General features: G+C 42.5%; 5 protein-coding genes across 11 annotated transcripts in view; 2 read left to right on the top strand and 3 right to left on the bottom strand.

Annotated features, from left to right (window-relative positions):
• Positions 1–1,402: 1,402 nt before the first annotated feature.
• On the bottom strand, positions 1,403–13,298 carry ipo4 (importin 4). Its single transcript, XM_024392716.2, has 29 exons — positions 12,956–13,298; positions 12,568–12,654; positions 11,122–11,201; positions 10,939–10,980; positions 10,611–10,740; positions 10,223–10,402; positions 10,051–10,116; positions 9,813–9,914; positions 9,629–9,712; positions 9,337–9,492; positions 9,189–9,242; positions 8,858–8,967; positions 8,407–8,645; positions 7,568–7,681; positions 7,149–7,262; positions 6,861–6,984; positions 6,584–6,695; positions 6,351–6,472; positions 6,074–6,151; positions 5,758–5,815; positions 5,542–5,647; positions 5,147–5,340; positions 3,782–3,832; positions 3,556–3,681; positions 3,079–3,305; positions 2,654–2,786; positions 2,266–2,370; positions 2,035–2,104; positions 1,403–1,936 (listed from the first exon to the last, which is right to left on the bottom strand). The coding sequence occupies exons 1-29, from the start codon at positions 13,019–13,021 to the stop codon at positions 1,806–1,808; spliced, it is 3,261 nt and encodes a 1,086-aa protein (XP_024248484.2). The 5' UTR covers positions 13,022–13,298; the 3' UTR covers positions 1,403–1,805.
• Positions 13,299–15,765: 2,467 nt separating this feature from the next.
• Positions 15,766–18,743, top strand: LOC112227810 (homeobox protein DLX-3-like). Its single transcript, XM_024392721.2, has 4 exons — positions 15,766–16,417; positions 16,785–17,143; positions 17,246–17,362; positions 17,773–18,743. Exons 1-4 carry the CDS (start codon positions 16,033–16,035, stop codon positions 18,064–18,066), a joined length of 1,155 nt encoding a protein of 384 aa, XP_024248489.1. The 5' UTR covers positions 15,766–16,032; the 3' UTR covers positions 18,067–18,743.
• A 567-nt stretch (positions 18,744–19,310) lies between these two features.
• On the bottom strand, positions 19,311–24,733 carry LOC112227809 (transmembrane 9 superfamily member 1). Of its 2 annotated transcripts, none has more exons than XM_024392718.2 (9): positions 24,324–24,733; positions 23,736–23,956; positions 23,284–23,415; positions 23,052–23,174; positions 22,589–22,941; positions 22,017–22,171; positions 21,192–21,377; positions 20,543–20,816; positions 19,311–20,132 (listed from the first exon to the last, which is right to left on the bottom strand). In XM_024392718.2, the coding sequence occupies exons 2-9, from the start codon at positions 23,949–23,951 to the stop codon at positions 19,739–19,741; spliced, it is 1,833 nt and encodes a 610-aa protein (XP_024248486.1). In that variant the 5' UTR covers positions 23,952–23,956; positions 24,324–24,733; the 3' UTR covers positions 19,311–19,738. The 2 variants fall into 2 exon arrangements, with proteins under 2 accessions (XP_024248486.1, XP_024248488.1); XM_024392720.2 differs by having other exon boundaries at positions 24,329–24,733.
• Positions 24,734–26,829: 2,096 nt separating this feature from the next.
• si:dkeyp-28d2.4 (sialic acid-binding Ig-like lectin 6) lies at positions 26,830–37,848 on the top strand. 5 transcript variants are annotated; one of them, XM_042308807.1, is made up of 11 exons: positions 26,830–26,848; positions 26,983–27,310; positions 27,483–27,633; positions 27,988–30,060; positions 33,011–33,077; positions 33,421–33,804; positions 34,345–34,650; positions 34,781–35,047; positions 36,909–37,008; positions 37,119–37,176; positions 37,492–37,848. In XM_042308807.1, exons 4-11 carry the CDS (start codon positions 29,743–29,745, stop codon positions 37,753–37,755), a joined length of 1,764 nt encoding a protein of 587 aa, XP_042164741.1. In that variant the 5' UTR covers positions 26,830–26,848; positions 26,983–27,310; positions 27,483–27,633; positions 27,988–29,742; the 3' UTR covers positions 37,756–37,848. The 5 variants fall into 5 exon arrangements, with proteins under 5 accessions (XP_042164741.1, XP_024248490.2, XP_024248491.2 ...); XM_042308808.1 differs by lacking the exon at positions 26,830–26,848 and having other exon boundaries at positions 26,987–27,113; positions 27,260–27,310; XM_024392722.2 differs by having other exon boundaries at positions 26,983–27,633.
• Positions 37,849–57,960: 20,112 nt separating this feature from the next.
• The window catches only part of pck2 (phosphoenolpyruvate carboxykinase 2 (mitochondrial)), a 21,716-nt gene continuing 18,728 nt past the window's right edge, over positions 57,961–60,948 (bottom strand). For both annotated transcript variants that reach the window (XM_024392725.2, XM_024392724.2), the window contains exons 7-10: positions 60,701–60,916; positions 59,797–59,934; positions 59,403–59,498; positions 57,961–59,160 (exon numbers count right to left, since the gene is read on the bottom strand). In XM_024392725.2, the coding sequence (XP_024248493.1) occupies positions 58,682–59,160; positions 59,403–59,498; positions 59,797–59,934; positions 60,701–60,916 (929 nt within the window). In that variant the 3' untranslated portion in view covers positions 57,961–58,681. The remainder of the gene's footprint in view (positions 59,161–59,402; positions 59,499–59,796; positions 59,935–60,700; positions 60,917–60,948) is intronic.

Below are 60,948 nucleotides of genomic sequence, written 5' to 3'. Positions count from 1 at the left end.
TTGAAACACTGACCGATACAGGTGATTCATAAAGTACTTTCAAGTATTACTTAAGTCGTTTTTGGAAGGTTATCTGTACTTAACTATTCATATTTTTGACAACATACTTCACTACATTCCTATAGAAAATGTACTTTTACTCCATACATTTTGAATGTTTAGCAGGATGAGAAAATGGCCCAATTCACACTTAAAGAGAACATCCATGGGCATCCCTACTGTCTCTGACCTGGTGGACTAATTAAACACAAATGCTTAATTTTAAAATTGTGTTGTAGTGGGCAATCCGTGAATTTAAATATAATTTTGCGGTCTGGTTCGCTTAATATAAGCAATTTGAAATTATTTATACTTTTACTGTTGATACTTAAGTATATTTAAAACCAAATACTTTTATACTTAGTAGTATTTTACTGGGTGACATTCACTTTTGAGTAATTTCCTATTAAGGTATCTACTTTTACTCAAGTATGAAGGTGAGGGAACACTTGTGATAAATCGCCGGCAAAAGCAACAGTGCAATTAAACATGGATCAGTCACTTGGATGTTGAAATCAGACATCCTCCAGTGATTTAACGTTTACTGTTAAAGTGATATCCCAAGTATAAATACAGTAAAGTACACACACTAATGGGTAAAAAAAATGTTTTGAGCAAAATAGTTGTTTTTAGACAACTGCAAACTTCAAGGAAGTTTGATGGGAAGTAGTTTCTTCTCCGGCCTCCCCCTTGCTTGAGCAACAATAGAGAACAAGAGGAAAGGGCCAGCCCCCCACCCCCACACACTTGTGTTATGTCATGACTTATCTGGACCACCTATTGAGATGTGCCTTTTGTTAAGTAAATGAGGTGTTAAGAGGTGAAAAGTAGACTGGAGTGCCTCTATGTAGACTCTATAGACTTAAGTTTGTCCAGCTATTGCCGGTAATATGCACATGCCAGATGGATTTGAGTAGGTGATGTAACTAGTAGTTACTGATTGTGGGCTGAAAGAACTGTTGATAGAATGAAATAATATTATAAATGGGAAGATCTGTTAGAAGATTTGATTGCTGAATCCAGCAGAAGCTGTTAAGCAAGTGTGTTGAGTGTATCTGCCAGAAAGCATACGATGCCAATTGTGTCAGATGTGAAAAAAAAGCCTTTTCATAATGAGTAAATATAAAATCCTGTAGTTTGGGAATAAAGAAAGAACTGGAGATACTATGCAACACACACCACACTGGAGTTCAGATGAGTGCATTGTGGCCGATTTGCCCCGATTCACAAAACCACCTTACTAAGCACGATGGGGAGCTCTCTGAATAAGGGACAGCTGAGAGAGAAACAATGGAACCGGAAAGGGGGGGGATCGTACGATGAGTGAGGGGAAAGGCAAAGAACACTGCATGACACTGACAAGTCTGCAAAAAAGGCATTTATCATGAGTTCAGTTCATTGCTTCATACTCAATACTAGCCCAAGCCAGAAGTTAATCAAATTTGTGGCAAAAGGGGGACAGCAGCAAATAGATAAGAGGCTCTCAGGTACAACAAGGGTAACAAGTGACAACAAAAAAAACACACAGGTGACGCACACAAAATGAAATCATTAAAATAATAAAAACAGGCAATATAAATAAAAAAGTTAATACTGGGTACAACCTCTGAAAAATTATAATACTACCAATAGTAGAATGGTTCAAGTGCCGGAGTTTAGCAAATTTGAATGACCCAACTACTGTCCCATTTTTCATCTAGTAAAAAATAAAAAATACATTTCACTGGCTTTCACTGGAGAATGAAATAGTTGCTTGGTGTGGTGTGTTATGATTGGCTGACGGCCGCAGTCAGCTTCATCTTTTGCTCGGCAGGAAGTGACCTCACGGCACCCTCAAATTTCTGGGAGTGGCGCTGAGCGACGTCTCGGAGCAGCATGACCAGGGTGTTCTGGGTTTCTGGATGACCAACATTGTCATAACGTTTTATATCTACATACGACAACTTAGGTATACGAAGAAGAAAGGAAACCTGTCACGATTTAAAGTTCTCTTACCTGGATCAAGGTCCTTCGTTCCCAGGACGTGGCTGGAAGCAGATACTATTGGCTTAATTTGACTCACCACCTAAGGAGACAACACTTATTACTAGCCAACATTGTGGAATTACACCTTCAGAGTTCAATTCTAGATCTGTGCGTTTTTCCATGGAAACGGACAATAAAGTATCATATGATGTGATCAGTTTAAGAAAGCCAAACAGGCTAAATAAATGAGTGGGAACATACCATTGCAGGGTTCTGTGAGTAGAGCATGGCCAGGCAGCTGTACACAGTCTTATTCTCCTCCATGTCCTCCTTCAGAGGGAGGCAGGCCAGGAGGGCAGGGAACACCTAGGACAGAGAGATAAGAGTTATCCATGTCGGCATCACTGAGGACACTCAACTCTTCAACTCGTGTGGCGGTGTACGTCAATAAGCCTGTGGCAAACTCACATTGTAAATCTAATATACAGCATTTGGGACATTGAAGAATTGGAGACAAGGCCGTAGACACAGGTCACAGATATTCTCAAAGCAACTCAAAAGTTCCACCCAAATCTTCCAGTCATTACAAACACCTTGTGTTAGGCATTGGCCCGGCATAAAATCCCATGCATGAAAATGCAGACAGTACCTGTTCCAGAGGGACACCCTCCATGTGGCTCATGATCATCCTGCAGAGTGCAGCGCACAGATTGTCAATCACCCTCCTGTCCTGTTCTTTGGACAGCAGGTTGGAGAAGAGGGACAGCATCATGGGGTAGTCTCTGGGAGGGACAGGAGTTGAAGAAAACACCCATGGCTGCTGGACAGGCCAGTACTACAGTAATAGAATCTAAATCATATGGTCAGTGCTGGTCAATGTACCTAGCTACTCATGTGAACTATATCATTGAGTTAAAAGAGATTCTCCGTTACGTTTGTATATGTTTTAGCCAGTAGTTCTTAGTTGCCAAAGTACCGCAGCATGTCTTTAACAATGCTCAAACACAATCACATACACCCACATAGAAAAACACACACAAACAGAGAGAAGAGACACATTATTGAAAGGGATACTGAGCGACGAGTGGTCCAGCAGCCTGGGCCAGAGCTCCCAGTCCAAACACGCTGTTGTTGCGAACCTCGCTATCACTGTCTCTCACCCCGGCAACCAGCACAGGCAGCAGCCGATTGGACAGTTTACCAGCACAGGCTCTTCCCCCGGACACACTGACCAGGGATTGCAGGATCTCTCCAAGCGTGCCCACGGAGAAGGAACGGTCAGCCACCGTGCACGATGATTTCTGAGGAACAAATCCATCCTCATTCAATACACATCAAACTAAAGGTTTATCCTTCAGTATGCCTCTGTACTTAACGCTGACATATTTTACAAAATAAAAACAAATTTAGTTTAAATTTTTTTTTGAATTTGAACAGAAAATGAATTAGGAATTAGGTCTATTAATTTCTATATTGATAAATTGTCAACTGGAGTAAATTACTTGGGTTATTTGAACCCAATGCTAACGGTCTAGTGGTAGGTTGACTCACAGCCTTGTTCATGATGAGGGGCAGCAGCTCGTTGAGATGGGGCTGGAAGGTGTCCGCTGGTACGGCGGAGGCCAGCAGAGGAATCCCCTCACCTGCAAACTCCTGGAGCATGGCATCATACTCCGCCTAGAACACACAACATGGTCATATCATTTGCACCATACACTTGGAAGTACATCCGATCCTGCCAGTGCTGGAGTGTGACGAAAAAGAGAGGAAACCCCACCTGCTGTTCGTCATCATCTGCCTCATCTCCTCCTCCGTCCTGACAGACAGTCTGTAGACACAGGGTAAGGGGAGGGTCAAAGGATTATCACATTCTTCTCCTATTATGCTACGATGCCCTTTAACCCCTTACATTTGTGGGAACTGGCCTATATGGATAGAGCCAAATTGAAATGTTTTAACAGAAGAACTGTAAAAAGCCTATGCATGACCGTGGTAGCAATTGAAAGAGAACACTTGGTCTAATAAATTATGGGGAAATGATCATAACAAAAAGTGAGGACACAACAGTTCACCTGACAAGTCAATGTAAACATGACACGTTTGATTTTATGTGCATTTTACATTTACTGTACGCTGAGCATTTGTCAATAACAAAGTCTAAAAATACTCCTGATACATTCAGTAACATAAGAATATTCATTGACATTTTGGAGTAGGTGCAAGATAGAAAAAAAACTATTCCCAGGGTTTGAATGAGAGGTCTAACTGGTGTCTCCAACTGTGCACAGTTCATTAGTCAGTTCAAAGCACTTATGACTTGAATTATTGAATTATTTTGGCTAGTAAAAAATCTTAGTGGCTTGTAGATTTTTAAATAGTACATTTTAGGCCCTGTATGCAATCCAAAAACATTTAATTATAAATCGCTATCTGGATCAGGTTGGCATAATTTTAAAGCTTATTCTATTGCCAACATGACTAGCTAAGTTATACAACGTGATCTTACAGTGTTAGGCTTACAAAAGGCACTTCAGACAAACAGATCGGACTCATGAGTGCATTCAAGTACATGTTCCACTGCAAATGTTCTTCACAATACGACAAACATAGGCTCATCGTGTTCAGGACAACCCAGTGTATAACGCATGTCATCCTTGTAACTGTGGATCAAACATAGCCATCGTAAATGTTGATCATGTAAATTCAATTTTCAAATATGGAAATATGACCTGCACATTTGGACTCATAGGTGTATGGTTTGCTTGTATGACATTGAAGCGATATTTATTATAATCCTCAACATTTCATTTGTCAGAACACCGACTCCTCTCAATTTACAGCATTTCCCTCACTCAGACAACAAATGTGCAAAAGTATCCCAATTAGCAGAAGGGATGGGGTATCTTGTCGCATGCAGTGCTGACGTCATGTATAGCATGTTACTGTATAGCCACTGGATTCCAATTTAGGCGCTGATCAATGACAAAATAGGGCATTTTCAACCCGTATATGGGATGACTGGGGCTGTGAGTGGAAAGAGCTACGTCCACACAAACACATATCCTAATATCAGATATCCTAAATTAATAAATGGGGAAAATCCTGTCTGTGAAGAGCACTCAGGCTTGGTTTGTCAGCTCACCCTCTTCTTGAGCACATCTCGGATGGCCTGACTGATCTCCTGCAGGCGCCCGGGGCTCTGCAGTGCTTCCCCCTGGCAGGCCTTCAGCACGGCATTCATGGCCTCCAGCACACCCATCACCACCTGGCGCTCACGCTCACCGCGCACCGCCTCCAAGAAGCTGGGAAGCACCACCCCCAGCAGCTTCTGCATGGCTGAGGGACGGATGGAAGGAAGCTTAATTGTATTATTTTTTTTAGACAAGCCTGACTAATTCCCAGAATGAATGTCTTAACTATTATCTCATTTGATACATTTAATAATTCTCTTTGAAAAACTCTATAATAGCAGCACATAAGATGCCTCAGAAATTCAAAGAGCCAAAGCTCTGATGAGGTAGCGGTTGAGTGAGTTACCCTGGTGGTTGGCCTCAGTGGGATTCTCCTGCCACACTTTATGTTGAGCTCGGCAGAACTGGCCCATGGCCCCGAAGGCAGCCCTGCGTACATCCTCGTGGGGGAACTGAGGGGAGGACGGAACGCATGGTCAGAGAGAGTCAACGCTGACCAACATACAAACTACCCATGACACAAAGGGAGAAGAGGATGGATGAGCTGTGCTACAGTACTTACATCACGCAGCTCATAGACCTGCTGAAAGCTGGACTCCAGGAAGGGCTGGAAGGTGGCACTGAAGGGGTGAAAAGGATAAGGAGACATCAGGGACAACACATTTCACTTTTGCTTACTGGAAGACAGTGGAAGTTTAATGAGGAAAAGTTGCTGCAAAGTGAGATGATTGTATCGACAGATTTACAAGGACTCTAGGCACAGAGGGGTCAACCGGAGTAGTGGCTAGCTGCTGATACCATGCAACGCAGAATGAACATAGAACCCAGATGGTCTGTGACATGCAACACTCAAAATAACTCTTTGCTCGAGTCTTTACCCGGTGTTGAAGGCAATCTCTCCCAGAGCATCACAGGCGTCCTCCTTCTCGTCAATGTAGGCGTTTTCCACACTGAACCTGGGGAATGGAGAGAGCACAAAGGGAATCCCCTCCATCTAGTTCTTTAGGCACAAGCCTGACAAACAAAATGGCTTCCATTTGTTTCAATTGACTAGTTTTGTCAGCTGCTTTGAAGGTTTCATTGTGTCTTTACTCCTGCCCCACAAAAAAAACACATCAAAGGTCATAAAATGAAAGAAACAGATGAGAAACGTACCCGGCTGTGTCTGGGTCCACGGTGTCGGCCCCCTCGTCATCCAAAATGGCATCTCCCTCGGCGTCATCATCATCATCGTCGTCGTCCAGCAGGACAAAAGTCTTGTCCTCCTCAAGGTGAGCCTAAGGATTTGATTTTTTAAAACTATGTAAACTATATTTTTAGCAATTTCTCAATGGTGTAAGAGAATAGAGTGTGAATAGGAGTTACAGCACAGTGTCTGTCAGACTGACCGTAACTCCCTCTGTGGACTTGAGGGACAACAGCATGATGGTGGTGATAGCTGTGAGGTGGGGGCTCAGACAGTCTGGACTCACTGTGGACACAGCCGAGAACAGGCTGTACCTGTACACAGAAAGAGACAGAGAAGGATCGAGGGGGGAGGAGAAGCACATGGGTTCAATACAAAGTCATCAGAAAGTCAGAAAACAGTCATGCACTCTGAACGCCAAACCCAACAGGCTGGCAGGACTTCTATTAGAGTGGGAGCATCTCAGACACACTACATACGTGCAGCGCCGCAGGTCGGGGTCGTCGATGGCGTTGGTGAGGTTGAGTCCCAGCTGAACACACTCTGCAGCCAGGGGGCTGAACACATCCTTGCCTATGGTGCGGGCCAGCACTGACAGAGTATCTGACAGAACAAAGGAAACCCCATTCGTCATCTAGACGTGACTCGGGTTAAAATAATATCTATGACGCAAGACAGATCAGCTCTAATCTGTCAATAGCATGGACTATAAGTGTCTGCTGGATGACCACATCAAACTGACTAAGGCTTAGAGATAGTTAGCCTACCTAGAGCCTGTGTTTGCAGAGCCCTCATCTCATCCCTTGTGTCAGTGAGGAAGCCCTTCAGGCTCTCAATAACAGGTGGGAAGTAAGGAACTAGCTTCTCTTTGGCTGCATTGGCTGAAAGGAAGAGAAGGGGTGAAAGGTTAATACAGTTACAGTGATACACATTCCAGTCTTTTAAAATGTCTAAAATAGACACTTGATGCATCTCAATAGTCTCAAGTGTCCTCCTCTCCTTGTGTCCTTTCCATCTGCCCTGACCTGAAAGATGTTTTCAAAGCAACTGGGACTACTTTTGACTTTAGCAGTCCTTTCAGATAAATGTGGATGAAGGAAGACTCAAGCGGAAGCCATTCTAAATTATTGAGCTGTAACATGCGCTATTGAAAGGCTCAATCCTAAATGGACTTTTGCAGTGTTACCTATAGCTCCTATGGCACTAACAGCCAGCTCTTTTAGCTTCAGGTTCTCTGCATTGCTGAGGGCAGACAACATGGTCTCCATCAGGGTGGGCAGGTAGGGCTCAATCTCCGAACCTGATAGAGGATGGAACAGTTCATGAAAACATCAGAACAGAGGGGGTTAAAAATATTATTTCCCCCAAATGACATGTTCAAATGTCGCATTATCAGTACCTTAAAAGTAGTCTAGGGACGAGACTAGAGAGCCAGAGGCTCAACATTTGTTTACAACAGCTTAGCATTTTGGCATCCTCCAATTAGTATAGAATAGAACCAAACATACTTGGGTTGAATATTGGAATGCATTTGGAAATACACTTCCAAGTATTTGAAAAAACCCAAATATACTCATTTGAAATACAAAAATAGTGTTTGAAATACGTATTGGAAAATACTTTAACACAATTGCAAAAAAAATAAAAATAGTAATTCAAAAACTAAAATAAAAGCTGTGTATTTCAAAACACTCAAATTCACAGAAAAAGTTTTTTAAATAACAAATACACATGTTTCTGAACCCAGATCTGGGACCAATTTTTATTTATTTTTTTACCTTTATTTAACTAGGCAAGTCAGTTAAGAACAAATACTTATTTTCAATGACGGCCTAGGAACAGTGGGTTAACTGCTTTGTTAACGGGGCAGAACGACAGATTTGTAACTTGTCAGCTCGGGGATTCAATCTTGCTACCTTTCGGTTACTAGTCCAACGCTCTAACCACTAGGCTACGCTGCCGCCCCAAATAATAGCAAGACAGTTGAGTATGGATCAGGATAAAGGTGTATGGGAGGATCCTCACCCAGGTTTTCCATGAAGTTCTCCAGGGCGTAGAAGGCCTTGGTGATGTGTCCGATCTTGGCCTGGTTCAAAGCCGACATGTAGCCCAGCAAAAGTGGCATCAGCTCGGCACAGTACTTACTGACCTCGGGCTGCAGGTGCTCTGAGAACTGTCCCAGGGCAAAGAGGCCGGCGCTGCGGACTACCTGGTTATTGTCTGACAGACTCTGGCACACCGTCTGCAGCATGGAGGACAGCAACCTGACACACAGAGGAACAGACGGACAGTGGGATTAGCAGGAAAAAGACAATAGTTCCATTTGAATGAGAGAAAATAAGACAGAAAAACATTGCTCTGGATTATTTCAGATCCAAAACACACTAAAGGACTGGATATTGACAAATGTAACAAATTAAATCAACTGTTTTTTGGACAGGGAGCCACTGAATAAGAGAAAGCAGCATCGACTCACTTGGTCCGTATGTGGTCGGCACAGCCCTCAGCCAGCACTGCCATACACATCAAGCCTGCCTTCCTCTCATAGGGGTTCTCACTGGCCAGGCACACCTGGGTCAGGGGCATCTGATGGACATGCCATGGGTCAGACATGCATACATAATAAAACTATTTGTACTTCTATGCATGGAAATTTGTGTACAACTGAGTATGACTGCAAGTTATAAACAATGCAGCTACTAATACAATGATGGCTACATACTGCTGCAGCACAGAGATATCATGAAGTGTCTGACTGAAAGGCAAATTATAGCATTCATATAAAGCAAGTGAGTGTGTTTACTAACCAGCTGCTGGAATAGTTTCTCTGGGGGCATGTGAAGAGCCATGGTGTCAATAACCTGCAGTCGAAAAGAGATTATATTTTAGGCACAAAAATATATATATACACCCCTTCTGTTCTTTGTATGTGGTTATTTCTTAAGGGAAGTTGACCTGAGCAGCAAAGTGTTTAGGACTCTCGTTGTCGGTGTCGCCCTCGTCGCCATTCTCCTCATCCTCTGGGTCCTCCTCCCCAGGTGGGGGCGCTGCACTCAGCACAGGGAACACTGTCTGCAGGATGGGATTCAGCAGCTTCTGCTTTAGCACCGTCTGTAGGAGGCAGAGAGCACAGAATACATCACTGACAAGCTACACATATTTTAACTGACAAAAAGGATAAAAAGGCACAGTGCTCGGGGTGCATCTCCATAGTCTAAAGCATCCATTTATAACTGGGTGACTTTACCTTGCTCTTGAGTCGGATGAGAAAAGCGATGCAGGAAAGAGCCTTTACACGCAGGGAGTCAGTCAGGGTGGTGTCTGCACTGACCTGAGACGAACATACACACATTTCACTGTCAACAAGATAACCCATCACAATGTAAGCAAAAAGTCATTACAAATATAATTAGAAGAAGCTCTGTTCTTACCTCCAAGCAGAAATGGACAATTTCAGCAATGTGTGGCACAATGATGGACACCTCACTCTCCATCAGCTCATCAAACACCTCCATGGCATCACTGGCCTGACCCTGGTCAGAAACATTCCAATCAAGGGACAATAGTGTTTGAAGCTCCATTTAATAGTAATCCCAGAAGATTTATACAATCATCAGTGCAATACAGCAGTGGTGCTAGTGGGGGCTGACATATTGAACTACACCCTACTTGGTCTGCCTTGATTAGGTGTTTGAGCGCAATGATCAGTCTTGGGATGAGGGCGCGCATGAGGTTCTGAAAGACACAGGACATTTCATTTCAGCACAGCAATGAAGGATGATGGTAGACTACATTTCTGTTCACACCAAAAAGGCAGAAAATAGATTGATTCTGGCCTCACCATCTCCTCTGTGCCAGTGTAGGCAGTCATAGCAGTGAGGGTGAGGATGCAGTAGTACATAGCTGTGGGGTTGTCCAGGTCTTGCAGCACGGTGCCAAACAGCTGCAGCAGTTGGCGGTAATGGGGCTTGAAGGGCTCTGGGTTGGACTCCACCACTTTGCTGAGCAAGAGTAGACCCACCTGAAAGAGACAGGGGTATTTTAGTGATTGGCTGAGGGTACCTAAGATAAATAGAATGTATTCAAAATATTTTGATCTATGCATATTCTGACCAATCAGTGAGCAACCATCAACAGCTCAAATCAAAGCCACATACTGCAAAACCTCTCTTTGTTCATGTACAACAAATACATCACTGCGTTTTAGTTCTGTCTATAGAAGCTGATACCTGTCTGTCCGTTGGGTTGTTGCTCTTGGTGGACTGGTTGAGGAGTGTGAATAGAGCAGGCCAGCGGTCTGGAGTCTCGTGTTTGACCATCACTGCACTGAGCTGTGAGAGGGAGTGGCGCACTGTGTGTCTGGAAACAGAGGAGGGTTATTGTCAAGTTCAGATTGAACAAGTTCAATTGGTGTGTTGGACGGGTTAGTGGTTATGGTCAGATAGTTTGTAGCTATAAATCTGTATTATAAACCATTGATATTCTAGTAGGATATGCCTAGTTTTCCACCTCAAAAGCTATGTGACTGTTTTTATGTAAAGGATAAAAGATACTTACTCTGTCTCCTGCTGAAAAGCTTGTAGTACCACTGCTTTCAGACTAAGAAGCAAGAAAAAAAATAAGAAAAAAATACAATGGCAACATATACCAAATAAAGCTCAGTGGGAATTCATTCAACAGTCCAATACAAAAGACTTGGCTATGGCTGATTGTGGGGGAATTAGACAAAGGGCAGCCAACCTCTCTCTGTGATCAAGGCTAATCTTCTTCCAATGCTTCTTTACTCTCATCCGCAACATCACTGCAGCTGACTGGCGGATCTGAAGGGAGGGTAGAAAAACAATGAATGCACTGATGAGAGCCGGCGATAAGCCGTACAAATCGAACACATACAACCGAGTAGGGCATGCAAACCCCTGGGTTACACATACCTTCAGAAAGTATTCACAACCCTAGACTTTTTCCACATTTTGTTGTGTTAGAGCATTCATTTAAAATGTATCAAATTTAAATTTAAAAAACATCACTGGCCTACACACAATACCCCATAATGTCAAAGTAGAATACGTTTTTACAAATTATTTCAAAAATAAAATAATTATTCAACCCCTTTGTTATGGCAAACCTAAATAGGTTCAGTAGTAAAAATGTGCTTAACAAGTCACATAATAAGTTGCATGGACTCACTTTGTGCAATGACTACCTTATCTCTGTACCCTACACATACAATTTCACATAGATTCAACCACACAGATTGGGGAGATTTTCCAATGCTTCGCAAAGAAGAAGGGCACCTATTGAGCATGGTGAAGTTGTGAATCACACTTTAGAGTTATTAATTACACTTACAACCAGTCACTACAAAGACACAGGCGTCATTCCTAGCTCAGTTGCCGGAGAGGAAGGAACCCGCTCAGATTTTTCACCATGAAGCAAATGGTGACTTTAAAACAGTTCGAGTTTAATGACTGTGATAGTAGATAACTCAGGATGGGTCAACAACATTGCAGTTACTCCACAATACTAACCTAATTGACAGAGTGAAAAGGAAGCCTCTACATAATAAAATAACCCAAAATATGCATCCCATTTTCAACAAGGCACTAAAGTAATATATACAAATAAAATAACTTTTACAAAGTGTTATGTTTGGGGCAAATCGAAAGAGTACCTCATCCCACACTAAAATTTAACACATTGATACCACTCTCCATATTTTCAAGCATAGTGGTGGATCTGAAAATGGTTGTCTAGCAATGATCAACAACCAATTTGACAGAGCTTCAATAATTTTTTAAAGAATAATGGGCAAATGTTACACACTCCAGGTGTGGAAAGCTCTTAGAGACTTGTGCAGAAAGAGATTCACAGCTGTAATCGCTGACAAAGGTACTTCTACAAAGTATTGACTCAGGGGTGTGAATACCTATATAAATGAGATATTTCTGTATTTGATTTTCAATGCATTGGCTAACATTTATTTGTTTAAATTAACTTTGTCATTATTGGTTATTGTGTGTAGATTGGTGAAAAAAAATGTATTCACAAAATCTATTCTGTTTTGAATTCAGGCTTTAACAACAAAATGTTAAATAAGTCAAGGGGTATGAATACTTTCTCAAGGCACTGTATCTAGCACACTGATGATAGGCGTTTGTCTAACTAATATGTAACCTAGTTACATACCTGTGGGTTCTGGGACCCAGTCATGACAGCACACAACGCTGGGATTATGGCTGGGTCTTTAAAAGCCAGCTTCAACTGGGCGGTGGCCTGTAGGGGGGAGAAAAATATGTTGGATATGGTAAAAACTGACTGGAATAAAGAAAGCTAGCCAGGCAGGCAGCTTAAACGTTAGCGAACTGTCAAGTTTATGAAGTGACTAAGATTGCGTTTGAATACAGTCAGCTAGCCACACTGGTTCGTGACGTGACATAATTTGGCTAGCAACAGGTGTCCATTTTGATTAACAGTTAGCTTAGTTAGTTAGCTAGCTAACGTTAGTTACCGGTGCTTGTTATCAAAGCATGTCAGGGTAAATCCCACATTTATAGGTTCAGTAAGGAATCATTACCTGCTGAATAATCGCATTGTCAGGCTGCGTAAGTTGTAAGAGAATCTGTTCTAGTTCCCCAGACATCTTGGCTCTTCCGAAAATCTGTGTTTCTGATGGTAACGTTATTATTCAAAATGATGTGCTAAAGGTTGGCCCTTAACAGGGCTAAACAGTGAACTAATGTGATAATTTCTCAAGCTAGTTAGCAACCTTGCTAACTAGCGCATCAAAATATTTATGGTTATTTTTTTTACACCGGTTTAGTAAACCCAAATCGGCGGCGGTTGAGATTTGAGTGTCGCTCCCAGTCTGGTTAGTTCCAGCAAGTCACCACGCGGGACAGAACCATAGACATTAAAACCAGGGACAGAACCCTAGGAGTTCCACGTGAACCGCGTTGTTAAAGGGACCACATTGAAATACACAAACACATCCTGCACAAATGTACAGCGCCTGCTTTTGGACGGAGGGTAAACCATGATCAGTTATTGTTAGTGAGCGAACAGCACAAACTACTATTTGCATGACTAATTCTGAACGTTTTGAAGTTGCAAAAACGTTGTTGTAGTTGAAAATGACTCAATTGACATGCATCGTAGTATAGGTGACAATTTGCATTTTCTTTAAGCAACAAAAGCTGGAGTACCTCGTCCCACCCTGTGACACTAAAGACTTCGATTAACGAAAAAACAACTTGCCTGACTGATCTTCCTGTTCCTATCTTTTGTTTTCACAGGCATCATATGTTCTTTTCACAGGCATCAAGGTGGACAACTCATTTTCTTATTAAAAATTTAAAATTTTCTGTCATCACAAATTCTAATGTAAAGGTTTATCTAGAATAATATTTGGTGCCACAGTCTAAACATAATTATGATGTAGACCTTAATTCAAAGAACACTTACTTATAAACTACTATACTTATAAAACGTTAAATACTGTACTATAATACGTATTTCTCCCTTCATTGATTGATGAGGTAAAACAAAACAATATTTTTTTTTTACAAACGAATAAAGAACTGTCCACGAATATAGTCTACACACTCACGTATGCCATAATATATATATATATATATATATAAACTTAGCCTTTATTTAACAACCAATTCTTATTTACAATGACGGCCTACACTGGCCAAACCCGGACGACTCTTGGCCAATTGCGCGCGCCATATGGGACACCCAATCACGGCCGGTTGTGATACAGCCTGGAATTGAACCAGGGTGTTTGTGTCTGACCGCTGCGCCACTCAGGAGCCCCTACATACACGTGTCCAAGTATGTACATTTTTCTGTGCATCTACAAAAGATACAAAATGCATTTAGTGTACAAATAGCATTTAGAATAAAATCGCATTTAGGATACTGTCTTAGCTACAGTATTCCTCCCCCCCAGGTAAAGATCAGTAGCTATGTTAATAGTCCCATAGGCACAACATTATCACATATTTTCACCACTAACTGTATAATTTAAATGTCAATGCAGCCAAGGAGGTGGACAACAAACAAGCATTTGAATGGTAATACTTGAGACAGTTTGTGAAAGTATTGCTACCAGGGTTGACCATACACGGCATTTACATGTCCAGCCATTGGTCACAAATTGTATCTGAGGAGGGTAAAAGCTCAAGTACAAAGTAATCAGTGATCACCTTTGTATTTGAGGTATACTAACTGCATAATCAACAACATGCTGTGAGAGACATGTAGATGGGGGTTTCAATTTGCACTTTTAAACCAAACAACAAAGATACATTTACAATCCCTTTTGATTAAATCATGGAGTGATAATCACATCTAAACATGATGAGTTGCCCCCTGACAGTTATCTGTCTGGACAAAAACATAGGGAGTGTAAAGTAAAATAATAGTCTTTAGGCGATTTACTACATTGTTGTCCATTGCAATTTTGGAATTTAATTCCATTTCTGGAGGTTAAATTAATACACATATTTCTACCACTCACAGCCATTTAGGCCACCATTGCTAAACACATTTTTGTAGGTAAAAGGAATCGATATATTTATACCACTCACAGCCACCACCAACGTTAAAAAATGTTTTGTCTCTCTCCACAATTCAAGAATTATGCAATCCTTGGTTAGACAACTGTTAACTTGGTTGAAAAACTGTTAAAATTAGTACTCCCCCGAGGGTACCTGAACAACAATGGGACATATCTGAAGAGACACTTTATGGCAGAGATGTGAGGAAATTAACATTCTGATCCAAGGAGAGATATACATGTTTGACATGTGTAATAAATTAGGCCTAGATAGAAGTGATAGGCTATGCCACTATTTTTGATAGATATGTCAATTATAGTGATAACCCACTGGGCACAGACATTAATTCAACATATATTCCATGTTGGTTAAACGTAATTTCATTGAAATGAAGTGAAAACAATGTGGATTCAACCAGTGTGTGCCCAGTGGTTCAATTCAAGAGTTGACAATAAAAATGTCTTAAAACGTTATGGGCCTATTTAAATTAAAATATGAGATAAGCAGGCTGAGCACAACACCCTAACCATTAAACGTCATTACCACATTTAATCAAATAAAGTATTTTCAAGGTGAAGAAAGGATCAAACGTATTAATCAAATATGGGAACTCACAGTGGCAATGATATTATAAATGACTAGCTGTTAAGTGTGCACTCTGCAAATAGCTAGTTCAATCTTTTAAAATATAAATGGTGATCGTTTTATGGATATCCAATAAAGAGGAATAAATTGCATCAAAATAAATCAACCATTCATTAAATTGTTTCTGTCAAATACTTTTTAGCATATTTCTGTCAAAACTATTTTGCTTGTACAAATTACTATTTAGTTCAAAATGTGTGTATGATGGAAATAATGAATGGACCCTTCCAGGGGCGCGGCCTCACTGCCAAGATACCTGAATGGAAGACTGATTGGCTGCGACCTTGACCCACACCCACACCATTCACCTATAAACAGCACACCAATGAGTTTTTGAAGTTCTGGAAGGGTGGTTTCGGAGTTTTCCATCTTTAGGAAACTGCGTGGTAATTTGTTTGGACGGTTTCTTGTTCACGTAGGCCTATTAACCTTAGTGAAAAATATGGCAGACTGGAAGGTACCAGTGAGCTTCAACCCATCCTACCACGCTTTTACCTATGGTCTCGTGTACCAACCAGGGGCTGAGCAAAACCATCCTAACTTCTCCAGCTGGACAGAGGCCACATACAACTCTGGGGTCAGCGCCAGCTACTACTCGCAAGCGCAGCCACAGCATCAATCACCATCCTGGAGTCCCGAACTAAACAATGCTGGCACGAGCAATGGCCAATACCCGGGTTCTGTGTTATGTCTTGGTGACCCTCACAGCCATACCCAGAGTGGCCGCCTCTTCATTTCCAACAACCGGGCTCCGCATGATCCGCAAACGGAAACCGAGCGGCTAAGTAGCGACACCCAGAGCGACTCAGAGACTTATACCTCACCAGGTAAATAACTATCCACATTATTGCTACAAGTATGTAGCTAACATTAGCTTGTTCTTGTTTTGTGCTAGGTAATCGCCGAGTAAGTCTCTATCCGTGTAAATGGGTCCTACTGTACTCTAGGTTACTAGTTTGTCTGTAACGGACGGTATCGCAGACATGGTGGTAGTTATTGCACTGTATTTGATGGGTCTCGGGCTAAAGTGACGATCTCCCTCTCAAACTAAGCCCATGTGTGTTTGTATATCCAACGTCATCTTACTGGTTATTTGTTATGAACCGCTAAGGGTTTACTCTTGGTCAGATTGCGTGGACAATCCAAACTGACTTCACATACCACTAAGTATACATTTCTAATTTCCTCACTCAGAGTCTTTGAGTTCAGTGAACGACCGAGAGGAGTACAATCCGCAAGCCAACCATACCACCTGGGTGAGAAATGAGTTGGAGACAGCCAGTGGAAGCCCAATTAGCAATGAGCATGTCTCCAGTTCGCATCCAGAGGAGTTTCGAAGTCCACACGTTATGGGGAGTGAGGACTGCACCCTGCAGTCATTGCCCCCTTCTTCCCCAGAGAAAGTGGACAAGAATATCCCCAAACAAAAAGCTCGAACTGCTTTCTCAACAGGCCAAATGGATGCCCTTACTCATAGGTTTAACATGCAGAAGTACCTCACCCCTGCTGAGATGAAGACCCTGGCTAGACTGACTGGGCTTACTTACAAACAGGTGTGTTAAGGCTACTTAGTGTGTTAAGAACAATCTGCACTTCACAAATGTGTCAAATCATAGCTGGTATTTGTTTCTGTTGCCAAATGTTTTTTTCCCCAGGTAAAAACATGGTTCCAGAATCGCAGGATGAAACTGAAGAGGCACCAGAAAGACGACAGCTGGGCATCACCTGGCTACCCCATCCCTGGCTACCACAACATGCCACAGCGCCCCCAGGTGAACATAATTGTAGTACTGTAACTTAATGTAGCAGGTGAATAAAGATGCATGAGCAGTGTTTCACCCCAACTCATGTTTCCCCTGAAAAACAGATGTGGGGACAAACATCCACTTTCTGCCAACCCTGCAGAGTGCTCTGTAACCCTGTCCAATAGACATTTTCCTTACCCAATTAAGGCATTTGACTTTTTGTTTGTTGCAATACTACATTTATTGTATATTGCGCAACCAGCTGTCTAGCTTGTACATCCTGTTGGTCAGTAACAGTGGCAACAGGCTTAGTGGCTCATCCACAATGGAGACCTGTCCCTAGTCTGGACAATGTCTTAAAGGCAGGACGATACATCTCTACGCATAGCTGTGCTTTTGACTTTTAGTGATATTAATCACTATCTGTTTTGTTTTAGTTTCAGGGCAAACCCCAAGCACAGATCCAGGACCACACCATTGCTCAACAGTTTCGAGAGACCATGTTAAGGAGGAGTCCTCAACATAACCTGCCTTACTATGCTGTTGGGTATCCTCAGCTATCCTCTCCCCCCCAGCCCCCTGCAAGGCCCCCGGGCATCTGGCCCCTGCCCCCAGCTGTGACCCACCATGAGTACCCCAATGGCTACAGCACGGTCAGTGCAAACCACTATACTAGCATCAACAGTGATGACTGGAAAGTTATGAGCCCCATGCACAAGTCTAGCCAATAATCAAGAGGTAAAATGTTAGTGGTCATGGTGGTAAATTTACTGGATTGTCAACTTATTACAATTAAGTTTAGACAGGGAATTCTCATTTGGTGACCAGGTGTTGGCATATTTTATCAATCTGTTTTAACCATTTGCCGGCCCCATGTGAAAATTGTATCCCCTCATATTCTTTAAAATAATCTGAAGTTTGATGTTTTATACCTTCCAAAGTTCTTATCTGTGTATTTAATATCGTTGCAGTTTTGACATTCTGCTTTTTGATACTACTCTGACGAAGCTTTGCTGTGTCTATGCTGGAAGTGGCACGCTTTTATTCCCTCACTAGCCTATTTGATGTGATCTGTGCAAGGCACTACTAGATGTTACATGTTCCTACTGAATGTTTGTTGGTCCATGCTGCACCAGATTTGTATCCTATTGGATGCTCTTAACATTACTGCCATGTTTTATGACCTCGTTGTAGTGTGGTGATGCCCCCCATGTCAGGGTTTTGTTTAGTAGGCCCAAAATGGGGAAAATGCATTGACATGTACAATAAGTAGTTGTCTTGGCTGATTTCAAATACTACCTCAGTTTCAATTTGTTTACACTTTGTGCCTACAGAAAAAGGCCAATGTCTTCAAGTGTTATTGTGTTGTGTTTTTTTTTTTTTTTTAAATAAATGTTGTATCAACCTATTAAATTGTGGGATTTACTAGTCTTAGGTGATGTACTCCTGACATTTTGGGCAAATGGTTTACTGGTAGAGTTGAACTGGATTAATCTTTTCTTTGAAGGCATAATTGTAAGCTGAACCCAGCAACCTACCTGGTGTAAATATGTACATGACTGCTTTGACACTAGTTTATGGTAATGTCTGTTACCAATGTTACTCTTTCATGAGGAAAGAATGACTTGGTGCACAAATAAGCCATGTCTTAACAGGGCAAATGTTCATTCAAAATACTTAGTTTATGTAGTTTCACCTAAGCATACAATTGTAATGTCAGATACAGGCTTTCAACACTTTAGTGTGTCTAATCCCAAGCTCTTGTGAGCTGGACTAGCTCAGTCCCATGCTTTTTCTGTACAAGCACCTTCCCTAGCCAGGGCGCTAGTCCCATAATTGGGAGAACCTGCACGTTATCAATTGAATCAAACGTGGCTTCCAAATGTTGGCCATTATGAGCTGTTCTCCCTTCAGCAGCCTCCTGTGACAAATCACTGAGTAGGCCTGGAACTGTCTTGAGCTAGCTCGGTGTGAATAGGTTGTAATAAAAAGTTGTCTTTATTGAAAAGGTATATTTACACCAGAACCAATCAGTGGATGGTGACTAGTACACTTTCTCCCATCGCTTATGCAAGAGCTGATCTGAGGCTGATAACCAACTGCAAGCCTGCATCACATATAGCACAACACACATCCCTTTATAGTTAACCTTTCCACCTAACTGATTCCCTTATTCAACCTCCATGGCAGTCTTTATATTTCTAGAAGGCCCCGGGCCCCCCCCCCCCCATATGAGGCATATACACACTTATTCCTATGTCCAAATGCATCCTTCCTCACTTGTCAACCACTGACCTGTATGTGATTGGTGGGAAAACAATATTTTCTTAACCAATCAAATCGACTAAATGAAAGGACAAAGACATTCAAACTGGGCTGTTATGTAATCGGCTATACATTCCCTTAGTCCATCTTGAGGCTGCGGTAGATGTAGCGAATAAAGACCAGCGAGGCCCAGAAGGAGACAGTACCCAGCATGAGGGAAAAGACCAGCGCTGTGAGGAGTGAGTAACCAAAGAACTCTGCGCTCTGCACCAGGCCGCTCATACTCGAACGATTGCGGTAGTAAAAGACTGAGTAGACAAAGATGAAGAGGCCCGTGGAACCTGTGCTCAGCACACTGCGCCACCACCAGCGGTAGTCCTCGCCCGACAGCAGGAAGTAGGTGAGCGCCACCGAGATGCAGGCGCCCACCGAGAGGAGGATGGCGAAGACGCAGAGGAGGATGCCGTACAGGGTGTAATGCTCGCGTCCCCACACGGTGGCGAAGATGTAGTACAGCTCCACTGAGATGGCACTGAGGGAGAGAGGTTAGGGGAATGAGTAGGCTAGACAATATACACACAATTTATGTCTGGGTGTTCAACATTCAGATTGTGTTAAGCAGCTAGCTCAAAGTAATCACAATAGATTGCCCTGACATGGAGGTAGAAAAATGAATCCTAAAACAAGACAGGAGTAGGATTACACACTAACGTTATAGATGCACTCTATTTCTGTTTTTTTCTGTGACAAATGACAGCTACTAAAAGGCACAACCACAAATTAAATGTGATCGATTGGTTTTATACACTATGAGTTATAGACTCTAGAGCGACAGCTGTTTAACTGAGACAGGGGAAAAGCGCTCAATCATGACTCAGCAACGGGACTCCATTACCAAACACAGAGAGAAGATCTTTGTTATTTTGATATTGTTACACACACCTGAAAGGCAGGAAGCCCCCAATGGACATGTGTACAGCCGTGTGCTTGTACCAGGGCTGTGTGGGGATCTGGCGGGCGATGTTGCGTGTGCGACAGGGGGCCTGGAAGTTGCCTGCACGGTTCTTGCCCACAATGCCCCCGATGACAGTGAGGGGGAATCCCACCAGGACCCAGGCCCCCAGCAGCAGCAGCACTGTAGAGGCAGGCAGGGCCTGGGTAGAGCCGCTCCACCAGTGGACTGAGTTCACCACACTCCAAGTCAGGAACAGGGGAGCTGTGGGATTGAGGGAGGATGGTTAGAGGAGGGAATCAAGGAAGTAGGAAGAGAGGGTGGTTAACAAGGTGAGATGGGTGGAGAAAGGGAAGGAAGGAGAGTGGAGGAAGGAAGAAAGGGAGGGGAAATAGAGGAGGAAGTCCAGTTCAAGCAGAGATGGAGAGAAGAGAAGATTTATGGTAATTGAAACTCAACAGTTCGACACACATCCTGCTAAAAAATGAACACGGTGTAAACTTTAGATGTTCACAGAATTTTATTGTAATTGAAACTCAACCAGAATTGTCCAAAACAAATGACACGGACAATATATATATGGAATATTTCCCATATATATGTATGACGTGAATCAAAAGACCAAATCTGTCCGCTCACCTGAGAAGAGTGAAGAGGTGAGGATGATATTCCAGACCCAGCGCTGGCCATGTATCTGTGTGTAGAAGCTACAGGAGCAGTATCCTGACACGCAGCTCGTCAACGCGTACAGCATGATGGCAGCCGAGTTGATAGCACCATGTCGATGCACATTAAACATTCCCAGCAGCGCCATGACGATGATCCCTACAGCAACCAGAGACAGAGGTCAAATGGCAGAGCTTGGGGGAAGGAGCCGGTAGTGATAACCACAGTTCTTCATTTCTACAGACTACTTTGTCACAGGCATAGTACATGTACATTAAATCACATTTTATTTGTCACATGCCCCGAATACAACCTTACCGTGAATTGCTTACTTACAAACCCTTAAACCAACAATGCAGTTCAAAATATTTACTAAATTAACTATGGTAAAAAAAATAAAAAGTAACAAGAAAATTACATAACAATAACGAGGCTATATACAGGGGGTACAGGTACCGAGTCAATGTGCTGGGGTAGAGGTCAGTCGAGGTCATTTGTACATGTAGGTAGGTGGTCACATCCAAGTTATGCGTGTGTCCATGCTGATCAGATTTCCAGTTCTTGTCACACAGACATTCAATTCTCCTCCAATGGGGAGTAACAATGGAAAAGGAATGCAATGCATTTGATGTGCGCTAGAACTAGATGTCAACCGTCACACAACCATTCACAAATGGTCAAATTCAACCCTGATCTGCTCGTAGATATTCCTGAATTGCGATTCTGTATTTTGAGGAGCAGTAATTGTAAGATTTAATTCATGTGTTCTGAGTGTTAAACCAGTGTGTTGATGGTTACCTGTGGCCAGGGTTAGAAACTGAGCCCCCACTCCCAACACAGCACACAGCAGGCTTTTATAAGGGGGGAACCTAAAGACATCTGTGTGGATGATCTTCCAGCCATTATCCCCTTGGTCCAGATCATCACAGCCACCCTCCTCCTCAACATTGTACCTACAGGAACAACCAGAAGAGAGAAAGATCTTGAGATATGGGAATGTCATTCGCACACAATTTAGCTACCATTTCCATACACAATCCTAATAAAACATGATATATAGCCACAAATAGACCTACTCTAATTATACCCAAACTCTTACATGCCAATATCAATGTGAGCTCTCCAGTAAAACAGAACATCCTTTTTAAAAATGTATTTGTACGCGATGGGACAAGGACATCCCTGCCAGCCAAATACTCCCCTAACCCGGATGACGCTGGGCCCATGGGTCTCCCGGTCGCGACCGGCTGCGACAGAGCCTGGACTCGGACCCAGAATCTCTAGTGGCAGACCGCTGCGCCACTCGGGAGGCCCCAAAACAGAACATCATTAATGTCTAAACCTCCTCACTCCGTCCCCTCATTGGTCACCTGGCAAAGTCATTCTTGAGGACCCTCATGAGGATGATGATGACGAAGCCCAGCAGCAGTACCACCAGCACCAGGGAGTTGATAATAGACAGCCAGTGGATCTCTAGGGTCTTGGGGAAGAACGAGTAGTCCCTCAGCCTCTCGGCCCGCCGGGCGTGGTTCAGAGGGCTCTCGAACCAGTGCACGCTGTAGGAGAAGGACAGTGCCAGCCCGCCGCCCGTCCCCACCGCCCCATGCCCGGCGCCACCCTCCTCCAGGGGCACTGGCTTAGAGTCCTTCACGGAGACGTTGGCGAAGATCACAGAGTTTCCGTTGTACTCAATGTTGAAGTCCAGGTGTGTCCACAGCCCCACCTATATACACACACACACACACACACACCCACACAGACAGACACATAATGCAGGTAGACTTATATTTGGGTATTGACATGAGGGTCTGAAAGAGAGTCTGACTAACCCACCTTATGACTATGGGGCAGGAAGCCACTCTCCTCCATGTACCCCACAAAGCCCCATATGGGAATGTCATCCAGGACAAACTCAAAGTAATACAGCTCCTCTATGGCCTCTCGGAGTTGGTCCACCTACATGAAAGTAGCAATAAAGAAAAAACATCACCAACTAGGTTTAGTTACACCTTTCCATGATGCAATGTACTGTGAAGTTCTGCGTATTTTGTCCGAATGCAAATACCTCTTTCTCTGTGAGGGTTAGCTGGCAGAGTAACTTCTTCTCTGTATTCTCTCTGAATTTGATTTCATACAGGGACTCTGCCATCCGATCCCCATCAAGCACTTCTCCTAGACTAAGGGACTTGTGGTGCACCTGGGGAAAAAAAGGTTCTCAGACGTGGTATGCCAAGTCTTAATAGAATTATTATACACACACACTAGTAACATGCATCTGTAGAGCCCTACAAGCATAATTCATTAGTCATATATTTGCATATCTACTAGTGGAGGCTGCTTAGGGGAGAACAACTCAATGGCTGGAATGGAACAAACGGAATGGCATCTAACACATGGAAAATATGTTTGATGTACTTGATACCATTCCACTTACTCCGCTCCAGCCATTACCACAAGCCTGTTCTCCCCAATTAAGGTCCCACCAACCTCCTATGATATTCACATGTATTCACTGACCTCTTTAGGCCTGCAAACAGGCAACGTGTAGTAATGATACGTTTCCTGAGGGTTATGGTAAGGACCAACTTTGTTGACATATAATGTTACAGGATCCCCTTGCTTGTAGCTCACTGTAGCCCATGTTATCTGTGGCACGAGACACAGGACCAAGATGCAATAACCTATCATCCGGCAGACTCCTTGCTGGTTAGGATGTTCAATTTCAGCCATCATGGGCCCTGTTGAAAATGAATAGATTCCAATAATTGAACAGGTCAATTGTCAAAAAGCCTATAAGCATATTCAGTGAGAGCAAACCATTGCATCATGTCGATATAACATCACTTTGCTATATCAACAACAGCCATCACCTACATAGCGACTGTCCCTGGCTACCTGTGAAACAACAACACATCGATAGTGCATTGCAAGAGTAAACTCTGCAAATAGTCTGTACGTAGTCAGTGTTGACTGTACTATCTACGTTATTACAGTTGAATAAACATACAAAATTACTTGCTTTCATCTAAAAAAAAAAGTCCTCCAGCTACACCGAGGAACTAGCTATCGTACCGTGCATCTCGCTAGCTCTAGAACATATCGTACCAAACCTGTCTGTCCGCTGGATTCCTCAGATTCCAGGCCCAAGAATACTCGCCTCCTCAGCGATGTCCAGCTAGGAAGGAATCTAAATATCGATACACATTTTTAATATTCTAGTTAGTTTCAATTTTGCTTCTTCGATTATCTAGAAATATGTCTCGTATTTTTAAAGACACATGAATCGGGATGAAGAAGGGGACCGTCTCCACGTCACCTTAAAAAATAAAAATAGCTAACGATGACTGACTTTTCCGGAGTGGGCGGTGTGAAGAAGCAAAAACACACCTCCACGGTACCTATCTTCAAATCTCTTATATTTTCTATCTAAATAAAATATGATCAATATAATTATTTCATTTGTGCATAGTAATTGTTGTTGTGTCTCCTCTGATTACTGTTTAAATTAATGATATTTCTCTCGACCGGATTTCCCTTAATCTCACTAACCAATCAAATATGTTTATTTACTTCCTGCCAAAGACACAGGCCTTTTAATCTGTTACCGGTCAATCGATGAACGATACTCGAAGAGTCCTGGATTGTCAACCCAGTCTCTCATTAATATTGTACAATATGTACAAATTGTAATGCCTTGATACAGTTTTCCCATTTTCTTCGCAGCCTGAAACAGCTGTGACACGAGAACAGCCAGTGAGTTGCATGTAAACAATGTTTTATTCGTATGTTAGTCATGATAAATCCTTATTTTATAAAATATTATATTGTAGAAAATATTCACATTCAAATATCTTCAAGTTGCTAACGTTAGCTAGCAAGCTAGCTGTCTAAACTCATTTATACATTAATGCAGCCCTTAGCCGTGGTATATTGCCCATATACCACAAACCCCCGAGGTACCTTAGTGCTATTATAAACTGTTTACCAAAGTAATTAGAGCAGTAAAAATACATGTTTTGTCATACCCGTGTTATACGTCCGTATACCACGGCTGTCAGCCAATCAGCATTCAGAGCTCTAACCACCCAGTTTATAACAGACCTATACCACTGGTATGACAAAACATTATTTGGAACTTAGTAGTGAGTGTTGCAACCAAGGACAGACGATTTTTAGGTGTTACGCGCTTCAGCACTCAGCAGTCCCATCCTGTGAGTTTGTGTGGCTTACCTCAGTTGACCAGGGCAGCTCTAGCAGGGCCGAAATTTGACGATCTGACTTGTTGGAAAGGTGACATCCTATGACGGTGTCACGTTGAAAGTCACTGAGCTCTTCAGTAACACCATTCTACTGCCAATGTTTGTCTATGGAGATTGCATGGCTGTGTGCTCAATTCTATACACCTGTCAGCAACAGGCGTGTCTGAAATAGCCAAATCCACACGTTTTATTTATGTATGTATGTATATATATATATATATATATATATATATATTTTTTTTTTTTTTTTTTTTTTTTTTGTACCCCATTTTTCTCCCCAAGAGGCGAAGGTCGATAGCCATGTGTCACAAACACAACCCAGCCAAGCCTCACTGCACGCTTAAAACGGGAATTTACACCACCGTGTCAACGTGCATGTGCCCGGGCCGCCACAGGAGTCGCTAGAGCACGATGGGACAAGGACATCCCGGCCGGCCAAACCCTCCCCCAACCCAGGCGATTGGGGCCAATTGTGCGGCGCCTCATGGGTCTCCCGGTCGCGACACAGCCCGGTATCGAACCAGGATCTTTAGTAACGCAGCTAGCACAGCCTTAGACCGCTGCGCCACTCGAGAGGCCCGAATCCACTCATTTGAAGGGGTGTCCACATACTTTGGTATTTGTAGTGTATTGTATACATTGTATTTTATTCTAACCCATTCTAATATTATATTTTCAAGTCTCTGTTAGTCATGTGATTTCACTTGCATCCTCAGCCACCTTATGGGCACGTTTTACCAGACCATCCACATCCTTGGGCATGGGATCAAACCTGTCTACGCTTTTGATGGCAAGCCCCCACAGCTGAAGTCACAAGAGGTAAGGACAGGGGTCACATCAAGATCAAAACTTTATTGCCCCTCCTTGGGATGTTGATATGCATTATGTATTTTCTCAAATGTTGAACAACATCTTTTTTTATTTAACTAGGCAAGTCAATTAAGAACAAATTCTTATTTACACTGGCCAAACCCGAACAATGCTGGGCCAATTGTGCACCACCCTATGGAACTCCCGATCACGTCCGGTTGTAATACAGCCTAGATTCAAACCAGGGTGTCTAATGACACCTCAAGCACTGCCATGCATTGCCTTAGACCGCTGTGCCACTCGGGAGTCTTAATCTAACTTCTCTCTCTGTGTGGTTTTAGCTGGAGAAGGTAGGCAGAGGCTGAGAATGTGCTGGCCCAGGTGCAGGAAACAGGTACAGCAAGTCACCAACACGTGTGTAGTGATGACCAATTTTTCTATTCACCACCAGGGGAGCAGGAGAACATTGACAAGTTCACTAAACGTCTGGTGAAAGTTACCCGGCAGCACAACGACGAGTGCAAGAAGCTGCTCACCCTAATGGGGGTGCCATACATCAAGGTTTGTCTCAAGTTTTGTTCCTTTCCTTAGCCACCCATAAACGAATCAATCTTCTGTGCACATAGTTACTGTACACCTCAGTCCATTCATTAAGTATTGAACGTATCTAAATGATCTTCCATCTCACCCACTAGGCTCCATGTGAGGCAGAGGCGAGCTGCACTGCTCTGGTTAAGGCGGTAGTCGCCACGGCAACAGAAGATACGGACAGCCTGACATTTGGAGCAGGGGTCCTACTGAGGCACCTCACCCCCAGCGACGCAAAGTACTACTGCAGTTTATATACCACCTTACCCATCTTTCATCCCAGTCATACAGTTTATCTAACAGTATTATAACAATAGAAGCTGTGTGTGTGTTGTATATTTTGTTTTTGAGGTTACTTGTAACATTTCTGTTTCTCTATCTTAGGAAGCTTCCTATCCTTCTGTGAGTTCACCTGTGTTGTGACTGTCAAACTTTGTAAGAGTTTGTAATCCCAATTCTCCATTGTTTCATTTGCTCCTCTTAAACACACACATGCACGACAGTCCCACATAATAAGCAGTCCCTAGTTTGAGTTCCAAACTGTCACGCAGCAGTTATCCCATTCCCAGAAGTCAGTGTGAGTGTTTGTCTCCTTGGCCCCTTGCAGAAGCACCCTGCCCCAGAGGACTGCCTGTATAAGGAGTCCAGAGGTCTGTTCCTGCAGCCTGACATTGTGGACTGCTCCACAGTAACCTCAAGTGGAGCGAGCCCGACAAGGACACCCTTATCCAGTTCATGTGTGCAGAGAAACAGTTCAGGTACAGGATAGGATCGACATAATATAGCATCACTGAGGTTATATTCCAACCCCTAGAGCCTCACTCTGCTTTATTTGAGTAAAAAATGGCAGGGGTGAATCCTACATTGACATCAATGCACTTCTAATGGGAAATTTGACTTAATGGTGTAAATATGAGAATATACACTTCAGTCACACTTTTGTATTCTAAATAAGTCGATTTTATTTGAATCATTTGAGGTGGCACTGTACTTTCCGACAATGGCACTACTTTTTCACACGGTTGAAATCCTGCTCCACATCCACATGATGTTAAGCCATGGTTGGTATGAGTGATAAAATGTCTCATACTGTGAAGTGTGTTTGTGCACAGTGAGGACTGCATCAAGAACAGCTGTAAGAAGATGATGAAGAGCCGACAAGGCAGCACACCGGGATGACTGGACTCTATTCACCATCATTGGCTCTCTGAGAGAGAAACCTATACATATTCAATGCATTTCAGTGCCTTTAAACAGGGTATAGTAGTAGGTGCCAGGCACACCGGTTTGAGTGTGTCAAGAACTGCAACGCTGCTGGGTTTTTCACACTCAACAGTTTCCTGTGTGTATCAAGGACATTCAGCCAACTTGACACAACTGTGGGAAGCATTGGAGTCAACATGCAACTCAATATTAGGAAGATGTTTAGTACACTCAGTGTATACCATACATCATCTATGTTTGATTAATAAAAAACATTGTCCACACCATACTGTATCCATATTAAAATAATCCTTTTTATTTAGGAAATGGTAGACCGGTGCAACAAGAAATGGGAGACCGGTGCAACCCCGGGCAAATAGACTTCAAAGAGGAAGTTAAGCAAGGAAAAAGGAAGTTGAGGAGTGTGCGTGATAATTAGACAACTACAATTAGAGTGTCTAGCCAAGTCTGTTCTTCATGTTGAAAATGTGAGAATGGGGTAGTGGTTAACGTATTCCAATTAAACTAGCAAGTTTTATTGAATAAAAGTAATAGTGAATTTTGTATTTTGATTTATATTTTTCTAAATCCCACATGCATTCCCATTTAAGCCCGGAGATATAGGGCGGTGAGATGGTTCTATTGACAAAAGCTTTGTTTGCTGCATTTTTTGTTGTTGAATTTTTCATGACGGAAACAAATTGTGGAAGGTTTAATAGAAAGGGGATGTTTCAAATATTAGCATATACACATTTGCTTGCGCTCTTTCACATCTGATTAGGACGCCCAGCACATAGCCTTTTAAAGCATCCACTTTAAGGCCCAGTGCAGTCAAAAATGTGGTTTCCCTGTGTTTTATGTATACATTGAGTGTATAAACATTATTAACACCTGCCTTTTCCATGACCTAGACTGACAAGGTGGGTCCAGGTGAAAGCTATGATCCCTTATGGATGTCACTGGTTAAATCCACTTCAATCAGTGTCGTTAGAGGGGTGGAGACAGGTTAAGGAAGGATTTTTAAGCCTTGAGACAATTAAGAAATGGATTGCGCATGTGTGCCATTAAGAGGTTGAATGGGCAGGACAAGATTTAAGTGCCTTTGAATGGGGTATGGGAAAGGGAAAGGGGGATACCTAGTCAGTTGTACAACAATGCATACAACTGAAATGTTCAGGGGCAGAATGACAGATTTTTTACCTTGTCAGCTCGGGGATTCAATCCAGCAACCTTTTTGGTTCCTGGCCCAACGCTCTAATGGTAGTAGGTGCCAGGCACACCAGTTTGTGTCGAGAAGTGCAACACTGCTGGGTTGCACCCAAAAGACATCTAACCAACTAGATACAACTGTGGGAAGCATATAGTGTTAGCATCCTTGTTAATTGCTTTCGACACCTTGTAGAGTCCATGCCCTGACAAATTTAGGCTGTTCTGACGGGGACGGGGGGGATATTGCCCTTTTAATGTAAGAGCTTTTTGAAAAGACTGCCTGAAGTTTCTGCCTGCTTTTGGTGGAATGGAGTTTTGGCCAGTCTGGTGACATCACCAGTCGGTAAACTACTTAAAATACCAATCAGAGAGTTCTAAACCTCTCTGCCAGTAACAGCTAGCTTTCCATCTTCCACTCCCCACTCAGACCACACCTGACAGTCCTAGCAAAATTCATGCTTGAGAAATTGCTCATGCTAAGAAGCTATTTTTGTTTATTTCTGACCATTTTAATTGAAAACAATCACAGTAAGAGCAAACTCGTGTTAAATGCCTTGCTCAAGGGCACATCAACAGTTTTTTCACCTTGTCGGCTCTGGTATTCTAACCAGCAACCATTCGGTAACTGGACAAACAGTCTAAACGCTAGGCATAGTAATAGGAAGTATGTGACTGATGCAACTCAATTTAATTTTAACACTGTTGTTTGTCAGAAACCACTACGGGTGTGTGATAGCTTCTCCTTTCCTGTGGATGGTTTTCATGATTGTAAGGCAAGTGTTTGACTTTTTCACAATCTTATCTTTTAATTTTAGTGTTCAAATTAAATGAAGGAAATTCATTGCAAGTAATGAGATTTAAAATGTTCAAAGTACTGCTGACAGTTCATGTATTTGCTTCAAAACTGAAATACCTATTTGATATGAGCATTGGTGTAAAGTACTTAAGTAACAATAGTTTTTTTTGAGGTATCTACTTTACTATGTATATTTTTGACAACTTTTACTTAACTACATTCCTAAAGGAGATAATGTACTTTTTATTCCATGCATTTTCCCTGACATGCAAAAGTACTTGTCAAATTCACGCATTATCAAAAGAACATCCCTGTTCTTTCCTACTGCCTCTGATCTGGCGGACTCATGAAACACAAATGCTTTGTTTGTAAATTATGTCTTGAGTGTTGGAGTGGGCCCCTGGCTATTTGTAAATTATGTCTCGAGTGTTGGAGTGGGCCTCTGGCTATTTGAAATTATGTCTTGAGTGTTGGAGTGGGCCCCTGGCTATCTGTAAATTGTGTCTTGAGTGTTGGAGTGGGCCCCTGGCTATCTGTAAAGAAAAAAAGAAAAGTGCTGTCTAGTTTGCTTAATATAAGCAATTTGAAATGATTTATACTTTAAGGTATCTTTACTTGTACTGAAGTATGACAATTCTGTACTTTTTCCACCACTGGATACGGGGATGGTTCAATGCAATACATCTCTAATCCTGATAATGCCATGATTAAGAATGAATCATGAATAATGATGAGAAAGGAAGTTAATGGCTACATCAAAACACCCACATGAAAAAAATACTATAGTATCCACTGGAGTGTTTTTGCAGACGTTACTGGAGTATGTAATGTCTTTACCGACTAAGTCTTGAGATAAAATGATACAAATGTTCCATAACCTGTTGGTCGGTAGGACTGGGATCTGAACAGATAGTTCAGCGGTTCTGCTCTTTTCTATAACCTGTAGAGAACACAATACATGCTCTAGACTTGGCATGTAGGTCTTTCACTTATGGGTGGCACAAATTGGGATATGGGAGAGGGGAGTGGGCAGGGTATATGCAAATTAAATACTGTAGAATTTACTATAGTTTAAAAAAAACTGTACTGTTTTTGCGGAATGTAGTGATTTTTGGGACATTATTGTAATATTTACTACAGTGTTTTTGTCACGACTCCTACCGAAGGTGGCTCCCCTTCCTGTTCGGGTGGCGCTCGGTGGTCGTCGTCACCGGCCTACTAGCTGCCACTGATCCTTTTTCCCCCCTTGTCTATTTATTAGTTGCACCTTTGTTTAGTTAGGTTAATTGGTAGGTCTTTATTTACCTGCTGGTTGTGCGGGATTATTTTCAGTGTACAGTGTAAGTCACGGTTGTGTGTGTGTGTGTGTGTGTGTGTTGCTGAACTGTTTAGTTCCCCATGTCTGGGGCATTTGTTTGGGTTGGCGTCGTTTTCAACGGTGTGGTGTATTAAAAGTATCTCTACCCTGAACTCTCTGCTTCCTGCGCCTGACTTCTTCCTTCACTACACCCTGGGCATTACAGTTTTTTTTAAATACCCACAAACAAAAGGTGACATTCTGTACTGTCACTTCATATGAAACATTTGATCTAAAATAGTGAAGTATTGAGCTAAATGTATCATTTTTGCTTCACTGTCCAAATACATACAGAGGGGAGTGCATGTGTTTTACATACGGTGCATTGGGAAAGTATTCAGACCCCTTGACTTTTCCCACATTTTGTTACGTTACAACCTTCTTCTAAATTGGAATAAATTGTTTTTTCCCCCCTCATCGATCTACACACAATACCCTGTAATGACAAAGCAAAAACAGGTTTAGACTTTTTTGAAAATGTATTAAAAATAAAAAACTGAAATATCACATTTACATAAGTATTCAGATCCTTTACTCAGTACTTTGTTGAAGCACCTTTGGCAGACTCCTTGGGTATGATGCTACAAGCTTTGCACAACTGTATTTGGGAAGTTTCTCCCATTCTTCTCTGTCGATCTTCTCAAGCTCTGTCAGGTTGGATGGGGAGCGTCGCAGCACAGCTCTTTTCAGGTCTCTCTAGAGATGATCCATCAGGTCCAAGTCTGGGCTCTGGCTGGACCACTCAAGGACATTCAGATACTTGTCCCGAAGCCACTCTTGCGTTGTCTTGTCTGTGTGCTTAGGGTTGTTGTCCTGTTGGAATGTGAACCTTCGCCCCAGTCTGAGGTCCTGAGCACTCTGGAGCAGGTTTTCATCAAGGATCTCTCCTTGAGAGTGTGCAAAGCTGTCATCAAGGCAAAGGGTGGCTACTTTGAAGAATCTCAAATATGAAATATATTTGGATTTGTTTAACCCTTTTTGGGTTATTACAGGATTCCATATGTGTTATTTCACAGTTTTGATGTCTTATTCTACAATGTAGAAAATTGTAAAAAGAAAGAAAAACCCTTGAATGAGTAGCTGTGTCCAAACTTTTGACTGGTGGTGTATGTAAATAAGGTATTTCTGTTTTTTATTTATTTTTGCTTTGTCATTATGGGGTATTGTGTGTAGATTGATGAGGAAAATGTTTTTAATCCATTTTAGAGTAAGGCTGTAATGTAACAAAATGTGGAAAAGGTCAAGCGGTCTGAATACTTTCTGAAAGCATCATATGCTCTTATCCATAGCAACTTACAGGAGCAATTAGGGTTAAGTGAGTCGCTGAAGGGAACAGACATATTTTTCACGTAGTTGGCTCAGGACTTCAAACCATCTACCTTTCAGTTACTGGCCTTGTCTTCCTCACTCCTTGCATCCTCTCTCCACGACTCTTCAACATTCATTGAAGGTGAAAATCTGAAGTGATGTTCTCCTCCAATGCCATTTGAGTAGGTGCAGAGAAATTGATTTCAGAGTGTTGTGTGAGTTAGGCTACTTTACCATTAAGTGTATGTTTGTACTGTTTCAGGTGAATGTGAATTCTGACATGGCATGTAGTACTGACAACATGTTTCTCATTGGCCTCTTTATGTCAGGTGAGTTTTCCACACAGCTCCAATTATTTGTAGTTATGAACAGGACAAAGAGGAAGTCATTCCATTTGATGGTATGAGCTATATTTCCATCTTTCTCAATGTGAAAATAGAGTACAGTTGACTACGGATAATTGCAGTTTAATTGTCTCATTTCAAATACATTCTTATTATGTATTCCATATATGTGAATGCTCCAGTCTAGGGCATGTAATCTCAACATACAGTATCATGAATCACCTGTACATTGAAATAAGTTAATCTTATTTAACTGTAATGGCATAATATCGACAGAGACTACTGAAAATATCACATAACCTCTCTGATGTTGACCTTGATATTGCAGGTGTTTTGGCCTGTTTTGGCCAAAGACATTTGATCACCACAATGCCAGAGAAATTGGATGTACTGAGTGGCTCCTGTGTTCAAATCCCATGTGCATTTGATGTTCCTCAAGATTGCTCTACATTTAACAGCACAGTAATTACCTCCGGAGTGTGGATTAAAGAATCACCGTACTTTGGTGGCAGGCTGAACATTGTGATATTTAACAGTAGTAAGACATACAACACCTATCAAGGGAAGATAACTGGAAACATGTCCTGGAAGGACTGCACCACAGTCTTCTTCAATGTAACCTCTAGTTACACTAACAGCTACTTCTTCAGAATTGAGAGTAGACCATTCAGCGCAACAGACCCTGAGAAGTCTGTTCATATAGCTGTCAGAGGTAAGAGACAATTGAACTGTTTATCCCCCCCAAAAATCTGTTTAGAGTCCTTGCATCAAATTACACAAGTAGAATAAGAACAAGTGGACAGTGTGGCTGTCAGTGTAAACTGGGCTGGGGAGTAACTGATTACATGTAATCATATATTACAAACAACGGTAACTGCAATTACTTACGTTACCAGCAAAAAATTAATTGTAATCAGATTACAGATACTTTTTAAAAAGTAGATGACTACTTTTTCGATTACATTTAAATTCAGAAATTATGTTTGCGGAATACAAATACATTATGACACTTCTGTTTTCTCAATGACATTCAATTCAGCATTGAAAAAAGGTGCAGGTTTAAATCAGAGACCACAATGAACACACCAAATGTGTTCAGATTATCAGATTATGTTACTACATTTTGGTAATCAGTACATTACATTACTGATTACAATTTTGGACAGGTAACTTTTAACTGTAACAGATTACATTTAGATAGTAATCTACCCAACCGTGAGTGTAAAATAAGTTAACCTGCAGTGTATTACAGATTTGCCTCTCAGACCCAAAATTACTGTCTCAGGTGAGATGAAGGAAGAGAGGCCTGTCAGTTTGAACTGCTCTGCTGCAGCTCCCTGTCCCAAACACTCTCCTAAACTGACATGGACTCTCCCAACCCTGTTTACACCTGAGAACCAACTGCAAGAGAATTCAGATCAAACCAAATCTGTTCTCTCCACGGTGACATTCACTGCTTCACACCTTCATCATGAGAAGAACATCACTTGTACTGCAGTCTACCCAGTGGGAACAAGCAACAAGACAGCTGAACATACCATGACGCTTAACGTTTTATGTAAGATTTAGTCCCTGGATCCTGTAGATCATTCTGTCATTATGTTTTCACTGATGATTATGTCATAGACTGGTATTGATCAGACTATTCAAAATACCAGATACACTCCTAATTAACCCCTCTCCCCCAGTCTCTCCTAAAAACACCTCAGCCTCCCTCAGTCCAGCTGATCCAGTATCAGTGGGCAGTTGTGTGAATCTGACCTGCAGCAGCACAGCCAACCCTCCTGTGACAAACTTCACCTGGTTCCAGATTTGTGGGGGTAAACCAACACAGGTAGCATCTGGACAGACCTACACCATCAATGTGACTGTTGGTGATGGAGGGATGTACTACTGTGAAGCAAGAAATAATCACGGCATTGAGAAGTCAATGAAAGTGCTTCTAGCTATTGAAGGTAACACAGGGGCACATAGGACACAATCTTTGGTTAGATATACATTACATGACCACAAGTATGTGGATAACTGCTTGTTGAAAATCCCATTCCAAAATGATGAGCATAAATATGGAGTTGGTCCTCCTTTTGCTGCTATAACATCCTCCACTCTTCTGGGAATGCTTTCCACTAGATGTTGGAACATTGTTGCGAGGACTTGCTTCCATTCAGCCACAAGAGCATTAGTGTGGTCGAGCACTGATGTTGGGCAATTAGGCCTGGCTCGCAGTCGGCGTTCCAATTCATCCCAAAGGTGTTCGATCGGGTTGAGGTCAGGGCTCTGTGCAGGCCAGTCAAGTTCTTCCACACCGATCTCGACAAACCATTTCTGTATGGACCTTGCTTTGTGCACGGAGGCATTGTCATGCTGAAACAGGAAAGGGCCTTCCCCAAACTGTTGCCACAAAGTTGGAAGTACAGAATAATCTAGAATGTCATTGTATGCTGTAGCGTTAAGATTTCCCTTCACTGGAACTAAGGGGCCTAGCCCAAACCATGAAAAAGCAGCCCCAGACCATTATTCCCCATCCACCAAACTTTACAGTTGACACTATGCATTGGGTCAGGTGGCATTCTCCTGGCATCCGCCATTGCCAGATTCGTCTGTCGGACTGTCGGATGGTGAAGCATGATTCATCACTCAAGATAACACAGTTTCCACTGTTTCAGAGTCCAATAGAGGTCTGCTTTACACCACTCCAGCCAACGCTTGGCATTGCGCATGGTGATTTTAGGCTTGTGTGTGGCTGCTTGGTCATGGAAACCCAATTCATGAAGCTCACGACGAACAGTTATTGTGCTGACGTTGCTTCCAGAGACAGTTTGGAACTCGATAGTGAGTGTTGTAACTGAGGACAGACGCTACGCGCTTCAGCACTCAGTGGTCCCATTCTGTGACCTTCTGTGGCCTACCACTTCGCGGCTGAGCCGTTGTTGCTCCTTGACTTTCCACTTCACAATAACAGCACTTACAGTTGAACGGGGCAGCTCTAGCAGGGTAGAAATTTTAGATTTCCTCCAGACATTGATGCTTGGCATTCAGGCCAAAGAGTTCAATCTTGGTTTCATCACACCAAATAATCTTGTTTCTCATGGTCTGAGAGTTATTTAGGTGCCTTTTGGCAAACTCTAAGTGGGCTGTCATGTGGCTTTTAATGAGGAGTCACCTCCCTGACCAAGGTCCTTCTCCCCCTATTGCTCTGTTTGGCCGGGCCTCGTGCTCTAGGAAGAGTCTTGCAGGTTCCAAACTTCTTCCATTTAAGAATGATGCAGGTCACTGCGTTCTTGGGGACTTTCAATGCTGCAGACATTTTTTGGTACCTTTCCCCAGATCTGTGCCTCTACACAATCCTGTCTCAGAGCTCTACAGACAATTCCTTCGACCTCATGGCTTGGTTTTTGCTCTGACATGCACTGTCAACTGTGGACAGGTGTGTGCCTTTCCAAATCATGTCCAATCAATTGAATATATCACAGGTGGACTCCAATCAAGTTCTAGAAACATCTCAAGGATGATCATGTAAACAGGATGAACCTGAGCTCAATTTCGAGTCTCATAGCAAAGAGTCTGAATACTTATGCAAAGTGTTTTTTAAATTTTTTTTTTATACATTTGCTAAAATTTCTAAAAACTTGTTTTGCTTCATCATCATGGGATCTTGTGTGTAGATTGATAAGAATAATTTATTTAATCATTTTTAGAATAAGGTAACAAAATGTGGAAACATTCAAGGGTTCTGAATACTTTCTGAATGAAGTGTATATTATACTTTAGAGCTGTTTTTGAAAGAAATTACCATAATATATGCTGTATTTTCAGGGCAAGAAGAGCCTCTTAACCCAAGCGTTTTGGGAATTGCAGGAGCAGGAGGAACCTTGGGAGTAATTTTGCTAATCATCCTGATCACTTTCTTTGGATGGTAAAATCTTTTCCCGACCTCTGCAAAACTGTGTATTTATCTTGTGTTTGTGCTTTTGTATATGAAATCCTTCTCAGTGCATTCAGAAAGTCTTCGTAAATGTCTTCCAGGAAGAGAAAATCTAGGCTCCCTGATGGACTTGAAAGGACAGACAATCCACTGGGACAGGTGGGAATAAGGCTAAACTTTTAAAACCCATCTACAAAATGCAATGAAGGAAGTACAAAAAAAAATAATTTAAGAGGAAATTTAGCGTGATAAGACCACACCGATAGCAATGATGCCACATCCTGTAAGAACAACAAATAATAACAGCATATTTGTTGAACTTTGTACTTCTGTCAGTTTATAGCAATTGATATCAGTATGTTACACATCCTATGTGTAATGTGTTGTACAACTTAATGCCTTTAAAATTATCAGTTCATTATTCTTACAAAGTATGGTTCCTGACACCTTTTCCTTTCTGTGTTCTCTCCACAGAACTCCCCAGTTGGGATGGTGTATACTAATCAGGCCATGACCGGAGAGGAACCAGAGGAACCAGCAGAAGACCAGCCTGAGGAGATCCACTACGGTGAGATAGACTTCTCCAAACTTCGGCCCAAAGAGACACCAGCTGTAGCCCTGGACAGGGAACAGGGGCAGGAGAGTGAATACGCTGAAGTCAGTGTGACCAGGAGAGGGGCCCAGGAACCTCCAGTTAAAACTACTTCAGGATCGGTGTCCGTTCCACGGGACGGTTGAGCTAACGTAGGCTAATGCGATTAGCATGAGGTTGTAAGTAACAAGAAAATTTCCCAGGACATAGACATGTCTGATATTGGCAGAAAGCTTACATTCTTGTTAATCTAACTGCACTGTCCAATTTACAGTAGCCATTACAGTGAAAGAATACCATGCTATTGTTTGAGGAGAGCGCACAATTTTCAACATAAAAAGTTATTAATAAACAAATTAGGCACATTTGGGCAGTCTTGATACCATTTTTTTTTACAGAAATGCAATGGTTCATTGGCTCAGTCTAACATTTTGCACATACACTGCTGCCATCTAGTGGCCAAAATCTAAATTGTACCTGGGCTGGAATAATACATTAGGCCTTTCTCTTGCATTTCAAAGATGATGGTACAAAAAATAATACAAAATAACTCTTTTTTTTTGTCTTTGTAGTATCTTTTACCAGATCTATTGTGTTATATTCTCCTACATTCCTTTCACATTTCCACAAATTTCAAAGTGTTTCCTTTCAAATGGTACCAAGAATATGCATATCCTTGCTTCAGGGCCTGAGCTACAGGCAGTTAGATTTGGGTATATCATTTTAGACTAACATTGAAAAAAGGGGGCAGATCCTTTAACAACCTAGATGGGGTCTATGCACAAGTGAATAAGAAAAGTGCATTTTAAGCATTTTGCCAATGGATATTAATTATTTTTATGGGTAGTATGTATTTTGTAATTGTTTTCTATTAGTATTTAGTTGTTATATTCACCATTTTGGTCTCTTTGATTATTTGCATATTTGTAGAATTTTCAAGGATGAAAAGTGTTTAACTGTTACTACAGTGGTGGTTGGATGATACTCTCTATTTTAACCAATTTATTTTGAGTACTGATTTCACAGAGCATCTGTTTAATGAGTTCAACTACTGAAGGCAGTTTAAGGCCATATAAAGTCAATGATGACTGAGGAAAGAAAAAACACAATTAGTTGGAAAGACAATGGCCTGATGCAAGACAGGAAGTTGGTGAAGTAAGTGTACATTTCCAGACTGATGATAAAATCTACTGGTCACTATTTTTCTTTTACTTTAATGCAGTTGCCGGAATAACAAATTATCTATTTTTTATGTCTATTTCAACGTTGTACTTATCAGTTTTTATGTTGAGCAAGAGAAGAAATTGAGGCAGAATTTGAAGTTTATTAATTGCATTGTAATAAAAACATTTACATTTAATGTCCATAATCTCTTGGTCTTATTGATCCAACATTTTACATACAGTATCTCATGCCTAAAAGTTATATCATCATTTCGTGAAGACTATGTTATACTGATCGCACTATACGCCTTTGTGCATGTATATATGGTTGTCCTTGTTCGGTGGAGCCATTGGACGTCTTTCAGCGAAGTTCCTATCGGCGGATTCATTGCTAAATATGCAAGCAGACACTTTTTTTTCCCAGTATTTGAAAGACTCGATAAAAGTTGGATTTAGATACAACTTGTGATGGGGAAAAGGAAGCTGACACCAACAACACAATCCTTTGGGCAAAACCAAAGAACTGACCAGACAACGGCTTCAACACGAATTCAACCATTGAGTATTTTTTGATGTTCTATTAACTACATGGTGACATTCAACAATACGTGTTTCAACCAGAATATAGGGAAGATTTGAAAGCAAAAGTTGGATTTAGATAACGTTAGAAGCTCAAATACAGCCGATGCCAGCACCAAGAGGGCAGATGACAAATACAAGTACTGTAAGTTATTTTTCCCCTACCGTCTGTCAGCGGTTAGTGTCTTAACGACCGTTCCACATGTTGATTAATTGTTTATGGTTCATTGAACAAGCATGAGAAACTGTGTTTAAACCCTTTACAATGAAGATCTGTGAAGTTATTTGGATTTTTACGAATGAAAGACAGGGTCCTGAAAAAGGGATGTTTATTTTTTTTGCTGAGTTTACTATGGATAGTCTAAATCATCTAAATGCACCATGGTTTTAGCCTTGAAGTATGATGGTACTACCATGGTACTGCCATTGTTCCTAAATATTACCATGGTATTGCATCATTTATACCATGGCATGGATTGAATCATGGAAATGTACCATGATTTTAGCTTTGAAGTATGATGGTACAGGAATGCACCTAAATAATACCATGGTATTGCCTCATTTTTACCATAGTATAGATGTGGATCATGAAAATACCATTGTTTTAACCTGCAATATACATTCTACCATGGTAAAGCACAATTATAAAAACATGATCATATGGTACCATCTTTTTTAATGATGTGTTACCATAGTACAATAGCAGTATATTGCATTAAATAAATAAACCCCCCCAAGGTCAAAAGAGGTTGGTTGGTATTATATTGATGAATTCTGATAAAGTGAGAGCCAGGCTACTATGGTTGGTCCTAGTTTGTCTGTAACATCAAAGAAAAAGTAAAATAGCTGCTTTGAAAATTAATAGTAACGTTTTTTGCTAATGTTTCGGTTCCCTGTGTCGCCAACATGAAATGTGGGAGAATGTGAGATATATTTGTATCCTAATCTTTGGCCATTTGTAATCATTTACATTATTTATCGTCAAGGGGTGTTGTGCTTGTCTCGGGTTGCAGAGGGAGACTCTGGCTCTAGTGGTTCTCACCAACTGAATTTTAAAAACTTTTCTTTAACTTAACTAGGCAAGTCAGTTAAGAACACATTTTTATTTACAATGGTGGCCAAAGCATCCCCTAACCCGGAAGACGCTAGTCTAATTGTGCACTGCCCTATGGGACTCCCGATCACAGCCAGTTGTGATACAGCCCAGGATTGAACCTGGGTCTGGAGTGAAGCCTCTAGCACTTTGATGCAATGCCTTAGAACACTGCACCACTCAGGATCCCTGAAGAGAGAAGCGCCAGAAACTATTTTAAATCATTAAGGTTTCAGACTCTCATTCGTCTTACCATATCCAGGTCCCAAGGTTTAAGAGGGTACACTACACTACTAGACCATGTGTGTTGAGGTTTTTCACCATGAGTTAAAGGGGTTTAAGAGGGTACTAAGGCCTATGCTTTGCTATAGTAGAGCGAGTAGTCAATGTGCATTATGTGGTCACTTTACCCAAAAAACAGTGAGACACAGACCATAATAATACATGCTTTAATTTCTCACTACATGCTGCTAGTACAATTTTGTTTTTCATTGTACGACCATGAGAACATTTTTGTAAGGGTATGCCTAAATGTGGCTACTAAACAGCAAACTACAACGTGACAACCAGCCAACTGAAGCTAGGTTTACCAGCAAATGTTAGCGCATGACTGGAGTTGGCTCGCTAGTTAGCTTTGCGCCTGAGAACTTGTTATGTGACACGCCTCGTGTTTGTAACTTGTTTGCAAAACTGTAACATCAGCAACTCTAAATCATTTTACTAGCTAGCTGTGTAACATAATTGACGAGGGTTGACAGTGGTTATGATTACGACGTGGATGCATTTCAATCTCACAAAATGATAAGCATGACGCAAGATAGGATTCCAAGTAGATGTAAATATTGCATATCCAGCAAGCTAGCTAGCTAAGTTTACTAGCAAACAGTGAGGAGAAACAATAATACAACAATTTACTGTTGTAAAATCTGAAACTTTTACCACATGTTTTGCCAAAGCATGCCTGATAGACATGGCATGTATATTATATAATAATAATAATAATTATTATTATTATTATGGAATGCTATATTATTTTCTATTAGGCTAGATATGGTTGCAATCTCTGTGCCTGTGCACATGTATAAATGTTCAACTAGTCTACCCTAATGTTTCTGTTATCCTGGCACAGTTCAACTGTCGTTCAAACTACAATAGAGTATAATTTATTTAAGTGTTTTGTCTTGTAGACAACATCGTGGTGCCTGGGCTTCTTCCTGGAGTGGATTCTGGAAACAGAAACATAATTCCTTTGCCTGTGTGTGTCATTGTAGCAGAACTGTATCCCATGAACTGTATCCTTCGAGGGATTAGACATTATGCTGAATTTCAAGCAGATGACTCACGAGGAGCTGAATGGCAGTTTCATCATGACCACACTCCTCTCACAGATTTACAAGTATTCCTTGAACTTTACTGGTGGTCATGATGAAATTGCCATTCAAAAATAAACATACTGTAAGAAAATACAGTATGATCAGTGTAGTACTCTTTGCTACAGATTGTTACACCAGATACTGTGATTTAATGAAAGATCTGTGGCATCCATTACTGGGAGTTACAGGATAGCTACTGTTTGGTGTAGCACATAAGATTTTACCAACTTACATGCTGACCACACTGCTCACGTTGTGTGCACGAGCGTAGCAAAATAAATGTACACATACAGTTGAAGTCGGAAGTTTACATACACTTAGATTGGAGTCATTAAAACTCGTTTTTCAACCACTCCACAAATGTCTTGTTAGCAAACTATAGTTTTGGCACGTCAGTTAGGACATCTACTTTGTGCATGACAAGTAATTTTTCCAACAATTGTTTACAGACGGATTATTTCACTTATAATTCACTGTATCACAATTCCAGTGGGTCAGAAGTTTACATACACTAAGTTGACTGTGCCTTTAAACAGCTTGGAAAATTCCAGAAAATTATGTTGTGGCTTTAGAAGGATAGGCCAATTCTGATAGGCCAATTGACATCATTTGAGTCAAATGGAGGTGTACCTGTGGATGAATTTCAAGGACTACCGTCAAACTCAGTGCCTCTTTGCTTGACATCATGGGAAAATCAAAAGTAATCAGCCAAGACCCAAGAAAAGAAATTGTAGACCTCCACAAGTCTGGTTCATCCATGGGAGCAATTTCCTGACGCCTGAAGGTACCACGTTCATCTGTACAAACAATAGTATGCAAGTATAAACACCATGGGACCGCGCATCCGTCACACCGCTCAGGAAGGAGACACGTTCCTTCTCCTAGAGATGAACGTACTTTGGTGCAAATCAATCCCAGAACTTACAGCAAAGGACCTTGTGAAGATGCTGGAGGAAACGGGTACAAAAGTATTGATATCCACAATAAAACCAGTCCTATATCAACATAACCTGAAAGGCCACTCAGCAAGGAAGAAGCCACTCCTCCAAAACCACCATACAAAAGCCAGAATACGGTTTGCAACTACACATGAGGACAAATGTCATCTGGTCTGATGAAACAAAAATAGAACTGTTTGGCCATAATGACCATCATTATGTTTGGAGGAAAAAGGGGGAGGCATGCAAGCCAAAGAACACCATCCCAACCGTGAAGCACAGGGGTGGCAGCATCATGTTGTGGGGGTGCTTTGCTGCAGGAGGGACTGATGCACTTCACAAAATAGATGGCATCTTGAAGGAGGAAAATTATGTGGATATATTGAAGCAACATCTCAAGACGTCAGTCAGAAAGTTAAAGCTTGGTCGCAAATGGGTCTTCCAAATGGACAATGATCCCAAGCATACTTCCAAAGTTGTGGAAAAATGGCTTAAGGACAACAAAGGTATTGGAGTGGCCATCACAAAACCCTGACCTCAATCCTACAGAACATTTGTGGGCAGAACTGAAAAAGCATGTGTGAGCAAGGAGGCCTACAGACCTGACTCAGTTACACCAGCTCTGTCAGGAGGAATGGGCCAAAATTCACCCAACTTATTGTGGAAAGCTTGTGGAAGGTTACCCGAAACGTTTGACCCAAGTTAAACAATTTAAAGGCAATGCTACCAAATACTAATTGAGTGTATGTAAACTTCTGACCCACTGGGAATGTGATGAAAGAAATGAAAGCTGAAATAAATCATTCACTCTATTATTCTGACATTTCACATTCTTAAAATAAAAAAGTGGTGATCCTAACTGACCTAAGACAGGGAATTTTTACTAGGATTAAATGTCAGGAATTGTGAAAAAACTGAGTTTAAATGTATTTGGCTAAGGTGTATGTAAACTTCCGACTTTACATTTTATTCCATCATTGCACCCACACTGCTCGCGCGCACCAACTAGAGTCTGTGCTTCTATTAGAGTCTTGCTTCTATTTGTGGCATAGAACGTGCTGCAGTCCTGGCTCTCCTGCTCCTCATGGGCTTTTAGAAGCATTTGCCCACGTGCCATCTCCTCATTGGTTATACCCACGTGGGCGATGGAAAGATGAACGGAGGTCGGTGGTGGTAATACACCTTATGAAAGTTAATTTCCAATCGCCATATAAAGTCCAAAGAAGAAAAGACCCGGAAGGAGGAGAGATGACTAGAAATGATTCGGTTGACTGTTTTATGTGTGGATTAATTTTCAGAGTAGAGGACCTTGTGCATTTCAGGTAAAATAACAACTCAATGTGTTACGATAAACTAGGAGTGGTGGGTGGAATCAGGCGCAGAGAGCAGGGTTCAGTCGTTTGTCAAATTTATTCACCGGCGCAACAAAAACGGTCACGCCAACACACAGGGCGTATACAAGTTCCCAGTCCAAACAACAAGACAAAAATAGTCCGGTGAATAAAGACATGAACAAAATAACACCATCCAACAGAGTAACAAGAAACAAGCCCGCACAAATACCCAGCGGGCCTAGTGCCCTTAAATAACCTACAAACAAACCCTAACACAAAACAGGTGTACCCAATTACCCAATAACCAAAAACAAACGGAAAGGGAATCGATAGCAGCTAATAGGCCAGCGACGACGACCGCCGAGCACCGCCCGAACAGGAAGAGGCACCATCTTCGGCAAGGTTCGTGACACAATGTGTATATCCCAGGACAAATTAGCTAGCAACAGCAAGCCAGCTATCTAAATAGGACAAATTAGCTAGCAACTGCAAGCTAGCTAAATTGCCATAAATGTTTAATGCTTTTTGACCTGTTCCCAAATTAATATAATTGGTTCAGAGTTTGTTTTGATATTTCAACCTACGTGTCGCGATCGCGTTCGTTGTTGGGGGGACAAAATCAATTTGCGGACGCATGTGCTTGTCCGGTTTGGGCATGGTGTTAGCAATGCCATCTTCTGAATTCAAATACATTCTTATTATTTGCTCCATATATGTGCATGCTCCAGTCTAGGGCATGATGTCACGACATATCAGGAATCACTCATACATTGAAATAAATTCATATATTTTGCTGTAGAGGCAGATTATTGGGAGAGACCGTACTGAAAAGATCACATCACCTCCCTGACCTTGATATTGCAGGTGGTTTGGCCTGTTTTGACCAAAGACATTTGATCACCTTAATGCCAGATAAATTGGATGAACTGAGTGGCTCCTGTGTGCAAATCCCATGTGCATTTGATGTTCCTCAAGATCACTATACATTTAACAGCACAATACTTACCTCCGGAGTGTGGATTAAATAATCACCGTACTTTGGTGGCAGTCTGGACAATGTAATATTTAACAGTAGTAAGACAGACAACAGCTATCAAGGGAAACATTGTCCCAGAATAACTTCATCACGGTCATCTTCGATGTAACCACCAGTTATAATAATAGCTACTTCCTACTTGAGAGTAAACCATTCAACACAACAGACCGTATAGCTGTCAGACATAAGAGACTATTTAAAGGTAAGTCAACTATTATTACCATTTGAGATTCCAGTCCTTGCACTAAATGATACAAGTAGAATAAGAACAAGTGGACAGTTTGGCTGTCAGTTTAAAATATGTTTACAGTATCTGCAATGTATTACAGATTTGCCTCCCAGTCCCATCATTACTATCTCAGGTGAGGTGAAGGACGGGACCCTAGTCATTTTTAACTGCTCTGCTGTCGCATTTTGTCTCGAACACCACCCTGAGCTGACTTGGACTCTCCGAACCCTGTTTACACCTGAGCACGAACTGCAGGAGAATCCAGACCAAACCAAATCCGTTTTATCCATGGTGACCTTCACACCTTCATTAGGATAATAAAATCACTTGTACTGCAGTCAGTCCAGTAGGGGCAAGACATCTGAACATACCATGACGCTTAACGTTTTATGTAAGATTTAGTCATCGGATCCTGTAGATCATTCTGTCATTATGTTTTCACTGATGATTATGTCATAGTTTAGTTCATTAGGATTGCCATTAGCTACAGCACATGTAGCAGCTACTCTTCCTGGGAACCACATCAAGCGTACAAATACATGACAAAGTACAGAACAGTAATAGACAAGAACAACATAAGATATTACACCAAAAAATATATATATAAAAAAACAAGAGTTTTTTATATATCATATATATATATATACTGTATATACACTGCTCAAAAAAATAAAGGGAACACTTAAACAACTCAATGTAACTCCAAGTCAATCACACTTCTGTGAAATCAAACTGTCCACTTAGGAAGCAACACTGATTGACATGCTGTTGTGCAAATGGAATAGACAACAGGTGGAAATTATAGGCAATTAGCAAGACACCCCCAATAAAGGAGTGGTTCTGCAGGTGGTGACCACAGACCATTTCTCAGTTCCTATGCTTCCTGGCTGATGTTTTGGTCACTTTTGAATGCTGGCGGTGCTTTCACTCTAGTGGTAGCATGAGACAGAGTCTACAACCCACACAAGTGGCTCAGGTAGTGCAGCTCATCCAGGATGGCACATCAATGCGAGATGTGGCAAGAAGGTTTGCTGTGTCTGTCAGCGTAGTGTCCAGAGCATGGGGGCGCTACCAGGAGACAGACCAGTACATCAGGAGACGTGGAGGAGGCCGTAGGAGGGCAACAACCCAGCAGCAGGACCGCTACCTCCGCCTTTGTGCAAGGAGGAGCAGGAGGGGTACTGCCAGAGCCCTGCAAAATGACCTCCAGCAGGCCACAAATGTGCATGTGTCTGCTCAAACGGTCAGAAACAGACTCCATGAGGGTGGTATGAGGGCCCGACGCCATGCAGGACGTTTGGCATTTGCCAGAGAACACCAAGAGTGGCAAATTCGCCTCTGGCACCCTGTGCTCTTCACAGATGAAAGCGGGTTCACACTGAGCACATGTGACAGACGTGACAGAGTCTGGAGACGCCGTGGAGAACGTTCTGCTGCTTGCAACATCCTCTAGCATTACCGGTTTGGCTGTGGGTCAGTCATGGTGTGGGGTGGCATTTCTTTGGGGGGCCGCACAGCCCTCCATGTGCTTGCCAAAGGTAGCCTGACTGCCATTAGGTACCGAGATGAGATCCTCAGACCCCTTGTGAGACCATATGCTGGTGCGGTTGGCCCTGGGTTCCTCCTAATGCAAGACAATGCTAGACCTCATGTGGCTGGAGTGTGTCAGCAGTTCCTGCAAGAGGAAGGCATTGATGCTATGGACTGGCCCGCCCGTTCCCCAGACCTGAATCCAATTGAGCACATCTGGGACATCTGGGACATCATGTCTCTCTCCATCCACCAACGCCACGATGCACCACAGACTGTCCAGCAGTTGGTGGATGCTTTAGTCCAGGTCTGGCAGGAGATCCCTCAGGAGACCATCCACCACCTCATCAGGAGCATGCCCAGGCGTTGTAGGGAGGTCCTACAGGCACGTGGAGGCCAAACACACTACTGAGCCTCATTTTGACTTGTTTTAAGGACATTACATCAAAGTTGGATCAGCCTGTAGTGTGGTTTTCCACTTTAATTTTGAGTGTGACTCCAAATCCAGACCTCCATGGGTTGATAAATTTGATTTCCATTGATACATTTTGTGTGATTTTGTTGTCAGCACATTCAACTATATAAAGAAAAAAGTATTTAATAAGAATATTTCATTCATTCAGATCTAGGATGTGTTATTTTAGTGTTCCCTTTATTTTTTTGAGCAGTGTATATATATATATATATATATATAGGAAATACACAGAGACAACAGAAATACTAGATACAGTACAGTTACATTAGATATTTTTCTCTGTTTTTTAAAGCAAAACTTGCTTTTTTCCTGAGTAACCTCTTGTGGCAGAGCATTCCACGGTGACATGGTTCTATACATAACTGAGCTGCGCATTATATCTGTTTTTGTTTTGGGTGTCTGGTGGTGTCTGTTTGAAATGTATGCAAATAGATTATACAAGTGGTCAGGCATTTTCAACACCCAAATGTTTCTTAAAAAGACTAGAAGAGAAGTAGTACATTTCTCATCAACCCTCAACCATGAAAGACTATCATGCATGTTGTTGATGTTAGTACTGTGTGTACAGTTAAGGGCAATGTGTTCTGCTTTGTTTTGAGCCAGCTGCAACTTTGCTAGGTCTTTTACAACAGGCATACTGTACCTCTCCCCATCTTCACAACAACTTTGTCAATATGACTCGACCACTATAACTGACCATCCAATGTTACTTCTAGGAGTTCGGCTTCTTCAACTTGCACAATGGTCACACCCTTTATGCCCATGGTTTAGGTCTAAGAGAATGCTTTTAGATGTATTTAAGACCAGTTTATTGTTAATTACCCATTCTGACACGGATTCTAACTCCTTTTTAAGCGTCTCAGTGAGCTCACTGGCTGTAGGTGCTGATGTGTAGAGTGCGCAATCATCAGCATACATAGTAATTTTAGCCTATTTTAAGACAAGTGGCAAGTCATTTGTAAAAATAGAGAATATTAACGGCCCATGCTAACTACCCTGAGGGATACCGCACTGTACATATCTGATGTTAAAGAAGCTTATATTGGATAAGCAACTCTTCAACCATGTGATGGTAAGTGGTGAGTTTTTTTCAATTAACAAATTGTAATCAATAACATCAAAGGCTGCACTGAAATCTAATAATATAGCTTCAATTATTATCTTATTATCCATTTATTTTATCCAATCAACAGTCATCTGAGTCAGTGCAGTACAAATTGAGTGCCCTTACCTATATGCGTGCTGAAAGTCAGTAGTTAACTTGTTCTTTAAAAAATAGCATTGTATTTGTTCAAACACAATTCTCTTCCATTAATTTACTAAGAAAAGGCAGCTAACTGATTTGGCGGCTGTTAGAGCTAGCAAAGGCTGCTTTACTATTTTTAGGTAGTGTAATTACTTTAGCTTCCTTCCACGCCTGTGGACACACACACACACTCCTTTAGGCTTTGGCAAATAGACATGGCAAATAGGGGTGGCAATACAGTCTGCAACCATTCTCAATAGTTTTCGTCTCTCTTCTGTCAGTCCTAGGATTGAATGTAGTCTGGCCCATGGGTGGGAAGGTAAACGGAAAGTTACTAGCCCCCACAACCCATTAACCTTGACTTCCTTAAAAAGGAAAGCCATCTGACCCTAGAGTCTTGAAATGTTTGCACCCTTTATAGCCATTATGGTTTTTACCCGACCCTGCTGGTCATCTAAGAACATTAGAAAGTGTTTTTGTGTGCTCCATTCTCTTCTGATTATACATCAGTCTGACAAGCATGCACCCCATGAACCACTTGTATTGTACTTCTGCCTTTGCATTGTTTGCTCTTTGGGGTTTTAGGCTGGGTATCTGTAAAGCATTTTGTGATGCTGTTTTACAACTAAGTGCTGATGTAAAAAGGGCTTTATAAAATACATTTGATTGATTTGTGAGCATTGCACATGTAGAACTCAGCACAACTGCCAGTGTGGTTTATTTTGTTCGGCAATAGATTGAATTAGGCCCTTGATTGTGTCGTAGGCAGCACACAGTCAGACGTGGAAGTTTGGACCCGTCAGATAAGGGAGACCCTCACAGACAAGAGGACGTTGTTCCTTACCTGGCAGGAGTAAGTTTTGGGTTGCCGGCTGGGATCCGATCCATTGTCCTGGGTGGTGGTCCAAACAGAGGATCTGCTTCGGGAAAGTCGTATTCCTGGTCGTAATGTTGGTGAGTTGACGTTGCTCTTTTATCCAATAGTTCCTCCCGACTGTATGTAATAAAACCTACGATTTCCTGGGGTAACAATGTAAGAAAAAACACATTTAAAAAAAACAAAATACTGCATAGTTTCCTCAGAACGCAAAGCGAGGTGGCCGTCTCTGTCGACGCCGGAAGTGCAGTCCAGCGGACACGGAGCGAATAAAACAGCAGATCAATGCCTACAATGGAAGGAACAAGTCACCTCAATTACACCCACGACTGGAGTACGTGGATGTTCTCCAGCAAGACCATCCAGTCTCGTCCCAGGTGTCCAACAGCTTGGGGGACAGTCTGCTCCAGGCAAAGTAGCGTGCAGTGATGCTGCATAACATTTGCCTTCGGGCAGCGGAGGAGAGGCACCTTATACAGGCAGACCTACAAAATGGCATTTTGTATTGCCAGCGAGAGCTGGGCTTTTTAAAGAGGCCCTTGCTTCTCTTCAGCGGTGTGAGGCCGAGCCAACATGCTTTCACCTGGGTCTTCTCTTGGGCAGTGTGAGGCTGAGCCAACACGCTTTCACCTGGGTCTTCTCTTGGGCAGTGTGAGACTGAGCCAACATGCTTTCACCTGGGTCTTCTCTTGGGCAGTGTGAGGCTGAGCCAACACGCTTTCACCTGGGTCTTCTCTTGGGCAGTGTGAGGCCGAGCCAACATGCTTTCACCTGGGTCTTCTCTTGGGCAGTGTGAGGCTGAGCCAACACGCTTTCACCTGGGTCTTCTCTTCGGCAGTGTGAGGCAGAGCCAACACGCTTTCACCTGGGTCTTCTCTTCGGCAGTGTGAGGCAGAGCCAACACGCTTTCACCTGGGTCTTCTCTTGGGCAGTGTGAGGCAGAGCCAACACGCTTTCACCTGGGTCTTCTCTTCGGCAGTGTGAGGCAGAGCCAACACGCTTTCACCTGGGTCTTCTCTTGGGCAGTGTGAGGCTGAGCCAACACTCTTTCACCTGGGTCTTCTCTTGGGCAGTGTGAGGCTGAGCCAACACGCTTTCACCTGGGTGCCTCTGTGCTGCTCCCAGATAAAATGGAGCACAGAATAATTTCACTGTTGACTGGTGATGGCTCGGTCAGCACAGATGTAGAGAAGGACAGTGAATCAGAGGACAGTGATTCAGAAGATGAAAGTGGTCGAAGAATGAATGTCTGTGTGTACGTGTGAATTCTATTGGGACAAAATATACACTTAGTATTCCAAACATTAGGAACACCTTCCTAATATTGAGTTGCACCCCCCTCCCTTGGCCCTCAGAACAGCCTCAATTTGTCGGGGCATGGACCTGTACCCCCCCACAGTGACTCGGTATGGGTATCCCCTATATATAGCCTCGTTATTGTTATTTTTTTGTGTTACTTTTTACTTTCGTTTATTTAGTAGATATTGTCTTAACTCTATTTTCTTAAAACCACATTGATGGTTAAGGGCTTGTCAGTAAGCATTTCACGGTAAGTTCTACACCTGTTGTATTCGGCGCATGTGACATATACAATTTGATTTGATTTGACTCTACAACGTGTCGAAAGTGTTCAACAAGGATGCTGGCCCACGTTGACTCCAATGCTTCCCACAGTTGTGTAAAGTTGGCTGGATGTCCTTTGAGTGGTGGACCGTTCTTGATACACATGTGAAACTTTTGAGTGTGAAAAACCCAGCAGCATTGCCATTTTTGGCACAAAACGGTGCGCCTGGCACCTACTACCATACCCTGTACAAAGGCACTTAAATAATGTGTCTTGCCCATTCACCCTCTGAATGACACATACACAATCCATGTCTCAATTGTCTCAAGGCTTAGAAATCCTTCTTTAACCGGTCTCTTCCCCCTCATCTACACTGATTGAAGTGGATTTAACATGTGACATCAATTAAGGCTCATAGCTTTCACCTGTATTCACCTGGTCAGTCTATGTCATGAAAAGAGCTGGTGTCCTTAATGTTTTGTATACTCAGTGTACATGCATATATTATTACCAACCGGAGAATAAGACACAGGTCCTGGTGCAGCTCAACCTCCAGCTCCAGTCTCAGCCAAACCTCCAGCTACAGTCTCAGCCCACCCTCCAGCATCAGCCCAACCTCCAGCTCCAGCCTCAGCCCACCCTCCAGCTTCAGCCCAACCTCCAGCTCTAGCCTCAGCCCACCCTCCAGCTTCAAAATCAAATCAAATGTATTTATATAGCCCTTCGTACATCAGCTGATATCTCAAAGTGCTGTACAGAAACCCAGCCTAAAACCCCAAACAGCAAGCAATGCAGGTGTAGAAGCACGGTGGCTAAGAAAAACTCCCTAGAAAGGCCAAAACCTAGGAAGAAACCTAGAGAGGAACCAGGCTATGTGGGGTGGCCAGTCCTCTTCTGGCTGTGCCGGGTGGAGATTATAACAGAACATGGCCAAGATGTTCAAATGTTCATAAATGACCAGCATGGTCGAATAATAATAAGGCAGAACAGTTGAAACTGGAGCAGCAGCACTGCCAGGTGGACTGGGGACAGCAAGGAGTCATCATGTCAGGTAGTCCTGGGGCATGGTCCTAGGGCTCAGGTCCTCCGAGAGAGAGAAAGAAAGAGAGAAAGAGAGAATTAGAGAAAGCACACTTAAATTCACACAGGACACCGAATAGTCAAGGACCATATCACCTCCACCCTACCTGACACCCTAGACCCACTCCAATTCGCTTACCGCCCAAATAGGTCCACAGACGATGCAATCTCAACCACACTGCACACTGCCCTAACCCATCTGGACAAGAGGAATACCTATGTGAGAATGCTGTTCATCGACTACAGCTTGGCATTCAACACCATAGTACCCTCCAAGCTTGTCATCAAGCTCGAGACCCTGGGTCTCGACCCCGCCCTGTGCAACTGGGTACTGGACTTCCTGACGGGCCGCCCCCAGGTGGTGAGGGTAGGCAACAACATCTCCTCGCCGCTGATCCTCAACACTGGGGCCCCACAAGGGTGCGTTCTGAGCCCTCTCCTGTACTCCCTGTTCACCCACGACTGCGTGGCTACGCACGCCTCCAACTCAATCATCAAGTTTGCGGACGACACAACAGTGGTAGGCTTGATTACCAACAACGACAAGACGGCCTACAGGGAGGAGGTGAGGGCCCTCGGAGTGTGGTGTCAGGAAAATAACCTCACACTCAACGTCAACAAAACTAAGGAGATGATTGTGGACTTCAGGAAACAGCAGAGGGAACACCCCCTATCCACATCGATGGAACAGTAGTGGAGAGGGTAGCAAGTTTTAAGTTCCTCGCCATACACATCACAGACAAACTGAATTGGTCCACTCACACAGACAGCATCGTGAAGAAGGCGCAGCAGCGCCTCTTCAACCTCAGGAGGCTGAAGAAATTCGGCTTGTCACCAAAAGCACTCACAAACTTCTACAGATGCACAATCGAGAGCATCCTGGCGGGCTGTATCACCGCCTGGTATGGCAACTGCTCCGCCCTCAACCGTAAGGCTCTCCAGAGGGTAGTGAGGTCTGCACAACGCATCACCGGGGGCAAACTACCTGCCCTCCAGGACACCTACACCACCCGATGTTACAGGAAGGCCATAAAGATCATCAAGGACATCAACCACCCGAGCCACTGCCTGTTCACCCCGCTATCATCCAGAAGGCGAGGTCAGTACAGGTGCATCAAAGCTGGGACCGAGAGACTGAAAAACAGCTTCTATCTTAAGGCCATCAGACTGTTAAACAGCCACCACTAACATTGAGTGGCTGCTGCCAACACACTGACACTGACACTGACTCAACTCCAGCCACTTTAATTAATAATGGGAATTGATGGGAAATGATGTAAATATATCACTAGCCACTTTAAACAATGCTACCTTATATAATGTTACTTACCCTACATTATTCATCTCATATGCATACGTATATACTGTACTCTATATCATCGACTGCATCCTTATGTAATACTTGTATCACTAGCCACTTTAACTATGCCACTTTGTTTACATACTCATATGTATATACTGTACTCGATACCATCTACTGTATCTTGCCTATGCTGCTCTGTACCATCACTCATTCATATATCCTTATGTACATATTCTTATCCCCTTACACTGTGTATAAGACAGTAGTTTTGGAATTGTTAGTTAGATTACTTGTTGGTTATTACTGCATTGTCGGAACTAGAAGCACAAGCATTTCGCTACACTCGCATTAACATCTGCTAACCATGTGTATGTGACAAATAACATTTGATTTGATTTGATAGGACAGGAGAAGTGCTCCAGATATAACAAACTGACCCTAGCCCCCCGACACATAAACTACTGCAGCATAAATACTGGAGGCTGAGACAGGAGGGGTGAGGAGACACTGTGGCCCCATCTGAGGACACCCCCGGACAGGGCCAAACAGGAAGGATATAACCCCACCCACTTTGCCAAAGCACAGCCCCCACACCACTAGAGGGATATCTTCAACCACCAACGTACCATCCTGAGACAAGGCTGAGTATAGCCCACAAAGATCTCCGCCATGGCACAACCCAAGGGGGGGCGCCAACCCAGACAGGATGACCACATCAGTGAATCAACCCACTCAGGTGACGCACCCCTTCCAGGGACGGCATGAGAGAGCCCCAGTAAGCCAGTGACTCAGGCCCTGTAATAGGGTTAGAGGCAGAGAATCCCAGTGGAAAGAGGAGAACCGGCCAGACAGAGACAGCAAGGGCGGTTCTTTTGCTCCAGAGCCTTTCCGTTCACCTTCCCACTCCTGGACCAGACTACACTCAATCATATGACCCACTGAAGAGATGAGTCTTCAGTAAAGACTTAAAGGTTGAGACCGAGTTTGCGTCTCTGACATGGGTAGGCAGACCGTTCCATAAAAATGGAGCTCTATGGGAGAAAGCCCTGCCTCCAGCTGTTTGCTTAGAAATTCTAGGGACAATTAGGAGGCCTGCGTCTTGTCCTTCACAGTTTTATTTGAGACGACTGTACAACCATTAAGATTAATTGTCAGATTCAACAGAAGATCTCTTTGTTTCTTGGGACCTAGAACAAGCATCTCTGTTTTGTCCGAATTTAAAAGTAGAAAGTTTGCAGCCATCCACTTCCTTATGTCTGAAACACATGCTTCTAGCAATGGCAATTTTGGGGCTTCACCATGTTTCATTGAAATGTACAGCTGTGTGTCATCCGCATAGCAGTGAAAGTTAACATTATGTTTTCGAATGACATCCCCAAGAGGTAAAATATATAGTGAAAACAATAGTGGTGCTAAAATGGAACCTTGAGGAACACCGAAATTTACAGTTGATTTGTCAGAGGACAAACCATTCACAGAGACAAACTGATATCTTTCCGACAGATAAGATCTAAACCAGGCCAGAACTTGTCCGTGTAGACCAATTTGGGTTTCCAATCTCTCCAAAAGAATGTGGTGATCGATGGTATCAAAAGCAGCACTAAGGTCTAGGAGCACGAGGACAGATGCAGAGCCTCGGTCCGATGCCATTAAAATGTAATTTACCACCTTCACAAGTGCAGTCTCAGTGCTATGATGGGGTCTAAAACCAGACTGAAGCATTTCGTATACATTGTTTGTCTTCAGGAAGGCTGCGCAACAGCCTTTTCAAACATTTTTAAGAGGAATGGAAGATTCGATATAGGCCGATAGTTTTTTATATTTTCTGGGTCAAGGTTTGGCTTTTTCAAGAGAGGCTTTATTACTGCCACTTTTAGTGAGTTTGGTACACATCCGGTGGATAGAGAGCTGTTTATTATGTTCAACATAGGAGGGCCAAGCACAGGAAGCAGCTCTTTCAGTAGTTTAGTTGGAATAGGGTCCAGTATGCAGCTTGAAGGTTTAGAGGCCATGATTATTTTCATCATTGTGTCAAGAGATATAGTACTAAAACACTTGAGCGTCTCTGTTGATCCTAGGTCCTGGCAGAGTTGTGCAGACTCAGGACAACTGAGCTTTGAAGGAATACGCAGATTTAAAGAGGAGTCCGTAATTTGCTTTCTAATAATCATAATCTTTTCCTCAAAGAAGTTCATGAATTTATCACTGCTAAAGTGAAAGCCATCCTCTCTTGGGGAATGCTGCTTTTTAGTTAGCTTTGCGACAGTATCAAAAAGGAATTTCGGATTGTTCTTATTTTCCTCAATTAAGTTAGAAAAATAGGATGATCAAGCAGCAGTAAGGGCTCTTCGGTACTGCACGGTACTGTCTTTCCAAGCTAGTCGGAAGTCTCCAGCCTCAGCCCAATCTCCACCTCCAGCCTCAGCTCCAGCCCAACCTCCTGCCTCAGCCTTAGCTCCAGCCTCAGCTCCAGCTCCAGTCTGACCTCCAGCTCCAGCCTTAGCTCCAGCCTCAGCTCCAGCTCCAGCCTCAGCCCAACCTCCAGTTAAAGGCCCAGATCCAGCACCAACCACAGACCCAGTTCCAGCTCCAGGCCCAGCTCCACTCCCATCTCAAACTTCAGCTCTAGGCCCTGCACCACCCCCAGCTGCAAACAGATATTCTAAAATAAACATGTTGCTCCATCTTTTCATAATCAGCAGACACATTGACCCAGAAAAAAACAATAACAAGTGTATATAGTAAAGCCCACCGTTGCCCCTTCGTGAGAGCAGTGGCCACAATGAGCATCTGTTCAAAGGGAATGTCCTGTCTAAAGTAATGGGTCAAGTCACTGACTGTACATGTCAATGTTATTCATCTCAATGACCAAAACATTATAATTCTGCATTGAAACAATGAGATAGACTTCTCCAAACTTCGGCTCAGAGATCCCAGCTGCAGCCTTGGACCGGGAACAGGGGCAGGAGAGTGACTATGCTGAAGTCAGTGTGACCGGGAGGGGCCCAGGAACCTCCAGTTAACGACCTAGATAGGGTTTACGCACAAGTACATAAGAAAAGTGCATTTGAAGTAGTTTTGGGATGTACAGTATGTATTGAGTATTTGTTTTCTATTGGCAGATTTTTTTATTTCTAACTTTGTGCAACTCAATTATTTGGATATTTGTTGAATTTTCTGGTGTGAAAAGTGCTTAACTGATTAAAAGTGTGGGTTCCACAAGCTATAGCAGATTCACCTGCAACTGAAGGCAGTTTAAAGCCATATAAAGTCAACTATGACTGCATTGCTTGCTCTCTGGGGTTTTAGGCTCGGTTTCTGTATAAGCATTTTGTGACAACTGCTGTTGTAAAAAGGGCTCTATAAATACATTTAAATGGTTGATTGCTTGAGAGACACAAACTTAGCTGGAGACAGTGGTTTGAAACAAGACAGGAAGTTGGTGAAGTAAGTGTAAATAGCCTGACTGATGATCAAATCTATTGGTCACTGTTTCCCTTTTCTTTAATACAGTTATCTTTATAATATTATATACAGTCCATGTATCTTTTTAGGAGTTATAATGTCCATTTTTATGTTGAGTGTTGATCCTCTATCTACTTTTGTTGACTTTTTTATTAGACCACTCGCAGAACAGCTCCCCTCCTTTGTAAAGGACACCAGCAGTATGATCTCTATCATTGAATCTCTTGATCCTCTCCCTGAGAATACCTTGTTAGTTACTTTTGATGTTGAGTCATTATACACTAATATTCCACATGAGGGCGGTATTGAAGCTATGGAACATTTTCTTCTGCAACGTCACCCTAATGAACTACCTTCCAGTGCATGCATTGTAACATTGGCTGAAATAGTACTCACGCATAACTATTGCATGTTTCTAAATGATTTCTTTATTCAGACGAAAGGTACTGCTATGGGATCCCCCATGGCTCCTAACTATGCAATTTGTATGTGGGTTACATGGAGAAATGGAGAAGTCTATTTTCAACCCTCTCAAATGTTTTCTTGCCTCACATCATTATTTGGAAACGGTATATTGATGATATTTTTATTCTATGGAGGGGTGATGCAAAACAGCTCCAGGCGTTCCATGCTTTTCTTAACTCCTGTTCTGAGCATCTGAGATTTACTATGCAATCTGATACACGTCAAATCAGTTTTCTTGATCTTCTGAGAAGATAATGTTCTATACACTGATCTTTACAGGAAGCCTACTGATCGTAAGTTTGTTGAGGGCTGATAGTTGTCACCCACTTCCCTTGAAAAATAGTTTGCTGAGAGAATGCTGTTCTTTGTATGACATTTTAATATTTGATTAACCAATGATATTAGGCCACTCTTGGCCATGATTACAGACACCTGTGTCTTTTGACACTATATAAACGAGTCATCCCGCAGTGTTTGTGATTATACCCTGATGAAAACAGCTTGGCTGTCGAAACGTTGGTAATTACATTTTTGCATCTGAGCTCCTAGAGTGTGCGGCTCTCTTTTATTTTCGAGTGTTGATCAAAAGACACAATTGAGGCAGATTTTGAGGTTGTTTATTAATTGCATTGTAATAAAACATTTAAATGAAATGTCCATTGAATGTATTATTGGTCCAACATTGAACATAACGTAAACATATCATTATCATGCATTTTAATTGAAGACAATACAAGTTGCCAAAAACTGCGAATGAATCTTTCACTCAATAAAATTTAGTTAAGATGTTTTGGTGTTCCCTGAGCCAATCAGATGTATTTCCTTCACATGTTCCAAGCCAATGGCCATTTAGTAATCTCAGTGACTAGTGAGAGGCCAGCAGTGCATTTCAAAAGATGTCGTTAATATTCTGCAACATGTTAAAATGTATATGGATGTTCAACCTTGTTATGATAAGAGATTATTATTTGGGATAATAGCTTGTAAACAAACATCCAATGCCTTTGTACTTCATTGCAAGATGTCAGTAAGGCATTACTACACATTGATTCTACTCAAATATCCATTGACAGTGAGTGGCGGCTGAACTGCATTCGTTAGTGATGCAGTCGCATCATATCATTGTATTCTCTTACAATTTTGAACCTTTGCTTTACATCTTCCCACATATACTCAATGCAGTTCCCCCCAAACGGCAATGTGTTTGTCAGCCACTTTTTCTTACCACCACCACCCTACCCATCCCCACCATATTGCAACATCAGTGTTGTGTAATGTCCAATAGTCTAAACTTTCTCCCTTCAACTCTGACTCATCTGGGTCTATGCCTCTCCATTCCTGACCCTGACCTCCAGAGCCTTCAGCTCTCCCTCCACCTGTTGGGGGAGGTCGGCTCCCACCTGCTGGGTAAAGTACGCCCGCAGCTCCTGGGTCTCCTTCTCCCAGAAGGCCTTGGGCAGGTCGAAGAGGGCCCCCATGTCCACTTTGCTGCCCAGGCCCTGCAGGTTGATGGCTCCCTCCTGTGGCACCCAGCCCACCAAGCTCTTCTTTGCTGCCTCGTCCTCCCTCTCGCGGCCGCAACGCTTGAAGATCCACTCCAGCACGCGTGCATTGTCCCCGAAGCCTGGCCAGAGGAAGGAGCCCGACGTGGGGTCCTTACGGAACCAGTTGACATGGAAGATCTTGGGCAGGTGGGTGGGGGCCTTGCGGGTCTCCATGCTGAGCCAGTGGGCCAGGTAGTCACCGAAGTTGTAGCCAAAGAAGGGGCGCATGGCGAAGGGGTCATGCATGATAACCTTGCCTGGGGATGAAAAAAATAATTTTCATCAAAAGGTCATTGCTTTATACATTGACACTGCTGGAGAGGAATCAGGGAATACAGTATACCACCCAATCAGGGGATATTAGCCCTAGATATGTTTTTCCTGTTCTATTCTATAATTTTCCATTGTACTCTATAGACAGCTCATATCCACTTAAATGAGGTACTAACACATGTCATTCTATGACAAGCTCTTTAATGAGGTTTATGAGGTACTGTACCTTTGTACTCAGCGGCTGCTGTGGCCTCAGACCTCATAGAGGCTCCCACAAACACACCGTGACGCCAGCTAAACGACTCATACACCAGTGGGACACCTGGGAAACAGAGAGGTCAGGGGTCAGGACAAGGCCAACAGTGTGACAGAGTGTCCCACAGCTACACACTGGGAGCAAGAATTTTAGAACATACAATTTCAAAACAGTTATAATACAGAATAACCTATTTTCCAGTTACATTAACCAAACGGTATCATTTGTAACACTGGATATACCACCAGAGGCTTGCTTTATAGGAGTGTCTGCTACATGAATACAATGACAATATAATATTATTCTTGTTGTATACGAGTTCCTAAACCACAGTTTAGTCATTGGATCATTAAAGGCCACTCACCCTCTGGCCTTCTGCCCCCGAAGATGATGGCATCGATGGGCACTCCCTCGTCACTCTCCCACTGGGGGTCGATAATGGGACACTGGGCCGCCGGGGTACAGAACCTGGAGTTGGGGTGGGCACACGGGGCAGAGTCTCCTGTGGAAGAAGAGAAAGACGGTGAATACTATTAACAGAATAAAACATTATGACTGTATATAAATTAGTAGTACTGGTACATGAACATTTCTACAACATTGGATTTGATGATAAGCATATAAATAACTTAGAAACATGATTACATTGTTCTTAACGCTACTAGATTCATTGATAAACATGATGTAGTGATTTACAAAGAGTTTACTAATGGTTAACTCTAAGTAGTTTATGAGTAGACATTCTAATGAAGTGTTACTCTGTACTTTCTCTACCCAATGACAACACAAGGACAGTGTCACACCATGTCTCCAGGAGGCACTGTTAACACTACAGTGAGTCAACTCTACCTGTCCACTGTTAACACTACAGTGTGTCAACTCTACCTGTCCACTGTCAACACTACAGTGAGTCAACTCTACCTGTCCACTGTTAACACTACAGTGAGTCAACTCTACCTGTCTACTGTTAACACTACAGTGTGTCAACTCTACCTCTTCACTGTTAACACTACAGTGAGTCAACTCTACCTGTCCACTGTTATTTTTAATTTTTATTTGACCTTTGTTTAACTAGGCAAGTCAGTTATGAATAAATTCTTATTTTCAATGACGGTCTAGGAACAGTGGGCTAACTGCCTTTTTCAGGGGCAGAACAACAGATTTTCATCTTGTCAGCTCGGGGATTCGATCTTGCAACCTTTTGGTTACTAGTCCAACGCTCCAACCACTAGGCTACCTGATGCCCCACTACAGTGAGTCAACTCTACCTGCTTTCCAGGATTTTCCATGCCAGTCGGTCAGGGAGACCCCTGCAGCAGGGGGGTCCAGTCCCTCCCACCATACCCCTCCGTCGCTGGTCTCGCCCACGTTGGTGAACACTGTGTTTTTGGCGATGGTCGCCATGGCGTGAGGGTTGGTCTTCAGGGACGTGCCAGGAGCCACGCCGAAAAAGCCGTTCTCTGGGTTGATGGCCCTGAGTTTACCTGAGGAGAAAGTGACAAGGTGAGTCACAGAG

This window comes from Oncorhynchus tshawytscha, linkage group LG29 (assembly GCF_018296145.1).
Source record: "Oncorhynchus tshawytscha isolate Ot180627B linkage group LG29, Otsh_v2.0, whole genome shotgun sequence".
Taxonomy (NCBI): Eukaryota; Metazoa; Chordata; class Actinopteri; order Salmoniformes; family Salmonidae; genus Oncorhynchus; species Oncorhynchus tshawytscha.
This window is presented reverse-complemented; position numbering and strand designations above follow the sequence as displayed.

Bases quoted from the DNA above. Each gene is read 5' to 3' on its own strand.
- ipo4 (XM_024392716.2), bottom strand. From the start codon at position 13,021: ATGTCTGGGGAACTAGAACAGATTCTCTTACAACTTACGCAGCCTGAC. The intron at 10,117-10,222 runs GTGAGGCCAGAA...TGTGTCTTTCAG, and splicing joins ACACTGGCACAGAGGAGATG to AACCTCATGCGCGCCCTCAT. The intron at 9,713-9,812 runs GTAAGAACAGAG...TGTTCGTCTCAG, and splicing joins TTGTCCATTTCTGCTTGGAG to GTCAGTGCAGACACCACCCT.
- LOC112227810 (XM_024392721.2), top strand. From the start codon at position 16,033: ATGGCAGACTGGAAGGTACCAGTGAGCTTCAACCCATCCTACCACGCT. The intron at 16,418-16,784 runs GTAAATAACTAT...TTCCTCACTCAG, and splicing joins AGAGACTTATACCTCACCAG to AGTCTTTGAGTTCAGTGAAC. The intron at 17,144-17,245 runs GTGTGTTAAGGC...TTTTTTCCCCAG, and splicing joins CTGGGCTTACTTACAAACAG to GTAAAAACATGGTTCCAGAA.
- LOC112227809 (XM_024392718.2), bottom strand. From the start codon at position 23,951: ATGATGGCTGAAATTGAACATCCTAACCAGCAAGGAGTCTGCCGGATG. The intron at 20,817-21,191 runs GTGAGCGGACAG...TCAATCCCACAG, and splicing joins CACCTCTTCACTCTTCTCAG to CTCCCCTGTTCCTGACTTGG. The intron at 20,133-20,542 runs GTGTGTGTAACA...TCTCTCCCTCAG, and splicing joins GGGGGCTTCCTGCCTTTCAG to TGCCATCTCAGTGGAGCTGT.
- si:dkeyp-28d2.4 (XM_042308807.1), top strand. From the start codon at position 29,743: ATGCTTGAGAAATTGCTCATGCTAAGAAGCTATTTTTGTTTATTTCTG. The intron at 33,805-34,344 runs GTAAGAGACAAT...AGTGTATTACAG, and splicing joins TGTTCATATAGCTGTCAGAG to ATTTGCCTCTCAGACCCAAA. The intron at 37,177-37,491 runs GTGGGAATAAGG...TTCTCTCCACAG, and splicing joins CAGACAATCCACTGGGACAG to AACTCCCCAGTTGGGATGGT.